We start from the raw sequence: 60,948 nt of genomic DNA, 5'->3' as shown, positions 1-60,948 counted from the left end.
CCCCAACCCAGGATAACGCCAGTGATGGTCAGTGCGGGGGCTCAGTGAGGGTGAAGAACAATGACCCTGAGTCCCCCGTTCACATCCACAGCCGGACTTGAACTCAGAGCTGAGTGACCTTGATCTCTGGGATCACTGCTCATGTATAAAAAGGGGTGGAAAGAATAAATAAATAAATAAATAAATAAAAAGGGGTGGAATCACTGAGCGCCCAGGGGGTTCCTGGGCAGCACTAAGTACACCCAACGCTCCCACACCCCCGAGGTGGGCTCCTTCCTTTCTGGGCTCCTTCCCAGCCCTCTGACTCCAACTAGGGCTGCGGCCAGGGACAGGCCAAACCTCATGTCCAGGGTCCTGCCAGGAGAACAGAAGAGGTGTAGGGGAGGAGTAAGGGGCAGACTGACCTTCTTGCCCGGACTCGGGGTCCTCGGCCGCCTCCAGGTCCTCTGGCCCAGCCGCGCACCCCGCAGGCCCCTGCAGGTTACATGTGGGGAGCAAGACAGAAGGACAGCGCTTTCTCCGGCGACTCCCGTGTAGATCTCCACGCCAACCCGGCCCAGCGCCCCACGGCCCTCCCTCGCCCGCTTGGGTTTGGGGCAGCACTTGGTCCCCGCGGGCGCGCGAGGCAGAGTGCAAGAGCCGGGAGGGAGACGCGGGGTACCCGCCGCGCGCTGGACCCTCGGTGTGCTGCGGCGAGGCGCGGCTCCCGTGCACGCGCTGTCCGCGGGCCCCCACAGGCCCCGCGTGCACGCGTCCGTGGACACGAGGCCCGGCGGCCGCGGCAGGGCCCACCCACCGCCGCCCGCGGGAGAAGACGCGCGCCCCCTGAGCGCGCCCCCGAGCTCGCGCGGCGGCGCCCGCCCCTCACACCTGCGGCGGGCGAGGCGGGGCGGGGCGGGGCGGGGCGGGGCGGGGCGGGGCCGCGGCTGTCCCCGCCCACCGGCCGGAGCCCGGGAGTCCGGGCGGAACCAGGCAGCGGGGCCCGAGCGGCCGGCGGCGCAGCGCGGCACAGACAATGGGAGCGGTGCGGGCGGCGGCGGCGGCGGCAGCGCGGGCGGCGGCGGTTGCAGAGCTCCGGGCCCGGCGGGGACGGGAGGCCGCACCATGAGCCCCGCAGCCGGACGCCCCCCTGCGCCGCGCGCGGGCCGAGGCGAGCGGCTTCTGCGAGCCCCGGGCCCCGCCCTGGGGCTGGCGATGCGCTGCCAGGGCTGAGGATGATGGTAGATTGCCAGGTGAGTGCCCCGGCTCGGCCCTGGCCGCCCTCCCAGCCGGCGGGGGTGGAGGGAGGACCGCATGTCCCGGGCCCACACCCCATCCGGCGAGGAGGGAGCACGGCGCCAGGTCCACGCTGAGCGCGCGCTTACGCAGTTCCGCGTCCAACCCCTCCTGGTACAACTGAGAAACTGAGACCAGGAGAGGCGGGGACTGGCCCGGGGCGCGTGAGGTGAGGGGAGTCCGGAGAAGAGGGGAAGGTTCTGGCCTCCCAGGCCGGTGCTTAACACTCCCATGGGGTTTCCAATGGGAATGAGAGACCCTAAGATCCTGGGGGACCCCGTTCACCCCCTCGCATCTGCGGCTGTTTCCTCTGAGCATCCCCATGCGCCCCCAGGTACATACACACATGGACTTCACAGATGGGGGCCATGGGATGGGGTCAGAGGAGGAGTGGACACTGGAGAGGTGACAAGGCGGGAAAGAAGAAAGGGATTGGCGGCAGCCATGGGGCAGGGACATCCAGTCTCCTGGCAGCATGCCCAGGACTCAAACATGGGGAGGAGAGCCTTGTCAGACTGGTGGCCAGGGGGTCCGAAAGGTGCTCAGGGGGCTACCCGGGCTGGGCACTTCCCCCAGGACACCTGGAGAGGACAGGCTCTGGGGTGCTGGGTATACCACTTTGGGCACCTGGACTATGAAGAGACACCCCCTCCCCCCAGTTGGAGGGGCTACAGCACAAAAGGTCTCAGCTTACTCTTCTGTCAATTGGGCTGTAGAGACGGGGTGTCCCTAGGGTCCCACAGGCTTGTGGAAGGATCTGTTGGCTTTGGATCTCCATCCCAGACACACTGTGCTCACAGTCCTGGGAAAATGCTTTGTACTTCCTTGAGGTCCTTCAGAGGAGAGGACAGGGGGAGCTTGGGCGGCTTGTGGGGCTGAGGACCTGGGGAGGCAGAACGTGGCAGAGCACTGACCACTGGTCTGGGTACCAAGGTCAAGACCCTCCTTGCTGCAGCCTAAGGGGCCCCATCTGGAAGGGGTTCCAGAGTCAGTGCCCTAGCCAGGGTGAGGAGGCCTTAGGAATGCACCGATCTCGAGGACTGGAGAGAGAAATGAGGGACAGGGGAGGCTTCTGAAGCTCCTCACATCACCCCCAGAGCCCCCAGGTCCTGCTCCTTTACCCTCTAGGGGCAGGGAGAGCCGCTGCCTTGACTACACCCAAACAAAGGTGTGTGTGTTGTTTTCTGGTTTTCCTGCTGGGGCTGCCATGCTGGTGCTGACCACCAGGGGTCAGGCTGTGCCCACTGTGCTCAAGGGAAGCCACCAGAGCAGGGAGGGGACACCCAGGGGTCATGCTGGGTGTCCCCTGCATCTCCCCCAACAGGCTCCTCGGGGTTAGGAGCCTCCACGTCCACCACGTGATCTGCTCAGAGGCAGGAGGGGCTCTGACACCCTCTCGTGGACGCAGTCAGCTACCGTGCCCCTCACACTCACCCTGGCAGGGGCTGTGTGAGGCCTGGGGGCGAGGCTGGAAGGTCCCCAGGAGGGTCCCTGTGCTCCAGGAGGTCCCAGCCCAGAGGGGGGGAATGGACCAAAGCGCCAGAGCAAATCCAGGTGAAAGGGAGGGGCGGGGGCTGCGGGGACGTGAGGCAGGGTGGAGGGGGGCGGGCGGGAGCCCCTGGCGGGGGTCTCACAGCCTGCAGGGTGAGCGTGATGCTGGGAGCAGGGCGGGAGGACCGGTCCTGCCCGTGTCTGCGAGCACTGTGCTGCGGGGCGGGGCCAAGCTGCAGAGCCGCGGGGGCACAGAGGATTTGGCCAAGAGGAGCTGGGAGAGAGCTGGACAGCGCTCCGGATGGAGGGGCCGGGGCCAGACCCCAGCCTGCAGGGAAGGGACTCCCGGCTGTCTGTGCCGTGGGACCCACGGGCCTCCCAGGCACCTGCTCACCATCCGAGAGCCAGAATCCCGACTCAGCTCGGCAAGGAGACCTGGCCTCCTGGTCCCCCAGAGGCCAGGACTGCAGTCCCCGCTCAGGCCCGACTGGGGCAGGCTCCGTCTCCAGGACCGTTCGCGGGGTGTTGGCAGGAATTATCTGGGCAGTGTGTGGTACAGAGAGATATTCCAGAAGGAAGTCCTGTGGTCAGGCTGGATTCAAGGCAGGGAGCCTGAAGATGAGGGCCTGACTCTATCAGGCCCTGGCACGCGCCCTGTCCTCACTGCCCTAGGTCACCTGCTGAGTCGCCATCAGTTTCCTGGGGCCGGGAACGCTGGCTTGGCTGCACTTGGCCAGGGCGGTCAAGGTCGGGGTTTGTCCTGGGGGAGAGGGTGTATGTAATCCGTTTTTGTTGCTGTCATAACAAGGTACTACAAATTCGTACTGCTTTGGCTCAAAAGAACAGAAATTTATTCTCCGTCGGTTCTGAAGGCAGAAAGTCCCAAATCAGGTGTCGGGAGCTCCATGCTCTCTCTAGAAGCTCTGGGAGAGCTTCTAGAGCTACATCTTCCAACTTCTGGTGGTGCCAACAGCCCACAGCATTTCTGGACTCACAGGTGCATTGCTCCAAACCCTGCCTCGGTCTTCACATAGCCTCCTCTGCGTGTGTGTGTCCAGTTTTCCCCTTTTCGTAAGGACACCTGTCACTGGATGTGGGCTCATCCTAACCTGGTGACTTGCACGGATACCGTTTCCAAGTAAGGCTTATTCACAGGTGCTGGGTTAGCTTTCTGGGGACACAGTTCAACCCACAGTAGGAGCACTGGAGTGATTCTCACCCTGAAGGCTAGGCACCCAGGTGCGCAGGGAACTGGGGAGAGCATTTGGGGTCTGGGGAACTCTCCGGTACCCCTCCCGGGCACAGGCCCCCTGCGCCGGGCTGTGGTGTGCCATCAGGAACAGCAGGTGGCGCTGTGACCCCCCCTTTGCCGCTTCCCCAGCCCAGCTCCGTGCACCACCCGGGTAGACAAAGGTCTCACCTTCCAGTTGTGAGGAGACGACACTCAGCTGTAAACACAACAGCAGCATCGTCATTTCAGGGGTGACACACACCGCAGAGGAAGTCAAATAAGGTGGGGCCACACGGTAGTGACTCGGTGGTGCCCCGGAGGGAGGCCCGGGAACCTAGCAGGGCCAGGCCCCGCGCAGGTGGGGAGTCGGCGTTTCCTTCTTCGCCTGCAAGCCAGGCTGTCCCTTCTCAACCATTTTCAGGGGCTCCTCGAAGGGCAGCTCTGGTTACCCTCTGTGGTTTCCTGGCAGCTCACCGGTTCCTGCCGGCCAGGGCGGCTCTGTCTGATGGCGGCACTTGGAAGCCAGCCATCCAGGTGGGTGGGCTGTTGAGATGTGAGGGGTCCCTGTCCCCAGAGACCTTGCCCAAGGGGCGGCAGTGCTGCCTGAGCTCCCCCACCGCTCACCTGGTGGGGTTCTGCCCCATCCTCCTACAAACTGGAGAGGGCCACCTTGGGCTGAGGAAGAGGGGCCCCGGGCTCCCCACGGGACAGTAGGGACTTATAGGGGCATCAGGGAAATGAAGCAAAGTGCCCAGGGTGTTACTAGTCCCCGAAGTGAGGCAGTTTCTTACCGCGGCCCCTGGGCACTCCTGGGTCCCCCGAGGCTGAGGCCGCTAACCCTTGACAGTGGGTCACTGACCAATTCTCACAACGGATACTAACCAAGAGCCTCTGCAGGGTTGGCCTTTGCTGAGAAGAGACCATGGCGACGAAATACAGGAATGGGGGGTGTAGGACAGAGAGTAGGTCCTAGGAGAACACATCGGGCTGGGAGGCCGGGGACCTGGGGTCGGCAGCCACTTGGCCATCAGCAGCATGCCAGCCACGGGGCTGTGCCCTGCAGAGTAACTCCCAGACCCTCCCCCACGTCCGCGGGTGCTGTGGGCAGCCGGCCTGTAGCGCCTTCCCTGAGCCTGGCCTTGGGCTGCAGTGTCGCGTTGTATCCGCAACGTGGGTACCACTGCTGCCTGCGTATACAGGAGGGGAAACTAAGGCACTGGACGGTGAATGGTCGAGACAGGGCCGGTGGAAACATGTCCTAGTGTGCAGACAGGTGGGGCTGGGCCTAGGGGCTGGCACCAAATTCCTTGCAATTGCAATGAACTTCCCATGTCAGGGCTGGACAGGCCCCAAGGTGATGGTTAACAGTGGGCGTGGAGACATAAACAGAGTTAATGAGCCCCTTTAGCCTCCCGTCCCCCTGCTCTAATGAAGGCCTTGGGCTCTGCGCTCTGCGTTTTCTCAGAGTTCTGAGGTTTTGATCCTCCGAATCTTCACTTAGGGTAGCTGCTGGGTGCGTCTCCGTGGGGTTGGGGAGTAAGCTTCTGGAACCTAGACGTCTCCTCCCAGGGCAGCCGAGCCAGAGTGAGGAGGTGGAGAAGAGAGGGCATCCCCTGAAAAATGACAAGCCCCAGAAGGAGGGAGAGTTCCCATGGCAACCTGGAGCCGTTGCCTGGCAACCGCGGGCCCCCCAAACACTTGCGGGCAGGAAGGCTCCGGGCTGGGGCTTTCCAGTGGCCTCAGTAGAGACCCTAGCTGTCGGGTCTGATCCACGGTCACCCACAGCCCCTGCCCTAGATCCTTCCTGAGGGAAACCCCAGTCTGCTTCTCCCTCCCCCTGACTCCACCCTGCCAGCCAGCCACCTTCTGTCATGCCGTCCCCCTAGCAACAGAAGCTACTTCCTGGATACCTGAGTACAGTTGGTGGTGGCATGATGTCAGAAAATGTAGGGTCAGAGGGCACTGTAGATGGGCGGGCTGCCAGCCGGGGGAAGAAGCCGGGCTTGGGGTCCAGGGAGAGTGGAGCAGTTAGAGCCCCACAGTAGGGGACTCCAGTTCTGTCCGGGCCAGCGGAGGCTGACCAGCTCTGTCGACCTTGGCATGTCACCAGCCTCAGTTTCCCCATCTGTGGCCCCATCTTCCCCCGTGCCTGTGTGTTCACCATTCGGCGCATGAACACCGGGCTGTACATCATGCCACCTACTGGGGCTTTGGGGTGGTCTGGACCAGACCAGCCTCTGTGCTTACTTCTCCACTGGCCTGCTCCACACCTGGGTGCTGGGGGGAAGCAGGTGGCCTCACAGTTAAGGCCATTGGCTCGGAGATGGACACCTGTGTCCGTATCCCGGTGCAGTGCTTATTACCGAGTGTCCTTGAATGGGCACTGAACCCCCCGAGCCTTGCTTTTCCTCCCACTGTGAGCAAACTGTGGAGAAGGAGCCCCAGCCTTGTGGGCTCTGTTAGGGCCCGCTCTCGCTTATGGGCGCTGACCCCATCCCCAGCAGTGGGCACGCAGACCAGATTGTGTCCACGGGGAGGGAGCAAGGCCCTGGAACCCCCTGCCTTGCCTTGGAATGGAGGAGAGAGGGGCTTTGGGGTTTAGAGTACCCTAGGGGGGGTGGATTTGGGAGCTGGGAAGGGTGTGAGGCCCAGGTACCCTCAGGTGTTCTCTCTGGGAAGGGCAGTGATGCGTGGTCTCGTTGGTGACCTCAGGGGTTCCCCAGCGCCCTCAGGGAACCAGGATTCTAGTCTGACCTTGACCATTCCCTCACTCTGTGGTCTGGGGCCATCACCCCGCCCTCTGAGCCTCCCAGGCCCCCTCTGTCCAAAGGGGAGGGGGCGTGCCCACCTCAGGCCTTGGGAGGAGGCCTGGGTGGCATCCTCTGCCCTGTGCTGGGCTCGCACGTTGGATCTGGGGTGGCGGGGCTGGCTCCCGTAGCTCCCGCGGCGCGCCTCTGCCCACTCTGGCCAGCCACCCCTCACTCGTGCACGGCGGGAGGAGGGGCGGGGCGAGGGCGGTGCAGACAATGGCCCGGGCCGGGTGGCGACCGCAGTGCCCGGAGCAGGGGCCAGGCGCTGCAGGGCTGCCACCTGGCGACAGCAGGCGGCGCACTCCCGTCCTCCGCTCCGGGCAGGGTGCAGCCCCTGCCCGCATTCATGCTGGTGGGCCCTGCCCGCATTCATGCTGGTGGGCCCGCCGAGCCTGCGAGCAGACGAGGTGAGCCTCAGTTGGGCTTGCGGCTGGGGAGGGGGGACTGGGAAGGGCCACACAGTGGCGGAAGCTAGGATGTGGGAGCGCTATCCCCCGCCTGCCAGACCTGAGAGGGGTGGGGATCCCCTTGGGGCTGGAGAGCACCCTGGGTTCTTCCCTTTTAATGGGTTGGGATCAGGAATGCATTCCCTTGGGGAGGGCGGGTGGTATCTTCTCAGCATGCCGCCTGGGGGTCCGGGTGTGCCCACCTGACCTGTGCGTGCGCTGCTGGGCTGGGGAGGGCGTGGTGGTGGCGTCTGAGTTCTGAGTCCAGAAACCTACCCACCACGCTGGGGATCCTGCAAAGGAAGTGCAGGCCTTCCTTTGTCCCCTGCGGTCCTCGCCTGTAACTGCAGGTCAAAGCCGGGAGGACGGGACCTGGATGTTTAAGCCCTGGGAACCGCCACCACCTGAACTGCCGCCCACTGCACCTGGCTGGGCCGAGGAGGGTGGAGCCCGGCCTTGAAGGTCTCTGTCCACGGCTCTCAGCATGCAGGAGGTCAAGGCGGTCTTGAGGTCTAGGGGGAGAGAGAGGTCTGGGAAGGCTGAGTGGGAGCGCAGGCTTGGACTCGCAGGATCCCAGACCGGTGGTTCCCTCAACTCCCCTGTGGACTCAGGGATGCCCAGGTGGGTGAAATGCTCCAGAAGCCCCCGGTACCATCGGCTGCCGCACGCCCTCCGCAGGTGGCAGGAAATGTCTCTTCCCCCTCGAGGAAGACAGATGCTGGTGTGGCCCACCAGCTGTGAAGACAGGCGGTGTTGACTGCCCCTGGGGAGCAGGGGGCTGGCCTTGAGTCGAATCCACATGGTTTTCTAGGTGGGGAAACAGCCCCCCCCCCGCCCCCCCCAGAAGCTGAGTAGATTGCCAGGTGCTACCTGAAGGTGATCTCCACCCGGATCACCTTCCCCCCTGAGGCCAGAGTTCTAGGGTTTGCTGCCCAGGAAATTGCCCCGGGGTGCCCTTTGGCCCTCTGGTTGCTCAGGGCTGAAGTAGAAGGGTGAGGTCGTCCACCTGGCCTGAGGCACTGGGTGGCCAGACAGGTAGGTGACAGCTGCGGGCGGCAGAGCGAGGCGAGCGGAAGGGGAGGCAGGCAGCGCCCGGTGCAAAAAAGGCTGAGCTGGCAGCGTCCCCCGCCCGCCCCCGCCGTGCAGCAGAGGACGGCAGTTCCTCAGTATTTCAGGGAGTTTTCTACACAGCCACATGGGGCCAGGAGATCCTTGCACAAAACACATGTGTCCTGCCAGAAGCAGGCATGGGGCGGGCCCTGAGGGAGCATGCTCCCCGGGTCTGGGGACCCAGGGTTGCCACCATGTTCAGGCAGATGTGCAGGGGGTGGGGGTACATCCGAGGCTCCGGGGTACCGTGCACAGTCCCCGCCTGCACGTGGGCACCTCTCCATGCCTCCGGGTGACGGCGCGCACTGGAGTGAATCTGTGGCCACGTGTGTCCTCCTGTGTGCCAACAGTGGGCGTGACAAGCCTAGTGGCAGTGGAGCGCGCCCGTGTGTGAAGGGACTCGTGTGGGGCGAGTGGAAACACATGACTGATTACGGGGTGGGGTAGAGGCAGCACATGCACGTGGGGCACGCCAGTGCATGCGTGTGCTCGTGTTTGTGCCTTGCTTTACCAAAGGACAGGGCCCAGGTTGTGACCACGAGGAGGCCAGCATGTTCCTGCCTCCGTCCACTTGCCTGTTACCGGGTTTCTCGGCTGGGAAAGGGGTTAATAAGTGTACGCAGCTCGCAAGGTTGGATTGCCTGATGGCGGCATGGAGACCTGTACTGCCCTTGGAGGGTCCCCAGCACAAGGGGCGTCTCGTGGGTGACTCCCACGTAGGAGCAGGTGGAGGCAGACAGGAGAGGCCCAGGGACCTTGCCAAGGAGGAGAAATCAAGGAAGGGGCAAAGTCGTGGTCTTGACCGAGGGTCAGTGGGTGGCAGGAGGGGGACAAAGGCTGTGTCTCTGAAACTCACTCAGCCCCAAGGCCCTGACCACCCCCTCCCGCCCCCCTCTCCTCGGGGAAACTTCCTTGCTGGAAGTCTGTGGGAAAGAGGGAAGCAGGCCCCAGCCCCGCCACCTCCCGGCAGCCAGCTGGAGCCCCAGATCCCTTCCAGAGGCTCGGGCAGCTCCGGAGGTCCCCCTCTGAAAGCAGAGCCCTGCTTCCCAGGCCCTGGGCCCCCACGTGCAGGCAGCGGGTGGGTGACGGCACCGGGCACACGGTGTCCCTAGCACAGCGGGCGGCCTCCTCACCACAAGGGCCCATTTGTCCCAACTCCGCAGCCCTGAAGCCCCAAGCGACCAGGCCCTGCTGGGCACAGGGGCCTGACTGTGGGCTCAGCTCCCCCCACCACCCTCCCCTCCTCAGCCCGCCCTGCCCATGCTGCATGGCCCGGCTGCTTAGTCTGGGCCAGACCCCACGGCAGTGCCACCTCTACTTACCCGATGAGCGGAGACCCATTCCCCAAGCGCTCCTATTGTGCCAGGAATTTCCAAAGAAGCAAAAACCCCAGGCTGAACCAGAGCTGAGCCGCCTGCCTCCCCACCCTGCCATCATCCCAGGCTTGTTTCTGGGAACCTCCTGGCTCCCGCTTCCCAGAAAGCCTGGCTCGCCTCCAGCCTCTGCTCCCAGCCTCGCTCTCTGGAAAGCACTCGAATGGCAGGTTGGCAGAGAGGCACGCCCTTCCCATGCCCTTCCTCCTCGCCATCCCTCGGGCTCCCCTCCAGCCTTGCCGCCTCCTCCGGGAAGCCTCTCTGGGGATCTCCCCATGAGCAACTCGCGTGAGCCCCAAACTCTGAGTATTTTGCAATCTAGGGACTTTGAAACGGGAGGAACTGTCCGGACCGTCGAGCTCGCTGGCGCGTCCCGGGCATTTGTTGAGGGCCCGCTGTGCGCCGGGCACTGTTGTGGGTCCCTGCCTGCTCTCAAAGAGGTCACACCCCTTCCAGTTCTTAAAAAGAGGGACGAACCGCAAACACACTTCGAACACCCGTGGTCTTTCCACTCCTGTGACGGCAGCACGTGCGGGAGCAGCACAGTCACCCGCTTACCCGTGAGCATCGCGGGCCCGGTGTCGTTCTGGCTCTGGGGTGTGAGGGGGCCGCGGGACAGATGCTGCCCCCAGGGAGCTTACAGCCCACTTTGGGGGGTGTTAGTCTGTGAACTGTTTTTTTAATCCCCTTCTGGAGCCTTCCCCCACGTGGCACTTTCTAGCTCCCCCACCCGCGTCCATCAAAGGACACAGCAGGCTCAAGCCCTCTCACCCTGTTCTGTGTTTTCTGCTCCAGGATATTCGCCTTCTGACGTGCATTTTGCTTCTTATGCCCCCAGACCAGAAGGTGATTTTGACCCGTTTTGTTCCCTGGGATATCGCTGGCACCTGCCCCCTGCCTGACACCGAGCAGGGGCTCAGGGTGCCCGTGTGGGCTGAGTGCTGGAGGTGTAGCCTAGGGGTGCTCTGGTCTGCGATGTGGATGCCACACACCATCGCTGGTCCTCAGGGACGTGGGACGAAGTGAAATTGTTCAGAGACTTTTACGGCAGTTTGAATTTACTGGGAGGATTTTCTAGTGCATTTTCTGAAGGATCGGTTGTCCCTGACTCAGAGTGTCCCAGGCTGCTCCGGGGTAATGTGGGGCCCTATCCTAAGTGCTTCCGTCCAGTACTTCAAGCTTTTGGGGTGGAGGCCATCCCCGTGTAGAAGCCAGGACGAGGGTCAGCCAGTGGGAGGCCTTAAAGTCAGACGATGGGCTCACTGTCGAGATGAGCATAGGGGCAGGCCCCAAGGGGCAGGGAGCTGTCCTCGGCGGCCCAGTGGTGCCCTCGGCGGTGCCAGCGCCTGCCGGGCATGGAGCCTGCAGGAACAACTGAGGCAGGGCCTCGATTCTCGGAGCCTCAGCCTCTCGGCAACCTGTGTGACTCAGTGGGCTGGTTAAAAGGGCCAGCAGGCAGGCAGCCAGCACAGGGGAGCCCCGGGCAGCGGGTGAATCAGCGGCGGGAGCAGCCCACCAACCTACCACTGGGTTACTGTTCTGCCTGGAGTAGGGCCAGGCCTCAGCTGCCGAAATAGCCCCTCCTTGCCTTTCTCCCTGCCGGCTCTCCTGGCCGTGTTTCTTGTGACCTCACCATTCCAGGGGGTCCCCGGCTCTCCCCAGCCTGGAGCAGGGGAAGGGGCCTTCCTCTGGCCCCTCTTGGCCCTTCTATAAGCAGGGGTCCCCTGCCCACAGAAGGGCACCGGGAGGCTAGAATCTTGCTCAACCCTTACTGTATAGCTCTGGGAGCGGCTGAGAGCACCAGCCTCCAAGCCAGACTGCCGTGTGACTTTGGGTGAGTTTGCTAGTCTCCAGGCTCCTGTCTCTGAGCTCACCCCCTGAGCTCCGGTCCTGGCCTCTCACATCATGACAGTTAAATTATATCCACGCGGCACATCAGTGAATGGTAGAAATATGGGGGGGAGGGGCGGTCATTGATTCCAGCTTAGACACTGGGTTGCGGGGGGTGGGGGGCAGGGTTTGGGCGGAGTGACAGGGGACATCAGAATCAGAATCCCAAGCTGGGTGTCATACGGGGGGCAGACCTCCCCCCTACTGCTGACAGGGACCCGGCAGCCCCAAGCAGCCTGTGCTGCCAGGAGCAGATCCACGTGTGACCTTGAACCCGGTCCAGAACAGAGGAAATTAAGCTGCCTTCGGGGCCAGACAGGACAAGGCATGCACCTGGCCTTGGAATGGACCCCTGTGCCTCCTTGGGCTAGCGGTTTGCCCTCTCTGGGCCTTGATCTTGAGGTGATTGCTGGGGCTGCATCTGTTTGACAGATGCTGCGTGGAAGAGTGCTTTGCCCCCGTCAGGGACCCCCAGAGACAGGGCCAGGCTGGGCTCGTGGGGGCCGAGGGCCGGCAGGAGCCGTGCGTGCCTCCAGGGCATCTAAGTGTGGGCAAGCCTTCGCCTTTGGCTGCAGGCGGCAGTGTTTACAGGGCCCTGGGTCCTGAGCCTCTCTCACAGCTGAAGGGGGGGAGAGCCAGAGTAGGTGCACCCCGGTTCTAAGCCCTCTCCCGGCTGTAGGGGCTGGTCTCTCGCATGCAAGCCTGCGGCTGTCACCTGACCCAGCAGAGCCCGACCGACCGGCAGTGGCCGCAGGTCCCCAGAGATGAGGGGGAGGGGAGCTGGCCGTCCCACGCCCCTGGCGGGACCCCGAGTCAGGTCAGGAGGCTGCCGGAAAGAGGAGCCGAAGCCAGGCAGGCCTCTCCTATCTGCTTCCTGGACAGGATGTTGTGCCGGGTAAACAGCTTGGAGAAGAGTCACCGCTCCGGCTCTGAGTCACAGCTCCTAGCGACAGCCACTAGTGTTTATAAACAACGTGCTTTGTACCCACCAGGGCCTGTCCCCCGGAGCCCGCAGAGGGTTCCCCCAGATGTGGAATGCAGCAGGCCCACCCAGGAATCTGTCCCCCGCGGAAGGGCTTGGGTCTGGGTGGCGAGGAGCGGTGGCGCGTCTGTACACGCATGCGGGTTCAGGAGTGGGGTTTCGCTACGTCTGGGCTTGTGTGTGGCTGCCCAGGTGCATTTTCCTAGAGCCATCTGGTACAGCGGGCAGGGCATAGGCCCACGGGCAGGTCCCAAGACCTGGGGTCCTGGGACAGGCGTCTCAGGGATGGTGTGAGTGTTCCCCCATGTCCAGTGGCTGCACAGGGGAAGTTTGTGTATGCTTGGGTCCGGGCGGGGGGGGGGGGGCAGCCCCAGTAGGTGGCAGTGTGGTGGGAGTGCAGGGGGAGTGCCCCTGACTGTCCCCAGCCCCCAGAGCCCTGGCGCTCCGTGGCTGGTCTTTGGTTCCAGGCAGTGACAGTGATGCGGGGCACCATGTGGTGACACCAGACTGGCAGGGAACAAAGGCGCCTCTGCTCTCCCCCTCTCGGCTGGGAGGAGGGGTGGACGCGCCCCGCCCCGCCCCACCCCTCCCTTGCCCCGCCTCCTCAGGGCTCCGGCTCTTCTCGCCTCTAGCTGACAGCTGGTCTCCTGCAGCGGCCGCCTGGGCCTTCCCGGTCAGCCGGGCCCCAGTGAGCTCTGCCCCGGCGGCCTGGCTCCTGACGGACTAGCTCGAGGCTGGGCCCTGAGGCCAGCATGACCGGTGTTGGGAGCCTGGGGTGGGGGCAGGGCAGGGTAGTCGGTGTGCACGGCTGGGGGATCTCAGGACAAGGGCACGGAGAGCCTTGTTTGACACTCAGGAGCGATGGAAAGAGATGTGGTCCCTCGCCAGGGGCCCAGTCCCCAGGAAACGCCCAAGAGATACACCTAAGGGGCAGCCCCGTTCCCTGTTGGTTCCCACCCTGGACGCACGCTTCCTCCAAGGGCCTCTTGAAGCTCTCCCACACCCCCGGGCACATTCACCCAGCTGGAAGCACTTTCCCATCCACTGACCCCGTCCGCAGCACCGGGCTCAGGGGCCCACCTTGTGATGAGGAGGTCAAGCCTCAGGAAAGGCCCTCCCACCCCCTCATTTCATCCGGAGCCCCCAGAGGCACGGGCGAGCTTGCCGGTGCCCACAGGGCAGGCAGGCTGCATCAAGCGATGCTCGAGGTCCCACAGCTAGGGGACAGCCTCTGCGCCCTGGGGCCGTCTCCCTCCTTGGAGCCCTCCAGCCCGGCTGCACCCCAGCCTCTGTTTGCTGCTGGGAGACAGTGAGCATTTCTGAGTTCTCCACTGGGATCCAGTGGCGGGGCCCACGCTCGCCCTGGATGGGCCCCACATTGCCGCTTGGCGCTCGCTCTGGGAGACAGAGCCAGCAACATCTGTTGAGTGTTCATTACGTGCCGGAGCTGGAGCAGGCTGGTGACCATGGGAGTGATCAGAATGCACATTGCCGAATCCCCAGGCACCCTTGGGCCGATTTTACAGAGGAGGAAACTGAGTCAGTACGAAATGCTAAGTCAGTGGCCGAGGGGCTCAGGGCGGGCTGATTCAGAGCCCAGTCGCCTCTGCTGTTTCTCCCAGGTCAGAGTTAAGCGTCACCTTGTGCAGGAGGCCACAATGGCTGAGGAGGGGGAAGAGGGACCCCCACTACCCCCTCCACCCCCACCCCCCACTGCGTAGAGGCTGGAGGCAGGGAGGACTTGGGATTCTCTTGCGGGCAGCGGGACAGAAGCTGTTGGAGGGATTTTACTGTGTGGAGAGCCGGTCTTGGGCTGTAGGCACAAGGGTGGCATGGGGAGGGAGGGGCACGTTCCACCAGGAACCTTCAGCTCAGTTTCTCTGATGCCCACCCAGCCCCCCCAATCCCTGGATGCCCATATCCCCAGGGATTCCTAACTTGTGCTCACAGAGATTCTTTCTTCTCTATAAGAAATGTCCTCTGGAGCCCAGTGATGGGCATTCCAGGCCAAGAGAGGCCGTGAAGCCGGGGTAGGGAAGAGTTTGTGTTTGAAAAACCTGCGTATCTCTCCCGCCCACCCCCACATCCATAACAGTTCAGGAAACTGAGGCTCGGAGGAAGAGGAACCTGCAGGTCCCACGGGAAGGCAGGGCTGGGCAGGGACAGGAACCAGGTCGGGCTCTGAGCGGCCCTCTCCGCTGGGCCCCCAGCACCCCACAAAGCCACCGGAAGAGGATGTGAAACTCAGAGAGGCAGAGCAAGTGCTGGCGGGACTCCGTGTCGGGGTGGCATGCTGGGCCCCAGCACCCCCGCAGTAGGCAGGGGACCTGATGTGCCTCCCAGCCAGCTCCGGAGCCCCTGCACCGCCCTCTTTGCTCCCAGCCCCCGTGGTACCCCGGCAGCCAGGAGCAGGACGTCCACCTGGCCAGGGTCCCAGCAGGGTAAGGAAGCCACCCGGCCTCTCGGCCTCTGTCTTTGCCCTGGGACCTCTGGGTCTGGGGATCCAGGCTCTGAACACTGGTGGAAGGAGCATCTGGGGACTCTGTGTGGCTGCAGACAGGTGCAAGTCCTGGATTCCCCCTGTGAGATCTCAGGCAAGTCCCTGCTTCCCCGGGGCCTCAGTTTTTCCATCTGTCAAGTGGGTGTATTGGACTCGATCCGTGGTTTCCAGTGGCTGGTTTGCAGCCACATGGGAAAAATGGGCACAAGATCGTGAGCTTTTCGTAAACCAAATGCCTCCATTTAACCACTGCTAAATGAATGGTGTTTCTGACAGTGTGTCCTCCTAGTTAACTTTTGGTGGTGTCTTTTCTGGAATAATGGTAATGATGTTTGGTTTCTGGCTTTTTTACTACCCTGCTCGGCAGGATAAGCAGTTGGCAACCCTCGGTTAGTCCTTACAGTTTAAAATGAGATCTTATGCCCGGGTGCCAGGGCAGAGACGCTCAAAGGGAGAGTGCCGGGAAGACTTCAGGAATGAAGCGGTAGCTTGGCATGGGCGGGGCCCTCCTGTGCTCCCCCTGACGGCACCACGCCCAGCTCACAGCTGCCTGGTGGCTCCATGGGCTGAGCCCTGTTTTGATCTCGGTGACTTGTACCTGCCACCTTTCTAGCTCTAGGAGAGAGTTTCCCTGCAGGCAGCGGGAATGGGGATGGGGCCTTGGGGTCTTGGGGGAGACAACGGGGCCCACCCCAAGAGGACCTGGTCTGAGCTGGAGCTGCTGGGCCAGCTCAGGACAGAGCCCCGTCCCCCGGGCCTCGGCAGGCCTGCGGCCTGGTCCCAGCGGGAATTCCTGGCCCTGCCCATCATGGGAGCAGGTATGACAGCCACGCTGATGACACCAGGCCTAGGCACTCGGGTGCTCGACTCCGTCGGGGCAGGCAGACACACAGACGGGCAGACTGGCAGAGGGCGTCCTCAGGAGCTCGCCCCCTGCCTGGCTCCCGTGCCACCATGGCCCGGGAAGCCGGGCCCACTGCCCCCAGGACCAGGAAGGGCTGGGTGTTCTTTGCCTGTGTCTCTGTGGTGACGGCCAGGCGCAGGGCCACCGCCCACCGCGCCACTCTCCAAAGCCCCACACGTTGGCCGGCACCTGTGCCAGCAGCAGCCACCGAGGTGAGTTTCTGGGGCAACTTGCGCTTCTGCCGGGAGGCCAGGTGGGTCCCAGCCGGGGCCGATCCCGGGAAGTGGTTCCCCTGACCGAAACACCCCTCCCTCCCTCAGAACTTGTTGAAGGAGCCTGGTGGGAAGCCAGCAGGTGTCCCCAGCCCCCATCCAGGTGTGAGAGGAGTGGGCACCGTGGACCCCGGCCCAGACTGGCCTATTGACCTGCCCCCACCTGGGCGGCCGCTGCTGGGTGGCCGTGGGTTGTCCTAGCGGCTCTCGGTCCTTTGGTGCTTCTCAGATTTCCAAGGGCTCTGTGCGTTGTTTTATCGTCTGCTCTCCTGAGAGCCAGGCGATGACAGTATTAGTATCTCCCCATCTTCCTGATGGAGAAACTGAGGCAGGAAGGTGCAGAGCAGGGACTTGAGCACAAATCCAGGCTCCAGATCTTAAGAGAGAACTTTCCAAACCTATAGGCCCCCTCCTCGGTGTATGTGCCGTGCTGCTCGGACACGGGCTCTGCAAGGGACGGGACCCCCGCCTCCGACTCTTCTCACCTCGCCCACTGTCCCCTCTCCACTGCGCTCTGTGTTTCAGGCTCTTGCATTTCCATCTGTCTGTGTCCCCTTCTGCTTTTTTCTCCTTTCCTCCTGTCACCTCCAGCCGTCACGTGGCAGATGGGCGGCTCGCAGAAGTGTCGGGTGTCCATGATCCCTGGGGTGTTGGGCACTGAGCAGTCCAGGAGTGGCAGCGGCATTGTCAGAGAGGCCCCCATCCCCCCCACCCCCGTGGATGGTGTTTATCATGGTGAACCGGCTGCACTGTGTTCCTCTGAGTAACCCCACACACACCCTGGGAGTTGGTGTCGGGGCCGGGGGGGTGAGCGCCCGCTTCCACGGGAGGCCAGCGAGGCCCCAGAGCGAGCTCACAGCTGATCCGGAGCCCGTGGGATGCCAGTCCTGGGCCATTTCCATGGCTCCAGGCATTGATGTATTTTGTTCTCGTTGCCCCCGGGACAGTAACGCCCTGTGAGATCAGAGATTGGGGGTGATAATGATGTCACATCCCTCCACCCAGGATGGTCTCCTGGGGGTTTGGACGCCTCATTTTCTGCCTCCTGACCAACTCTGAGCTCGCCCTCCCGCCTGTGGGAAAGCCCCCTCCCCCCAAGGAGGAGGAGGAGGAAGAGAAGGAGGCCCCTGGAAGTTCCCAGGGACCCGGAGACGAGGGGGTGGGGCTCAGCCTACGCTCTTGGCCCAGGTGTACCACCCCCTGCCAAGGTGTGTGCTCACCCGCCCACAGCAGGCCAGCCCAGGAGCCAGGCAGGCCAGGAATGGTGACGCTGACATAAGGAAGTGACCCAGGAGCCCGGCCAGGCTACACCCTCTTCGTGTCCTCCTCGGGATCTAAATATAGCCCACAAAGGACAGACAGGGGCCCTCCACCTGCCCAGAGGGAGGTGAAAGGTCTTCCCCTGAGGCCTGACCCAAGTCTGGGTGGCCACCAGCGCCCTCTGTGGCCCTGGCCAAGCCCAGGTGGCAGGAGGTGATGAGCAGGGCCTGTGGCCCCGTTGCGGCTCCAAGACCTCCCCAGCACTGCGGCCGGGCCCAAACCCCATTCCCCGGGACCCCGTGCCAAGGCGGAGCTGGGTCTAGATTGGGGCTGGAGCAGCACGTAGGGATCACCTGTCATGTACTGGGGGTGGGTGGCAGGTGGGAAGCACGAGCCCGGCAGGAGATGGGGGCTGGCTCGAGGCTCCAGGGACCGAAGCAGTTCTGTGGGAGCCTGGCGGGGCCCTGTGAGGGGCCCCAGATGGAAGCCAGAGCCACTCCAAGAGTCAGTCTTTTGCCCTGAAGGTTGTGGGGGCACTTTTGAAGGGTCAAGACCCCTCTGGCTGCCATGCATCTGGGGGACCAACGGTGGGTTGGAAGCAGGAAGGAGACGGGGCCCCAGAGGTTTGGCCTCCGCACCCCTGTCCCTTCAACTGGAGGCGGCTGCTCGAGGAGCCTCCCCGCCAGGGAGTGACGGAAGGCCCGATGGGGCCCGAGCCTTGCCCAAAGGAGACTGCTGCCAGTCAGCTCCCACCCAGCCTCCCGTGGCTCGGGAACACAGACCCCAGGTGACCGGATGGTCTGAAGTTACAGGAGAAGCAAGAAATGTGGATTTTTAAATGAAATCACCTGACCTTTACTGTTGGCTCAAAAATTTAAAAATACTTTGCGAGCCAAACAAAACACGCGTGTGGGCTGGATATGGCTTCCGGCCCTGACTTGTCAGTTCTCAGCCCGTCTTGGAAGCTTCCTCTGCAGGGAGCATCCTGGCCCCAGAACGGTCTGTACAGCATAGTGCTGTTCTCGGGGCTCCTTGTGACCCCCGAGGAAGGGCAGGTGCACTCCCCAGGGAAAGGCTGGGAACCTGGGACCGCTGGGGGTGGGGCGAGCTGTGAGCAGGATGAGGGATGAACGGAGGGCCCCAATTCTAATAACCCCACACTTTCTACAGTACTTTGTGGCGTTTCTCCCAGCAGACCCTCCAAGGGCAGGGGCAGTCACCTTGGTCTTCACTCGCCCAAGGTCACCAGGCTGCCTCCAGCCCCAGGTGAGCCGTGTGGCTCAGTTTCCCAGTGCCCCACTGCCATGGCCTCCAAAGCGAAGCCCCCAGCCTTATTTGTTGTGAGCATGCTCAGAGGGCCCCTAGGCGTGGGGCAAGTCAGGCACATGGACAGTGGGGAAGCTGGCCAGGTGTGCACTGCCATGACCTGGGGTCTGGGGATTGTTGCGCTCCCTTGGTGGCTGCTGGGAGCCTCAAGGACCTAAACGGTGAGGCTCAAACTCTGTCCTTTTTCCTTGTTTAATTTCTATCATGGCAACTTCCAACTAGACAGAAGAGCGGGAAGTACATAAAGACATCCCAGCCATAACGCTCCCCGGTGTTCGAGGACACTCTGGGGTCCGCTCACCACTCACCGCCCCCATGTCCCGCATCCCCTACGGCGGACGCTGTTTGCACAGATCCCAGGCGCACAAATTCCAGTATGTCCCTCTAACCGTCACTACATTGCCACGGTCATGCCCAGAGGATACTGAATATCTTCCAACATCCAGCAATGTTCAAATAATCTCGATCGTCCCTTGGGTTTTGGTGGTATTTTTTTTTTTTTAATAAGTTGCCCTGTTCAGATCACCATCCAAAATCGATCAAGTGTTGCATTTGGTGACGTCTCTTACCTTTCTTTCAGTCTATGGCTTCCCCCTTTATTTGTTTATTTTTTCTCCTGGAACGAATTCGTTGAAGAAACTGGGTGGTTTGTCCCATAGAGATTCCTACCGTCTGGAATTTATGGACTGTATCCTCCTGGTGTGTTTAAAAGGCAGCAGCGCAGCCTCCTCCCCCCGACCCTGAATTTCCCCCAAATGGAAGTTGCGTGCAGAAAGCTGGCGGGGTTCGCGGTTGGCTTTTGGCAAGAACACTTGGTGGGTGACTGTGTCCTTCAGGCAGAACCTACCGCCCTGGGCCCCTCTTTCGGGCTGCCCCTGCCCGTGGTAAGGGGTCCGCCCCACAGCTTTGGGGCAGGATCATGAAAGGAAGCGCGTGACGGCTCAGGAGAAGGTCTGGCGAGCCAGCGGCGCCCTGTGAACCGCAGCCTCTGTCACTGACCGCGTGGGGCAGAGTCAAGGGGATGCCGAGCACCTGTGTGAGGGGCTTTACCAGTTGCCTCCTCAGTCATGCTCCCTTTACGTAGGAGAAAGCAGCCTCGGAGGTGCGGTGATTTGCCTGGAGGAGAGGGGGTCCCACAGTGAGAAAAGGGTGTAGCTTGGCTTCAAACCCAGGCATCTCGGTGTGCAAGCCTGCCCTCGGCCACACCAGCACTCTGGGAACTGAGATGTGTGCGGTGTGCACGCAGCTAGAGCCGTGCGCAGACTTGCCAGGACCCCAGAGGAGAGCCCCCAAAGTGTGTCGGGGGGGACAAGGCAGAAGGACTGGTTGAGTAAAGGCTACGCCGTCCTGCCCCCTCCCGGTGGATAATGTGCAGGTAGCCTGGGCTGGGGGGGGGCAACCCAGCTAGCTGTGTTGGTAGGCGGGGAGGGGTGCTGGAATTCCCCACTCCTCACCTTTCCAGCCAACATGGGCCCTTCAGGCCCCGGACCTGGACCTTCAGGGTTGGAAAGGTGGGGACATCAGGTGCATTCCTCCAGCCCTCGGGAGTCACTTGGCCTGCACCCGCCCTTTTCCAGGCAGTAAAACGGGCTTGAGCTGCATCCAAGGCCCCTCCCTGGGAGAAGGAGATAAAGAGAGCAGAGCAGAGAGAGAGAAGTGAGCACTGGCAGGTGCTGGATTCCCTCCCAACTCCCAGAGGCGGAAAACTTGGCCCCAGGAGGAGTGGGAAGAGGCGCTGCGAGCCGGAGGCAGCGGCCCTTGGCCAGGTCACCTTTTTGTTGCTCCAGGAGGGGCTCCTTCCTCCAACTGTGCCTCCCCAACTGGCCCTCCCTGGGGGCAGAGCCCAGAAGCTTCCAAAACAGCCTCCCCAACTAAATCTACTCATCTTGCTAAAAAAACAAAACAAGAACCAAATAGCATTTATTACATGTGCATGATTATTACAGTATTGTAGAAAAATTAGAAAACTCTGGAAGTGAAAAGAAAAAAATGTGCAGTGCTGTTCAGAAATAACCACCGTCACTTTTGCAGAGGAGGTCCCTGTGGTCGAATGCACGTGTGCAACGTCTGGTTAGAAAGCATACTCGGCAGCCTGGTTTCCCTACTCCCCGGTTACACACACCACGCTCTGCATCGTGGCTCTCCGGGCGCGCAGTGGCGCTGAGGGTCCTGTGAGTTGGCACCGAGGGTCCTGTGAGTTGGCACAGGGCAGAGCTGTAATCCACGTTTCCATGAATATGCTTGTACAGGGACCCATGTCTGTGCTTCTGATTGCGTCGGCCTTAGGGGGAATTCCTGAGTGGATCATTGAGTCCAAGGGCACGAGCCCTTAATAGAAAGTGCCAGATTGTTTTCTACCTGTCTTTGTCAAGGCCTTGTTTCCTGGCTGGAGGGTGCTCAAGCTCCCCGCCTGGAGAGCTGAGGCTTGGCACACAGTGGGCGCACACGATATGCTTATGGAACGTGTAGTCTGGTCCTGCCCTCTCGTTTTACAAATAGAGAAACTGAGGCCCAATGGTAGGAGACCGGTTCTGGGGAGATTGGTAGCATTGCCAGGGTTGCTCACAGCAATGGCTGGGGCTCTTTGAGGGCTGAGGGCTGAGGCCAGAGGCCAGGCAAGGCCCCAGCAGTGGGTTAGGTGTGCAAGACGGTCCCACTGATTTATGCCTATAAATACCATCTTGACCGGGCTGTTAAGTCCAGCCTCCCTCTAGACCTCACAGGCTTCTAGAAGGTGCAGCTAGGGCTCCCTAGCCCTGCAGCCTGACTCCCACCCTGACACTGCCCTGAGATCTTGACCACTCAAGTCTCCAGTGGCCCCAGCCGACCAGCCAAGTGACAGGTGCTCCAGCAGGCAGTCATCCCTCTGGACCCGTTACCTTCGTGAATGTCTGGAAGGCTCCAGCCCGGTGACATCTGTCGCGTTCTACCCCTGCCCCGCCTCCTTGACAGCCCTTCCACCTCCCTTCTGCTCGTCCCTCCTCCTCAGCACAGCCGTGGGGCTAAAAGGCAATACTGCAGACACGGCAAGGGTAGGGCTTCTCCCCAAACACACATCGGCAGTGAGGGCTTCCACGAGCACGCGTGCGCCGAGCACACAGCCGGGCGCACGCCCCGGCCGGCCAGGGCCCTGCATCAGTTCCCGGGTGTGACCAGGCTCAGAGAGGTGAAGCAATTTATCCAAGGCCACCCGAGCTAAACTTCACTGGGATCCCGTTCTGACACCAGGGCCGCGCGACACAGGCACCGCACCCACGCAGGGGGTCTAACCGCGGCCCCCCCCGCAGCACGCACAGCACGTGCGGTCCGGGGCTGGCCGGCCAGCCGGCTGGCAGGGGCGCGCGCGCGCGCGCACACGCAGTCACGGGCCCGGGCATCTGCGGCCCCGCCCCCACCACCGCGTCGCCGGCCCCGCCCCGAGGCCCCGCCTCCGGCCTGACCTCCGCGGGGGGCCGGGCCGCGGGCGCAGAGCGCTGGGCGACGCCGAGCCGCGCGGGCCGCCGCCGCCCCCGCCGCGCGCCGGGCGGGCCCCCGCGCCCGCGCCGCCCCGGGTCCCGCGGCCCGGCCGGCCGCCCGCGCGCCCGCGACCGTCCATGGTGCAGCGCATGTGGGCCGAGGCGGCCGGGCCTGCGGGCGCCGCCGAGCCGCTGTTTCCGGGCTCTCGGCGGAGTCGCAGCGTGTGGGACGCCGTGCGTCTGGAGGTGGGCGGCCCCGACAGCTGCCCGGTGGTGCTGCACAGCTTCACGCAGCTCGACCCCGACCTGCCGCGCCTGGAGGTGGGTGAGCCCGACGAGATCGCGCTCCTCGCGCCGAGCCCCGGGGCAGCGAGGCGGGCGTGGGGGCCGCCGCGCGAACGGTCCGGACGTTCGGGGACCAGAGCGTTCTCTGTCCCGGTGCCTGGCCCCACCGAGCCGAGGTGCGCCGGCCCCGCGCCCCTACCGCCCGGGTAGACTTGTTCCCGCGGCCGTCCCTGGTGACGTCCCCGAACTTCTGACAGCGGGGGCTGGGCCGCCGTTCTCCGTCGCCTGCCCCGGGCCTGCGCCGGCCGTCGGGCTTCGCGGTGCAGGTGGTGAATAGCGATCAGGGCGGCCGACTCCTCGGCGGCTGGGACCCCAGCGGCCTTCCGGGCAGTACCCCTTGCGGGAAGACGGGGATCCGATGTTCAGGGCTGCCCCGAGAAGGGAGGTGGAGGGCACCAGGCAGGCTTCCAACCTGTGCTGCGAGGTGTCCAGGCAGGGAGGTGGCGGGAAGGGCCTCTCAGGCCGAGGGCGTGACTCATTTCTGCTTGATTAGAAAGTGTGCGGACACCCTCGAAAGGATTGGGGAGGATTCAGGGAAGGGGGGTGTGCCTGTCAAGGGGGGGGGGGCGGATAACTAGGTGAGGGCTGAGTCTCTTGTTTCTGGTGTGCTGTGGGCAGTGGGGCCCAGTGGGTCATGGGGTCACAGTGGGTTGGGGGGGTGCCCTGCCCCTTGCATCTGACTGTGCACCTGACTACCGCAGAGGTGGCAGAATCCAGGAATGGGTCCCCTGGCTGCATTCTGTCTGGGCATGGGGCCTGGACAGAGGCCATCTCTGGGTCCAGGGGCTCGGTGCACATCTAAACAAAACCAGAGCCTTAATGGTGAAGTTTGAGACCCCTGCTGGTGAGGCACCCCTCCCCCCGCCCCGCCTTGGTGCCCCCCACCCTTCCATCACGTTAGGCCGCAGTACCTTGTAGTTGCTGGAGATGGCCGGCCTGGATCCTGCGCCTTGTGTAGCCCCAGCGCCTTGGCGGGGAGTAGATGCCTGTTTGCCCAGGGATAAAGCGTGTCTCCATGCCCGTGGGGGGGGGGGGGAGATGAGGGATGGGGGGGAACCTTTGGTGGGGGAACTGTGGGCCTGGGAGAGTCCTCCTGAGCTGGGCGGGTGGCAGGGCCGGGCCAGTGAGTTCTCCAGCCCTCATCCAGCCACAGCTCCAGTCTTTGGCGGCTGGAGCGACCCCCAGGGACGGTGGGGGTGGGAGGCCTGACACCAGCCCAGTACTCATCTGACTTTCATTACGTCTGGCAGCGGCTTGGGCTTTGTGCGCTGGGAGGGTCTGGCCCGCATGCTCTCGGGGGCCAGGCAGGTTCCTGGCCTGGGTGGGGCGGGCCTTTGCTGCTTCTCTTCCTCTCTCTCAGCCTGTCTGCATCCCAGAGGAACCGAGCCCTACCCCCGCCCAGGGGTCTGCCTTCCCTCCGATTTCCACCTCCCCCTCTTCCCCTCCCCCTCTCCAGCTCCTGCTCTCTCTGCTGCTGCCCCTCACCCGGCCTCAGCACCGAGATCCAGGCCATGGCCGCTGTTTAGAAATCAAAGGGGAAGCTTCTGGCTGGGGCAGGAAAACCAGGGTCCTGGCAGGAGAGGAGGCCACTGCCGGAAACCAAACACAATGACCATTTACCATGGGCCGAGGGGAGGGGGGTGGGCTGGGAAGTCCCTGTCCCTCCTGCCAACACACTCCCGCCCCCCATCCTGGAGCCGATTTCCTGGTCTCTGTAGCAGGCCAGAGCCAGAGCGACCCTGCTCAGGGTCCCTGTCCTCTCTGGAAACCACCAGGCGATTTCTGCCTGCCCTACCCCCGGCCCCATTTCCCTACCGTGCCTCCACCCAGTCCTTCCCTCTCTCAGTTGCCGGATGTCCTTGCACATCTGGGCAGCCTCCCGTCATCATGATCAAGAGCCAGGTCACAGCTGACCCAGCTCGGCCAGAGGGGCTCTGTGCTCTCTGGGAGTCCCCTGGCCCATGCACTTGTCTCCTTGGCCAGGCAGGAGGAGAGCTCGCTCTGGAGCACCTACAGGCTGCAGGCCGTGCCCCCGCACTCCAGCTGCCTTCGACCCGGCCCTGCCGAGTAGTTTTCCACCCCGCTTTAAAGTAGACGGTGGGCCAGCGGAGTGGGGTCGCTGGTCTTCACATACACACAGCGAAGAAGGACGTGCTGCCAGGTCTTGAATGGGAGCCATTCTTTATTGGGCGCCTGCTGTATGCAGGAGCCCACTGCAAGGATCCGAGATGGTTAGGGCAGAGCTCACGGTCAAGGCAATTAAAAGTGCATGGGGCCCGGGGGTGGGGGGACGGTGGGAGCTGCGAGGGGGACAGAACCAGGCTCAGGCAGCCCAGAAGCCCCCAGTCAAGGGAAGGGTAGCAACGCAAAAGTCCTCTGGGCCAGAGGACACTGGGAAGAGTTTCTAGGAAGGAGAAAGCCGACGGCTGGACCCCACAGATTTAAAAACGCAGCAGACAGGAGCCAGCACTATGTGGGAGGCTCCGTGCTAAGTATTTTGCATGAATTTTTGTCTCTTTGCTGTCAGGATTGCCCATTTAACAGACAGTCACCCGAGGCACTAGAGCTAGATGGCACAGACTTACCGAGCTAGTGAATGGCAGAGACGGGAGTCTGACCCCTGTCGTGTGACCCTGCGACCGCAAGGCCTGAGCACGGTCTGGGCAGCATGGAACCAAGGAGGGCTTCTCTGTTCTTCAGGAGAAGTAAATAGGAGAGGCCTCCGCCCACCACCACCCGCAGCCTCCTGCCTCCTACTGGCTGTCTGGTCTCTTGATCACATTCTGTGCCGCTGTCCAGTTTAAGCCCCCGGCTCATTTGCCTTTGACCCTGGAGGCCTTAGAGGTGCAGCCTTGTGGGGGGTCTTTGTCTGCAGACTGGCATCTGTGAGGAGGGCTTCTTAGCTCACTCCAGACAGCAGGGCCTTGGAGGGGACTGACTGCCACCTGCTGGGCCCCCACGGACCCTGGGGTTCCCCTCTTGCTCGACTCCTCAGGGGTCCCAGGAGAAGAGGAAGGGGGGCCAGGCTGGCTGGCACTGGGCCATCCTTCCTCCTGTAGGTGGGAAGCATTGAAGCATGCCCAGCTGTGTCCCGGGAGCAGCGGGGACAGTGGGACTCAGCCTTGAGTGACTGCTCACAGGCTGGGCTCGGTTCGATCCTCTACTCGGAAGCGGGACTCATGTTTCCAGGCCCTGTCTTCGGAGCTGGTAGAAGGAGCTGGAGTAATTACGCACCGGCCCTGGGCAGCCTCTGAGCAAGCCGGGGGGCGGGGGTTTGCTTTCGGGACACAGTGCCCAGGAGTCGAGGACGGGCTCCCAGGGGCTGCTGGCCAGCTGCCCAGACGGCTCCCAGGACATGGCCCTGCGCTGTGGCCACCCTGCCCCGGGCTCGGGCTCCCAGCCTCCTGGGCTCAGAAACTCGGTGTTCCCGGACTTGCAGCTGTGGCGAAGCGGCTCTCCCCGCTCCCATTCTGAGGGCAGGGGAGCCGAAACCGGCAGCCTAGTGCAGGAGGGGCAGAGCTTTGAGAGGTCCCAGTCCCGCAGCCCTCCCTGCCGGCCCGCAGCTGGGCGTGAAAAGAGGCTAGCCAGAAGAGTGCTTGGTGGGCAGGGCAGGAACGCGTGGGGAGCTCCCGGGTGTGGTTATTGCCTCTGCACTCTGGAGAACAGGGAAGGGTCGGACACACCTGGAGCCCTAGTGTCCTCGGAAGCAAGGGGCAGGTTCACACACGCTGGTCAGAAGTTGGAGAGGGGAGGGAGCTGCAGGGGAAGGCCGGCTGGGCCCCTTGCAGCCCTGGACCTGCTCCCACTCCCGGAGCCTCACTTATGCTCATCTGTAAAATGGACCTGATACCAGTTCCTCCCCTAGGGTTCAGGTGAGAGGACCAAGGGAGCCTGGCAGGCTGACAAGTGTTCCTCACGGTGCCTGCCTGGCACAGTGTCCAAGCTAGACAGGTGGCAGCTGCCATGATTGTGTTTCCTGACAAGGTGCCAGGGCAGCGTCCATACCCTGAGCCTTGGGGTTATGCTGCCCACCGCCCGACACGATTGGCCTGGCACTTCTCAGGCCCGGTTCCCGTAGTTGAACCTCAAGGGCTGCAGCTGGGACCCCAGCAAACCACCCACCCCGTGGAAGGGTGCCGGGTTACCAGGAAGCTGGGCCCCGCCATTGCCAACCAGCGGTGTCACCTGAGGAAGGTCCTCCCACCTCTGGCCTCCGCTCTGAGCCTGAGCGCGGCAGCCACAGCACAGCACGGCGGCGGCCAGGCCTAGATGGGACGAGGTTCAAGGGCCACGGTTAAAATCCGGGCCCTGGCTGCCACTTCCTGGCTCCTGACCTGAGTGAGTTCCCCACCCGGCTCCTCCCTCACCCATCCAGTAAATGTGACAAGTGTGTAAAAAGCCTGGCCCCCAGGAAGTACCCGCAGACCTCGGACTCTGTGGTTGGTGGTGGACGCTTGGTTGTGGCTCTTGGAGCTGGACGTTCAGCTGGCCCTGCCCCGCACCCCCTTTGGAGCCAGGCCACCCTCCCTCAGCTGTCACCAGCTGCACTCCCTCAAAGGCCTGATGTGGGGCAGCCTGCTAGCCTGACAGCCAGGAGCTGGCCTTGGATGGACAAGAGGACAGGCAGTGGGCACGGCCAGCGTGGAAGTCCCTCCCCCCACCCCCCTGCACTTGAGGCATCCTCCCTTCCTTTTCTTTACATGCTGATGAGTAACTGAGCTCAGGCTGGTGGGGGGGGGGGTCCTTGGGGACAGCCTCTTAGGGTCTCAGTGAGGCTGGTCACCAAACTCCAGTGTCTGGGGTCACTGAGCTCCTGGGTTGCCCTGGCAAGCCAGCCCCTGTACGGTCCCCAGCCCAGGCTGCCCCTATGGGATGCAGTGCGCGGGGCCAGGAGTGTGGCTCAGCCCCATCCAGGGCTGACCTGGGGTCAGCCAGGTCATGTCTGTCCATGGTCCTGTCCATGTCCTTGGACTCAGGGAACAGGACACCCACCAGAGGGTAGGGGTGGGACCCTGCTGCACACCAGGAGGCTTTTCCTTCTCCCCAACTTGTTGGAGCTTATGGTCTAAGAAATGAACCAGGACTTGGACTTGAGAAGTCCTGGGTTCTCTCCTCAGCCCAGCCCCGCTGCCCGCGGCCTTGGTCTCCATTCCACGAGTGTTTGCAGGATGCCATGTCTGAACGGTCCGGGAGCCTGGGATCCCAGGAGGGCTGACCAGGCCCTCTGTCCGTCTCCCATCGCCACTCCTGCACGTGAGCAAAAGGCCAAGTCGGAAAGCTGCAGGGCTGGTTCGGGCAGTTTAGGACTCCTGCCCTTTCTGTAGCGGCTGTCCTGGAGGCTCCCCCGGGGGCCCTCAGGGTTTCCCCGCTAGGTGTCTGTCAGCAGCTCTGGGGGGCTGTGGTCAGCAGGCGGTGCCCAGTATCCTTTGTTCCCATTTCCAGGGTATGTCACGTGCCAGGTGCTGTGCACTGTCTCTGGACCCCCTGCTGCCCCGTAGAGAGCTGCTGCTCTTCTCCCCATTTCCCGGATGAGCTCACGGAGGCCAGGGGCAGAGAGGCTCGGCAAAGCCGGAAGTCAGAGCCCTTCATGAAAGACGGTGTCCTGGGGTCTAGTGGGCCCCACGGAGGGTCCTCGTGTGCCTGGGGCTGCAGGGTGCCGACCAGTGTCCAGGAGAGGGCCTGGGGTGGCGTCTGTGACTCTGTGGCCCTGGGTGGCAGCTCAGCAGGGTGCACGAAGGACCTCATCGCGTGCAGGCGCCAGCCACTGTGGTCGGAGCCACCCCTGCCCCGCCCACGAGGAACCAGGTCTCCGCACGTGGCCTGAAGAGACCGGAGGACCCCGTGGTGCAGGCTTGAGCCCTTCTCTAGGTGTCTCAGCCCTGGACTGGGTCTCTGGAGGAGGAGCCGGTCTGCGGAGGAGGCGCCTGGGGGGTCTGGAGGCCCCTTACGGCCATCACTGTGAGGAAATCTACACCCAGGGGAGCAGAAGGGGATGACAGTGACGCTGCCGTCTCCCTACACACAGGCACGAGCCGCCTTCTGGGAGAGATGGCAGGGCTGGGGAAGAGCCAGCAGGTCCCCTCGGGTCTGTCCCAAAATGGGGGCGGGATGGGGCCTGGCCTGCAGTCACTTGGGGACAGGCATGCTGCTGGCCTGTCACCCTGAGAAGGCTGATCGGGTGACACCCAAGTAGTTTCTCCTTCTTCTTGTCCCTGGGGCTCTGGGCTGCCCTCAGAGGAACAGTGGGGTGTGGGGCACTTGGGTGCCTGTTCTGCCGGCCTCTGCTTACTGGGGTCTGGGGGCACCGCCCCACCCGCACTCCCCTTGACCCAAGCCGTGGAAGGCCAGGCAGCATGTGCAAGGCCCAGCTGCCAACTGGATCCCAGGGCCCTGGGGACATTGGCTGCCCAAGGACACAGCCATCCCTGTGGCGTTCTGTTCCCCTAGAAGTCAGCCGAGCACCATCCTGCCCTGCAGAGGCCTCCCTGAGACCATCTGTCTGGTCAACCACGCCCATCCTTCCCCAGGAGCCCCCCGCCCCCACCCCAGCCAGAGCACCCCCCACATGGGCCTGCGTGCGCTGCCCTCTGCCTGCAGGGTGGCCCAGGGTCGCCCACAGGCACAGGGCTCTGCCCGTCCTGCTGCGGGGGGCCCTGGGGGGGGGGGCAGATGCCTGGCGTTAGCTGCTTTCCCTCTCTGTCCCTAGAAGCGGGGAGGAGTAGGACGCAAATGCCCGGCTCTGCCGCTTCCTGGCCCGGCCCCCCCTCCCCCCCCTCCGGGGCCCTTGCTTCAGAGCCTGCCCCTCTGCCGCCGCGCGGGAGGTGGTCACGGGCTCCTGCACCCGGCTCTGGGGGCTGCTTTCTTCCTGCCGTGGCCGCGGCTGCCCGAAGGAGCCAGAGCAGTGCCCCATCTGTGTGACAGGGCGATGACTCCCGCGTTGCAGCCAGCGTGACTCCCGGCATCCCGCCCGCCACCCCCCACCAGCCGGCAGAAGGGGGCCCCCGGGGGTGGGGGCGGGGGAGGGTCTGGGGACCACGTACTGCGCAGGCCAGCTGCTCTGCCGGCGAGGCCCAGGGCCCACTGTGGGGGTGGGGGGTGCTGCTCTCTGGACTTGCCAGGGGATGGCCACTGCCTGCCTGCAGCACCCAGAGGCCTTGATGGAGCCCCACTAGGAGCCAGGTGCCCTGTGGAGTTCAAGTGCAGGGCCCTCTGGCGGGCCCACCCGTCCTGCACGGGGCCTCCCGGCTCGCTGCCCGCAAGCCAGGTGTTCCTCCCAGCTGGGTCACACGTGGCTAAAATAACCGTGGAGAAGGCCAGGCCCTTCCAGCCCGGGCTCGGCCTCCGCGGGAAGTAGGCTCGGACCCCTGAGGACATGCCAGGGTGGTGGCCCCCCGTCCGGCAGGGGGACAGCTGGTCTCTGCAGCCTGCGTCCTCTGAGGGCTCTTCCAGACGGGGGAGGGAACGTGAGCATCTGTCTCAGCTTTTCTGCTCAGGAGTCTCCCCTGTCCAGTGGAGGGGCTGGGTCATCGGAGGGGTGTGGGTGTGGGAGGTGGCACTCGGGGGACCTCTGCCAGTCCCCCGCTAACTCTCTACAGACAGGCTGGCTCTCTCTCCAGAGAGAATGTGATGGCAGCGGCTTCCCCGTTGGTCCAGTGCCCAGTGTGGGAGGGCGGCCACAGGTCAGAGGAAGTGGCCTTCCCGAGGGTGGCTGGCCTCCTGCGGCCCACGGGCGGCAGGAGGCGAGAGGCCCCAGTACCCCGTCGCCGACCCCAGAGGTGCAGCAGGGGCTCTGCCAAGGTGGCGGGCTTCAGGGAAGGCTGTGGGTGGGCTGAGTCAGCACCTTTGTCTGGGTCTCCCGTAAGCTACACACCCACCTTGGGTTAGGGCAGTGATGTGCGGTCCCAGCCGCTGGTATGGACTGTGAGATCGAGGGCCTGTGCCAGCTGGCATGTCCCAGCTCCTCCCTCAACCCTCAGAGGCCACCCTCCCTACTGCAGCCCCCCCCCGTGGGGGGAGCAGACAGGCAACGGGGCTTGGAGATTACCGCCCCAGGCCAGCCTGCCCAGTGGGAGGGGTCGCTGATGCCTAAAACAAGGGCCTTTACTTCCTGTAAAGTCCCGTGGTTTGGGGTCCAGTGAAACCCCAGTCATCTGCCCAGATGCTGCACCGTCACTGTCGCCTGCTGTCCCCACGCACGTGATGCCGGACGGGGAACCAGGATCTCCTCTGTTGCCCAAGAAGGCACAAGGGCATGAATGAGCAGAAAGGGAAGGAAGTGGCCTTGGATGTGGCCATCGGGGATGCCCTACGCCTGCCCCGACGCGTGATGCTGACTCCAGGGCTGGGCCGGGAGGAGCTGCCCATGCCTGCTGAGTCAGCTGGGGAGCAGGGAGGAGGGCCTTGGGGGTCCTGGTCTGTCATCCACCCACGGCGACGCGTCTTTGGACAGGTGGCCCCTCTCCCAGCGTCCACGTCCTCATCTGTGACGTGGCTGGAAGGCAGTACCCCTCTTGGGGGCAGAGGGGTTGACCCTGGCCACAAGCATGTTGCTGGGGGTTTCCGGGGCCTGGAGGGCTGGCGGCTGATGGGGCGGGGCGGGGCGGGGGGGGGGAGGGTGGTATGTGGACGCCGTGCCTTGGCTGGGGACTAGAAGGCTGACGGGAACAGCCCCTGACGGCCTCACCCCTGTTTCTCCAGAGCTGCACGCAGGAGATCGGCGAGGAGCTGCTCAACGGCGTCATCTACTCCATCTCCCTGCGGAAGGTGCAGGCGCAGCCCGGGGCCAACAAAGGCCAGCGCTGGCTTGGGGTGAGTGCGGCCGCGGGGCTCCCACCCCCAGGAACCCGCAGTCCTGCTCCCAAAGGAGCCTGGGCCTCCACACCCTCCCCGCTGCCCAGCTCTGGGCTTGGCCAGGAGCAGGGTCACTCTGCACGGGACACCAGGGAGGCCCAGTCGCTGAGTGTCCAACTCTTGATTTCGGCTCTGGTCATGATCTCGGGGTCATGAGATCGAGCCCCGCGTCAGGCCCCACGTAGTGCGTGGAGCCTACTTGAGATGCGCTCGCGCGCTCCCTCTGCCCCTCCTGTGCACATGTAGACACTCTCTCTCCCTACAAAGAAAAGTTCATTCGTACCTGCAGGAACATCTAGAAAGACACCTTTTTACTGCTCCCCCTTGACATTGGGCCCCAGGTGATTTTGTGTTTGACCCCAGTCCGTCTGGTTTTAACTCTCGCCCCCGGCCGTCCCAGGAGTCGGCAGCCCCGCCTTCCGCGTCTGCACGCTGGGAAGGGCCAGTTTCCCCCAAAGGCAGGGAGGCTTGAGCTCCTCTGCGATTTGCTGTCACCCCAAGCACGGCCATGTGACCCCTCCGGCTCAGAGGGCCTGACTCGGCCACGTACCATTCTGGAAGGGAGGCCAGTTGTCGGGGTGATTCAGCCCTTCAGTGCCATGGGCCCGGGCTGCACGGAACCCCCGTGGAACTTCCCTCCCCAGAAGGAGCCTCTGTCTTCTCATCTCAAGGATGGGCATGTTTTGCCAGAGCTCACGGGGGTAGTGCTTTTCCTCCTCCAGCCAACAGACTGACCCAGAAGGGTTGTGTCTGCATGTTTTGTTATTCCCCATGTCAAATTCTGTTTCTGTTGTTTGTTTGTTTTTTAAGGTTTTATTTATTTATTTCACAGAGGGAGTGAGAGCGCGAGAGAGGGAACACAAGCAGGGGGAGTGGGAGAGGGAGAAGCAGGCTTCCCATCGAGCCGGGAGCCCGATGCGGGGCTCGATCCCAGGACCTTGGGATCGTGACCTGAGCCCCCCAGGGCGCCCCTCAGGTTCCGCTTCTAAAGCTGAGCTTGTTTCTCAGCTTGGAGCAACGTGTGTCTGCTCTCCGGCCTCACATCCCTGCGCCCTTGGGATGTCATCTGAGCCCGGGCCCCCACCCTCCTGGCGGCCCCAGGCGCTGCTGCTGACCACACACCCCTCCTTTGTCCCACCCCAGTGTGAAAACGAGTCCGCCCTGAGCCTGTATGAGACCTGCAAGGTGCGGACGGTGAAGGCGGGCACGCTGGAGAAGCTGGTGGAACACCTGGTGCCCGCCTTCCAGGGCAGCGACCTCTCCTACGTCACCATCTTCCTATGCACCTACCGGGCCTTCACCACCACCCAGCAGGTCCTGGACCTTCTGTTCAAACGGTGAGCAGCACCCCGACCCGCCCCGCGGCTCCCCGCCCCCGTCCCTCCCCACGGCTCCCCACCCCAGTCCGGGCAGGGTGTCCCGGCCGCAGCCTTCCCCGGTTGGAAACCAGGCCCCTGCTGGACATTTTGCATAGTTCCGTGAGCAGGGCAGACCGGCCTCCCTGCCCTCCTGGGCTTCCGCTGTAGTTGGGGGGTCAGCCGGTAACCCTAGACGTCATAGCAGGTACGGTAGACGTGATGCCCTCACGGCCTCCTCTAGATACGGATGTATCCTCCCTTACTCTGATGAGGACGGCGGCCCCCAGGACCAATTAAAAAAGTGAGTGGACTTTGGGTCTGATGGGAGGGTCTCCTGTCTCCCAGGTGGGGGACATCTGGGGTTTTGGTGGGGGCAGAGCCCTGGCCCCCACGTCTGTGACTGCTGCTGGAGGGCCATGCTGTGGGGGCCTCTCCTGCAGGAAGACGGGAGTCAGACCGTTGTGGCTGGGCTCCCGGGGCCTGGGGGGCAGAGAGGAGGCTGGGGGCTGGAGGCCAGGGTTGGGCCCTGAGGCCGTGTGTCCCCACCACTGCCCGCCCCTGCCCTGCCTGCTCTGCTGAGATCCCGGGGCCACCGGCTTACACGGGGGCCTCACGCCTCGGTGCCCCAGGCCAGCTGCACTCCTGCAGTTCCCGAGAATAGTGTCGGGGACAAGAGGAGACCCCACGTGCCTGGAAGGGGGTCAGGCAGCCGTTGGAGCGGGGGCTGGGGGTTGCAGGGCCCCGAGAGCCCAGGCGGGCTGGGCAGGGGGACGTTGCCTGTTCCCTCCTCCCTCACAGACGGCTGCAGCGCCTACTGTGTGCCCCAGGGCTGGGACAGAGCAGATGCTGCGCCCCCTCCCCACCTTCCTGGGGTCTACGGTGCAGCAGGAGGGACCCCAGACAGACAGAGGAGTGGGTCAGGCTCCCCGGGGAAGGCAGGGGTGCTCACACCAGAGATGGAGGGTTCCCTCCCGTGGAGATGCCAATTCGCACCTGCTGGCCAGACCTGCCCCTGCCTGGATGGCCGGTGGGGGTGGGCTGGGTGGGCCTGGCCTCCGGATGGAGCATCCCCGGGGGTGCCCCAGGGGGCCGTGCCGAAGGAAGGGCCAGGCCACTGACGCTGCCGCCTGCCCGCCTACCTCCAGGGCCATCTCCTCCATTCTGGGCACCTGGCTGGACCAGTACTCGGAGGACTTCTGTCAGCCCCCAGACTTTCCCTGCCTCAAGCAGCTGGTGGCCTACGTGCAGCTCAACATGCCCGGCTCTGACCTGGAGCGCCGTGCCCACCTTCTGCTGGCCCAGCTGGAGCGCACAGAGCCCGCGCAGGCCGAGCCCGAGGGTGAGAAGGCCGGGGCTGGGTTCCTGGGGGGGTGTGGGGATGGGTCGGTGCTGGGCCCCACGGGGACGAGCCCCACAGCCTGGTGTGGGGCCAGGAGCAAGGACTGGGCTCAGAGCACCCAGCGGCTGCACTGCACTCGGGGAGCCGCCCCGCTGTGTCCTGCTGAGGCTTCCTTCCCGGCTGCGGCTTCTCGGGGAGGCCCCGGGCTGAGCTCTGTGTCTGCAAAGGCACATGGAAACTTCTCTCCTCCTGCAGCTCTGTCCCCTGCTCCAGCTCCAGAAACAGCTCCAGAGCTAGAGCCGGCTTTAGCACCAACTCTCCTGCCTGCTTCAGAGCCAGACGCGGCTCCAGCACGAACTCCAGAGCCAGACGCAGCTCCGGCTCCCGCTCTAGAACCAGACGCGGCTCCGGCTCCGGCTCCGGCTCCCGCTCTAGAACCAGACGCGGCTCCGGCTCCGGCTCCGGCTCCGGCTCCCACTGCAGAGCCAGATGTGGCTCCAGCTCCCGCTCTAGAACCAGACGCGGCTCCGGCTCCCGCTCCAGAACCCGAGCCATCTCTGTCTCAAACTCTAGAGCCAGAGGCAGCTCCAGCTCCCGAGCCTCCCTGGCCTTCAGCCGTGGATGCAGAAAATGGGCTGAATGAGAAGCCTCACCTCTTGGCCTTCCCTCCCGACCTGGTGGCAGAGCAGTTTACCCTGATGGATGCAGTGAGTGCCTCTCCGTGGTGGGACAGGGCAGGGGCGCCCCTTCCTCTGGCCTTAGGTCCGTGCCCTGCCATCCCCCGGTCCCCAGCTGATGTCCTGCTCTAGCTCCCAGTTCCAGCAGGACTCACTGTGAGATCCGCGGACTGGGGACATAGAGACGGGACCCTCCCACCCCAGCCTGCGGGGACTGTGGATTACATGAGGGGGAGCAGTCGAAGGCTGGGCAGGGCCTGGCCTATTTGGTGGGGGAGCGGAGCTCCCTGAGGGGCTGCCTGCTCCCTGGGTCAGCCCCCCGATCTGCCAGGAGGCCTCACCGGCCTCGGCACTTACTAGGCACCTGCTGTGTACTAGAGTTTCTGGCAGAAACCAGAGCCCGAAGAAGGTATGGCACCCACAGCTGAGCATGCACCTGGATGGGGGGAGGGGCCCCAAGGCATGATGGGGGAGCTGGAAGTGCCCCCTGCTGTGTGCAGCTGTGAGGCCCTTTCTGGTGCTTGGAGTCTGTGAGGGTAGGCTGCTGAAGATGCTGGACTCGCTTTCCTCCAGCGCGTCGTACTGGGCCACTCAGGTGCTGGGCGCCTGTGGTAGAGAGAGAGCAAAGCCCAGACACACACACACACAGACACACCCCAGGCCTGCAAGGCTCCAGGCACATCCTGCCCCACGTCCTCCGCTCCCGAGCTCAGCTCTGGCCAGGGACTCTGCCTGGGACTAGGGGAGCGGGGATCCTGGGCCGGGGTGTGGCAGAGCTGGGTGACACACCCCCTGGTCCCCAGGAGCTGTTCAAGAAGGTGGTGCCCTACCACTGCCTGGGCTCCATCTGGTCCCAGCGAGACAAGAAGGGCAAGGAGCACCTGGCTCCCACCGTCCGTGCCACCGTCACCCAGTTCAACAGCGTGGCCAACTGCGTCATCACCACCTGCCTGGGGGACCGGAGTGTGACGGCCCGGGGCAGGGCCCGGGTGGTGGAGCACTGGATCGAGGTGGCCAGGGTACGCCTCCGAGGGGCCCTGGGGAGCCCCTGTCTCACTTGATCTGCCCTCAGGGTGGTGATGGGGCATCCCGGGCCTGCCCTACCCCGGGGCGTGCCGGCCTCAACCGGCGTATCCCCCGCCCGAATGCTCACTGCCCCATGACTCCCTCCTGTGGGCTGCGCCCAGATCCCCCTCCTGGGAATGCTGCCTCCCCGGGCTCCACAGGCATCCGTCTCCCCCAGGTCGGGAGCTCCCAGCCGTGGGGACCACAGCCGCGTCTCAACCCTGCTTTTCCTCCCTCAGGAGTGCCGCGACCTCAAGAACTTCTCGTCACTCTACGCCATCCTGTCCGCCCTGCAGAGCAACTCCATCCACCGGCTGAAGAAAACATGGGAAGAAGTTTCCAGGTAGGCTGGCCTCTCTCAGCAGGAGCTCCGGGGGACCCAGGGGTTTGCCAGGGGTCGGCAAATCCTGGGCCAGCGAATCCTGGGTCAGCTGGCAGGGCCTCCGAGTGTCCATTGGCCTTAGGCGAACAGTTCTGCCTCGGGACTCAGTTTCCTCATCTGTCAGCTACGAGATGGGGCCACACTGGAGATTTTCCTGGGTTTACTCGGCAGCCATACCACTCTGTCGTCTTGAAATCCAAACGGGTCGGAACAGAGCCCCCCACACGGAGCTCCCCTCCCCAGGCCTACAGAGTGGGACCCTGCGTGAAAGCCGCCCATCCGGGCAGTTCAGGGCCTTGGGCTCTAAAATAAAATGGATTAGCACGCACCCCTGTGTGTGCCGTTCCCAAGGCTGTCCTCCCTTCCCACAGGGAAAGCTTCCGAATCTTTCAGAAGCTGTCAGAGATCTTCTCCGATGAGAACAACTACTCGCTGAGCAGAGAGCTGCTCATCAAGGTGAACCCTGGGCAGAGAAGGGAGGGTCTCAGCGAGCAGTTCTTTGAGAGATTCCAGTCTTGTCCAGACTCTGGAGAGTGGGATCTTTTGGGTCCCTGGCCAGTGGGGGGCAGTTTGGGGAACAGGAGACCCTGGTAATGGGGTGGTGGGGGAGCAGTTGAGGGATGTTCCAGAAGGGATAGGTGAGCTGGCAGGATTACCAGGTCTCTTGCTTCCTCCAGGCATGTGGCTGGGTGGGATCAGGGGTGGGGGGCTCCTGTCTGCACTACAGCTCAGGGGAGGGCTCCCTGCCTACCTAGGGCCAGAATGCCACAGGGGAGACCAGAGGCCACATCCCAAAGGGGCTGCCCGCCTTGGGTCCAAATGAGCAGACCCAGGGTGCAGCTCTGGGTTCGGTGGGGGGGGCTCCTGACTTTGCCCCCGGCCGGACACCACAGATGGATCCCAGGGAGTCTGGCTAGGCTCTCCCCACAGGGCCTCCAGTTCGCCGGAAGACCAGTTAGCGGGAGTAGGTCTCGAGCTGGACGGGAGGAGCCCACTGTCCTCTGAGTCCCTCTGAGACCTCGGGCGAGTCCCTGCTCTCAGAAAATGGAGCTGTGATGAGCCTGGGGTCCCTCTGGTCTCTTGACTCATGGGGAGGCAGTAAGGCACAAGGAGAAAAGAAACGGGCATGAATTTTGTGCAGGGCTTCACCCGGGCCGGGCGAGGAGCCGAGCGACAGGAACAGGTGTGGGATGTAGAGTCCCGGGAGACGCCCAGGAGGCGGGTGTCATGCTCATCCGCGCTTTCCAGACGAGGAAACCGGCTCAGGGAGGGTGGGCTGCGGTCCCACGTTTGTACCAGTGACCAAGGCCCAAGGTCAGGTCTGTTGGAGGGGAAGCTGGGGAGGAGAGGAAGGTCTCCCTGACCCCGTCCTCAACCCCGGCAGGAGGGGACCTCCAAGTTTGCCACTCTGGAGATGAACCCCAGGAGAGCCCAGAAGCGGCCGAAGGAGACGGTGAGTGTGCGCGAGGCCCGGAGCGGCAGGAGCTGGCCTCCCCGCGAGGAGGGGAAGGGCCACCCCCACCGCCCTCCCCCCACCCTGCTGCGGCAGTGCGTGACCTGCCGGCTAGACCAGACCCCCTCTGGGCCCAGTGAGGGCCGCGCCCTGACCCGCTGCTGTCTTTACGGCACTGGTGGCAGCCACCAGAGCAGGGGCCTGGGAGAGCCGGGCTTGGGGCGGGTTTAGGGGTGACGAGGGTCCAGAGACCCCAGAACCTCGGTCGAGAGAGCCGGGCTTGGGGCGGGTTCAGGGGTGACGAGGGTCCAGAGACCCCAGAACCTCGGTCGGGAGAGCCGGGCTTGGGGCGGGTTCAGGGGTGACGAGGGTCCAGAGACCCCAGAACCTCGGTCGGGAGAGCCGGGCTTGGGGCGGGTTCAGGGGTGACGAGGGTCCAGAGACCCCAGAACCTCGGTCGGGAGAGCCGGGCTTGGGGCGGGTTCAGGGGTGACGAGGGTCCAGAGACCCCAGAACCTCGGTCGGGAGAGCCGGGCTTGGGGCGGGTTCAGGGGTGACGAGGGTCCAGAGACCCCAGAACCTCGGTCGGGAGAGCCGGGCTTGGGGCGGGTTCAGGGGTGTCGAGGGTCCAGAGACCCCAGAACCTCGGTGACTTGCCAAACGCCGGGCCCGGCAGGTGACGGGGAGCTGGGGGCCCTTGGCTACTAGGAAGGAGTCTGGGGGAGACAGCTGAAGATCCCCAGGCTGCTCCGAGTGGGAGGCCGGGCTGGAGGCTGTGGCCGAGGGGGGTCCTGGTCCCGGCTCATCAGCCCTGCCTCCCGGCCACAGGGTGTCATCCAGGGCACCGTTCCCTACCTGGGCACGTTCCTCACAGACCTGGTGATGCTGGACACCGCAATGAAGGACTATCTGTATGTGAGTGAGCCCTGTGGGCCCGGCTGGGGTGGGAGTGGGGCTGGGGTCCTAGAGCCCCGGAGGAAGGCGCCCCTCACTGAGCCCTGAGCTCTCAGCGCTGGGCACACCTCATCTGAGAGCCCCCGGCCACCCCCCGTGAGTGGAGAGCTAAGTGCCCGGCTGGTGCGGCCTAGACCTGCAGGAGTCTTTGGCCCCACAGCTCGCGGTCTGTCCTCAGGCGGTGGCCACGGATGGAGAGGGGCTGGCCGTCCAAGGTCAGGCACCGCGGTGGCCGGGCTGGGCCTTCTTGCCCAGGCCTCAGTCTCTCCTGTCCTCAGAGGGTTAGGCAAGAAGTTCCTTAAGGCTCTGCCCGTCCCCCACCCCCACCCAGCCACCCCCAGATCCTAGGACCCGCCGAGAGCCCGGGTGCGTGCACCCACCTGCCCCCTGGTGGTGCAGTCGGGAGCGCAGCCTGAGAGGGGCTGAGGGGCGGTCCTGGGCAAGGGGACACTTTCTGAGGGTCGCTGGCTGTTTGCTTTTCAGGGGAGACTCATCAACTTCGAGAAGAGGAGGAAGGTGAGCCCCTGAGGCCCCTACGTGTCGGCGGGGTGTGGAATTAGAGACCCACCGGGGGGAACACTGGGCTGCATTCCGCTTCCTCTCGTGTTCCTGGGGCGGGTGCGATACGCAGAGGCGGGGGGACCTGTCCCACTGGAGGGCAGGTGCAGGAGGCCAGACTCAGGGATGACTTCCTAGAAGGGCTGTTTGGACCCAGCTCTGAGAACAGGGTGGGCCTGGGCAGGAGTCGGGGGGGGGTGCCCCAGGGCCATGCCCTGCACCCCTTCCATGCCAATGCCCTCCTGCCCTGCCCTCTGGCCCCAGGAATTCGAAGTGATCGCCCAGATCAAGCTGCTCCAGTCGGCGTGTAACAGTTACAGCATCGTGCCCGAGGAGCACTTCCGGGCCTGGTTCCGGGCCATGGAGCGGCTCAGTGAGACAGAGAGGTGCGTCTGTGCAGGAGTCGGGCGCCCTGGGCGGGCTGTGGTGTGGGATCGTGGTCGGCGCTGGACTAACTGGGCGTCCAGACCACCCCCCCCCGCCAGGCAGGTTCTGGGAGGGAGACCTGGGTGCGCCTCCCCATAGCCTCACAGCCGTGCCTCTGTCCCGTAGCTACAACCTGTCGTGTGAGCTGGAGCCCCCCTCCGAGTCGGCCAGCAACACCCTCAAGGCCAAGAAGAACGCGGCCATCGTCAAGCGCTGGAGCGAGTGAGCGCCCGGGGCTCGCAGGACGGGCTCCCTCCCGGCTCCCTGCAGCCTCGTGGGTGACCCTGATCCGTCACTCCCGGAGCAGGGACAGATATGGGCCTGGTGACTGACGGAGCACTTGGCACAGAGGCTGCACTGGGGAGTGGAGGGGGCAGGGGCGGGGTACGGCCCCCGGGGAGGCCCCCCAGATGAGCCGATCTTTCCACGCAGCCGCCAGGCCCCCAGCGGGGAGCTCAGTACCAGCGGCAGCTCCCACTCCAAGTCCTGCGACCAGCTCAGGTGCGGCCCCTACCTCAGCAGCGGGGACATTGCCGACGCCCTCAGTGTCCACTCGGCCGGCTCGTCCAGCTCCGACGTGGAGGAGATCAACATGAGCTTTGTCCCGGAGTCCCCCGACGGTCAGGAAAAAAAGGTGACTGCCACATGCCCTCTCCCGGGGCCCAGGTCCCCACTCCCCGGCCCCCCCCCCAAGTGGCCAGGAAGCCCCAGCTCCTACACGGAGCTCTTGGGGTCCCTGCGGTGCAGGGCACTGACCAGGGCGCCCCTGCTGATCATGCCGTCCCCACAGTTCTGGGAGTCGACCTCCCAGTCGTCCCCGGAGACCTCCGGCATCAGCTCGGCCTCCAGCAGCACGTCCTCCTCCTCGGCCTCCACCACGCCCGTGGCCGCCACGCGCACCCACAAGCGCTCCGTGTCCGGGGTGTGCGGCTGCAGCTCCTCGCTGCCGCTCTACAACCAGCAGGTGGGCGACTGCTGCATCATCCGCGTCAGCCTGGACGTGGACAACGGCAACATGTACAAGAGCATCCTGGTGGGTGCCCGCCGTGCCCGGGCCGAGCTGCCGCGGGGCTGGGAGGGGGCCGTTGAGAAGCGTCCCTGGAGGGCGAGGGCCCAGGAGGGCTTCACGGAGGAGGCACCTCAGGGGGAGCGGGGTGGCCCAGGGGTTGGAAGGAGCAGCAGGAGGCCTGAGGTCAAGGGCTCAGAGCTTGGGTCTGGATCTCGGAGGAAGACAGAAGCTGCCGGTGGTTGGCGCAGCAGGCGGGCCACGGGGACTTAAGGCTTCTCTGAGGGGGTGGGCTGGGGCCAGGAGGTGCAGGGAGGCCAGTGGGGAGGCAGGGACCGTGGCAGGCTGGTGGCCGTGGAGGTGGCCAGACCACGGAAGTCCTTCAGGACTTGAGACCAAGCCAAGGGGCTTTGTTTCCAGACCCTGTGTCTGGGGAGTGGGCGCGGCAGGGGGACTCATGTTCCAGAGCTCAGGCTACAGAGGAGTCACATGCGCTCCCCAAAGACCCCCCCGATCCGCTCACACCGGGTCAGATGCCCCATGACACACCTGCCCTGTGCTGAGCTTGATTGTCATTAATGGTCACCCATATGGCCCCGTGTCCAAAGCCTGTCTGCACCGTGGCCTTTGGGGTCGAGGCAGGAGGGGTCAGCCCACGCGGGCCACCCCTGAGCCTCCAGCCAATGCAGACCTGGCACAGAGGCAGACCCTGGGCTCCTCTCTTCCCTCCAGGGCTGGGCCTAGATACTGTCTCTTCGCTGGGTTCATTGATCCCCTTGTCCTGCGGGGACAGGTTCAAGGGGAGCAGCCCCCGGGAGCAGGCAGGTTTCCGAGGTGGCGTGGGAGGAAGGTGGTGGGCTTGTAAGAGAATGGGGGGCGCAGGAACAATTGGGGAAAGCGCCCCATCCCTGCACAGAGGCCTCCCGGGGCAGGACAAGGTGGAGGGGACCCCATGGACCTGGCACCCAGCCCGAAGCTGAGCCTTTGTCTGCAGTATGAGGCATCTCCAGGGGTCCCCGGGGCTGCCCGCTGCGGGGGGCTTCTCCGGGCCCCACACGCTGATGGCCCCTTCCCCGATCCAGGTAACCAGCCAAGATAAGGCTCCGGCCGTCATCCGCAAGGCCATGGACAAACACAACCTGGACGAGGATGAGCCGGACGACTACGAGCTAGTGCAGGTTATCTCCGACGATCGGAGTAAGTCCGGGGGTCCAGGTGGGTGGGCCGCGGGGGCAGCCCCACACCCCAGCCCCAGGGCCGGTGTTCCCAGAACCCCGCGCAGCCACGCTGGGGGTTGGGTGGCCTCGCGCAGGCGCCTTCACCGGCCCCTGGCACGTGCGTGCCCTTGGCTGGACGTGAACAGGGAGGCCGAGCTCCAAGCGAGCGGCGCCACGCGGTGAAGGGAAAGGGCTCTTCCTCCGGGGCCAGGCAGCCCGGCGGCCGCGCCCAGGGGCCACTCACGGGAGCGCCCTGGCTGAGGTGGGGCCTGAGTGCTTCAGAAGGAATCGTGCCCGCCGTGCCGCTGAGCCTCAAATATGTTAAAATCCACGCACGCGTGATGTTGTCTGCGTCCGCTGGGGCTGCTGTGACGCGCCGCGGCGGCCGGGGCAGCGGATGGGCTGAGACGTGCGGCTCCCAGCGCGCAGCGTGGGCGCCGGCAAGATGGGGTTCTGGCGAGGGCCCTCGTCCACGGGGCAGACAGCCACCTTCTCCCGGTGCCCTCACGTGGCGGAAGGGGCGAGGGTCCCCTTTTATAAGGCGTCCGCCCCATTCCCGACGCCCCAGTCCCCCAACCTTATCATGGCCCAAGGCCCCAGCGTCTGGGTGTGTGGATTCCCACCCAGATTTGGGGGGACACATTCAGATCACAGCAGACACTAAGCCCAGGTTCTGAGGGGCCCTGCTCGGTGGGTGACAGCTGGGAAAGTGGCAGAACCAGAGCCAGCACAGACTAGGAGGCCGACGGCAGGCCTCAGGGAGCTGGGGCACGGCCCTCACGTCACCTGCGGTTTCCTCGTCCCCACAAGGGAGATAACGAGCCAGGGGCTGATCCATACTGGTCTCTAGGGACGTGGGGCTCTGTTCTTTCCCATGAGCGGCCAGCCATTAGCTCAGACGATTCATGGTGACCCCCGGCATCCCCAAAAGTTGTTTCCGGAACCCTCTCTCACCTTCTCGCACCATTTTGGTAGGGTTGGGGGGAACAGGGCAGGTGCAGCCTCCATCTTATGGGACAGGAAGACTGAGGCCCAGGGCAGGGTAGGAAGGGGAGGCAGGGGCAAGAAGCTGAGTGGTAGCGGGCTCCTGTCCATAGCAGACAGGGGAGAGGAGGAGCTGCCCGGGGAGGGGGGCGTGGATTCCCCCGGACCCTGGCACAGAAGACCTGGGGCAGGACCTGCCCTTTGCTAGGCCCCCAACCTTGGTCCTGAGTAGGGCAGGACTTAGGGGAGGTGTTCTGGATTCTAGAAATCTTCCGGCTGGAGATCGTGGTCAGTGAAGGCAGCAGGGCAGTGGGACGGAGGCCCTTTGCCAACTCCAGACTGAGGTGGGGACTTGTGGAATCAGAGTCCCTTTTCTTTTTTTTTTTTTTTTTTTAACATTTTATTTATTTATTTGTCAGAGAGAGAGGGAGAGAGAGCGAACGAGCCCAGGCAGACAGAGTGGCAGGCAGAGGCAGAGGGAGAAGCAGGCTCCCTGCGGAGCAAGGAGCCTGATGTGGGGCTCGATCCCAGGCCACTGGGATCATGACCTGAGCCGAAGGCAGCCGCCCAACCGACTGAGCCACTTAACTGACTGAGCCACCCAGGCGTCCCCAGAGTCCCTTTCCAAACAAGAGTCGTTGGCTTTCCTGAGTGCCCATCGGTCTCCTCGGCAGGTGTCCTTCGGAGGGCTCATCGGTACTCCTGATGTTGGGTTGGGGGGTCTCAGCTCTTTGGCTCAGGCCTGCCCTGGGGGGCCCTCAAGTGGTGGCTGTTCTGTGGGGCCCTTGTAAGCATCTGTGATCCTCTCCCCGCCCTTCTCCCACCAGAGCTGAAGATCCCTGACAACGCCAATGTGTTCTACGCCATGAACTCAACGGCCAACTATGACTTTGTCCTCAAGAAACGGACCTTCACAAAGGGGGCAAAGGTCAGGCACGGCACCAGCTCGACTCTGCCTCGCATGAAGCAGAAGGGACTCAAGATTGCCAAGGGCATCTTCTAGGTAGTCCCCGGCGCTGGCCAGCCACGGGACCACTCTGTCGGGCGCTGGCTGGCTGGGTGACTAAGCACTTAGAGACTCCAGGGGCCCGGGCCGGGCGGGCACCTTCTGCCTGACCTACCAGCTCAGGCCACCCCCAGACTCCAGGTTCACCCTGAACCTCCCCTGCTGCCGGGATTGACGCCTGCTGTTGGCTGGGCTGACCTGGCCTCCCGTGGACCACTCGCTGCCTTAGGTGCCTTCTGCTCTCTGGAACCAGAAGACGAGCTGACTTTTGCCAAGGAGCACTGCCGCCGGCCGTGGCGCCCCGCCTGCCGCCGGGCTCCGCCCTCTGTGCACTTCCCCCGCACCTGCTCGGGTGTGGGTCACTGCCACCTGTGCCCAGGGGCACCCCAGGGCACCCACTCATCCACTGGGTCTGACCACTGCACTTCTCTCCTCATGCCCACGGGCACTGGCCCGTGCCCTTCTCGGGTCCTGGGCCCTCTTTCCACCATGCTAGCCTTTCCCAGGCTGCACCAAAGATACCACCGTCGGGGCCAACAGAGCGAGGGAGTCTCACCCACCCCCGGCCCAGCCCTCCCCCGGGAGAGGAGGGCGGGGAGCCTTTCCACAGATCACACTCTTCACCCGGTGAGCGGGGACGGTCTCCGCCAAGGCCCGTTGCCATTGACTCTCACGACACTGCAAGTGCCATCCGCTGCTGCGCCCTGGGCTTCACGAGACCACACGAGACGGGGGTTAGTGGGAAAGGAGAATTGGGGGAACGGGGAGGGGTGTTGAATATTTGTATAAAAGGCAAAAACAAAACAAAAGAAGTTTACCAGTTGGGGAGGGGCAATATTTATTTGTTGTAAATAGCAAATGCTAGACTTGAATCTTATATTAAAATCTGGTTTCTACTATAGCTTGGGAGTTGCAGTTTGGCTCTTTCACTTCCTGCGCTCGTACAAACAAGATACAGACTCTCGCGTTCTGTGTGCAAACAGGAGATCTTGCGTGGTTACCGGTTCATCGTATGCAGGACAAGCGAGAAGAGCCAGGCGCCCTTCTTCCCGTTGACTTAAGGAAACACTCAGGCCTAACTTTCACGGAGCAGATGCTCAGCGCGGGGTCGTTAAGCTGGGCACTGAGCTGGGTCAGCCCCCCAGCACCCTTGGGATTCGAGGCTGGAGGTGCTTTCACAGGGCTTAGCAACAAGCCCAGAAGCCTGGGTGTCTTTAAAAATAGCATTTGTGGGGCACGCAGGTGGCTCAGTGAGTTAAGTGTCTGCCTTCAGCTCAGGTCATGATCCCAGAGTCCTGGGATCGAGCCCCACCTAGGGCTCCCTGCTCAGCGGGGAGCCTGTTTCTCCCTCTGCCTCTGCCCCTCCCCACCACCAACTCACCAGAGCTCACTCACTCTCTCTCAAATAAAATATTTTAAAAATAATTTTTAAAAAATTTGAGAGAGAAAATTATAGACTCAGCAGCTCAGGGGTCAGTCTCTCCATGGAGACCGTTTGGCTGCAGGGAGAAAAGGATCAGAATGAACCATCTGGGGACTTTGGAACACCCCCCCTCCCCCGCCCAACACACAACAGCCAGGGGAGTGCTTGATGACAAACAGCCATGGGACGTCAGCGATGAAGGAGATCTCTGCCAGTCTGCGCACTGACCACCAGGGCAGCAGGACAGAAGCTTCAGTCCCCAAACAAGGAATACGTGGCATGACGTAGTTTTGGAAAAGTCACTATAGAAACGGAAGATGCCACTCTCAGACAACAGAAGTAAGCCTGGAGGAAGGGGAGAATCTGGTTTCCAGAATTACCACATTGTCATCCTCAGTATCCAGTTCCCAGCAAATTACAGAGCGTACAGAGAAACAGGAAGACAGTGCTGGCGCGTAGGAAAAAAGAATTTGGGCAGACTTCCCTGATGAAGCCCGTGCATCGAAGTTACTAGTCAAAGACATTAAGTTGACTGCCTTAAATATGCTTGGTGAGCTAAAAGAAACCACGGACAGCAAAAAAAAAAAAAACAACAAAAAAACAAAACCAAAGGAACTCTATGATGTAAGAACAAATAGGAAACAATATTGAGAAGTTATGAAAAGGAACCACATAGAAATTCTGGAGCTTTGAGGCACCTGGGGGGGCTCAGATGGTTGAGCATCTGCCTTCGGCTCAGGTCATGATCTCCAGGTCCTGGGATCAAGCCCCATATCGGGCTCCCAGTTCCATGGAGAGTCTGCTTCTCTCTCCCCTCTGCCTCTCCACCTGTTTGTGGGCTTTCCCTGGCTCTCTATGAATAAATAAAACCTTAAAAAAAAAAAAGGAAACTCTGGACAGTACAATAATTGAAATGGAAAAACTCACCAGAAAAAAATGAAAAGGAAAAATGAAATATGAAAAGAACTCACCAGAGAGGTTCAATGGCAGATTTGCACAGGCAGAAGAAAGAATCAGTGAACTTGAAGATAAGGCTGGCGACATTATTCTCCCTGAAGAGCACAGAGGAAAAAGAATGAGGAAAGATGAACAGTCCCTCCCCTCCGGGAGTTGGGGGACATCGACAAATTAACAGCATCCGGATACCGAGAGACCCAGAAGAAGAGAGAAAGGAGCAGAGAGATTATTTGAAGTAATGATGGTTGAAAACCTCCCAGATTTGATGAAAAACTACATCTACACATAAAAAGCTCAATGGACTTCAAGCAAGAAAAACTCAAAGGGAACCACTCTCTCTTCAGGGTGAAGGGAAGTGAGGACATTCCCAGATAAAGGAAGTTAAGGGATTTTGTTATCAGTAGACCTGCCTAAAAGAAATCCTACAAGCAAACCCCTCAGGCTGAATGAAAGAACACTAGACAGTAACTGAAAGCCATAGGGAAAGTAAAGAGCTCAAGGAGAGGTAAGTTAATTACCTCTATCTAATTAATAGATCATTTAAAAAACCTGTATCATTTCACTTTAGGTGTATAACTCCTTTTTTCTATATAATGTAAAAAGCAAATTTGTAAAACTGTAAATCTGTGTTAATGGGAACAGGATACATAAAGGAAGTGGGGATGGGAATTTACAAGAGCTGAGTGTATACTACTGAATGAACTTGGTGTTACCAAACTAGGTTGCTCTAAGTTTAAGATGTTAATTACAATCCCAAAGGTAACCAATAAAATGTTTTTTTTTAGACATACACACAAAAGGGTGGAAGGGAATCAAAAGGGTGCACTATAAAATAATCAGCTAAATCCATAAAAAGCAGGAATGGAAAAATTGAACAAAAAGTATAAAGGACACACGGAAAACAAGTAGCTAATGGAAGAAGGACGTCATCAGTCATTAAATATAAATGGGTTAAAGGTTCCACATAAAAGGCCGAGTTTGGCAAAATGGATTTAAAAAACACGTTCCACCAATATGCTGTATTCAAACAGACTCGCTTTGGTTTTGGGGAGTTTTTTCTTAAGATATTATTTATTTACTTACTTGTTTGTTTATTTATTTACTTATTTATTTATTTAAGCGAGAGAGAGAGAGCTCAAGCAGGGAGGAGAGGGAGAAGCAGGCTTCCGGTGAGCAGGAAGCCTGACGTGGGCCTCCATCCCAGGACCCCTGGATCATGACCTGAGCCAAAGGCAGATGCTTAACCGACGGAGCCACCCAGGTGCCCCCAAAGAGACTCCCTTTGAGAGAAATCTGCAACAAGGTTGAAAATAAAGGGTGGGAAGAGATATTCCACCAGAACAGTAAACGGCTGGGGTGGCTCTATTATCTGACAACATTGATGTTAAGTCAAAAAGCTAACGAGAGACAAAGGTCAGTATGCCCCGATAAAAATTTCCGTTCATCAAGAAAAAAATAACAGTTGTAAACTTCCATCCCTAAAGCAAAAACTGACATCTTTTTAAAGGGAGTCGGAGACTTGACTATGTGACTCGAACAATGGCTGGGAGAATCCGGGTGGACGATGGCTCGGGACAGAGGACTCAAACCACACTCTGTCAGACCCAGCGCACAGAGGCGGAGGCCTTCACAACGGCAGCCGGGCACACGAGCTTCTCAAGGGCGCGTGGAACATTCCCCAGGACACGCCATCTGTGAGGCCACGAAACAAGTCCTCATAAATAGTAAAGAATGAAATATGCGAGTATCTTTTCCAATCAGGTGGGATAGAAGCAGAAGGCAAGGGTGCCTGGGTGGCTCAGTCGTTAAGCCTCTGCCTTCGGCTCCGGTCGTGATCCCGGGGTCCTGGGATCGAGCCCCTCATCTGGCTCCCAGCTTGGCGGGGAGCCTGCTTCTCCCTCTCCCCCCGCGCACTATCTCACTATCTCTTTCTCTGTCAAATACAAAAAAAGAAGCAGCAGCAGCAGAAGGGAAAGGTGGAAGGAACACGGGCTACTCAAAAGAATGTGGAAATGAAGCAACATAATAAGCCGTGGCTCAAAGAAGAAATCAGGAAGGATATCGGAGAATAACCTGACACACGTGGAAACGAAAACGCAACGTACTGGAAGTTACGGGACACCGCGGAAGCAGGGCTAACTGCAGAATTTCTAGCAGCCGATGCCTATATTACACAAGAAGGAAGATTTCAAGTCAGTAACCGAAAGATACACTTGAAGGAACTAGAAAAAGAACCACCAAAGCCGGCAAACCTTTTAGCGAGACCGACCGAGGGGAAGCGTGGCGCGGGGATCTGCCGTGAAAGCAGGAACATCCCTGCCGACTGCACAGGAACAAAAAGATTGTGAGGAGGTGCTGCGGTGACCGTATGACAGCGATGACCGTGTGACGGTGACGCACGCTGGCAATGGCCCCAGCCGTCGGGTGGGCTGGCGTTGGGACGCGCGCCGCCACGCGGACGGACCTTGGAAACACGGCGGTCCCACTTCAGGTATGTCTAGAAATATCTAGAGCAGGCAAACTGAGGGGGACAGAAAGTAGAAGAGACTACCAGGTGGGGGAGGGGAGGAGGGAGAACGGGGTGTTATTGATTAATGGGTACAAAGTTTCTGTCGGGGGTGAGGAAAAAGTTCTGGAACTCGGTATGGTGATGTTTGTACAACAGTGTGAACGGCACTAATGTCACTGAATCGTGCTCTTAGAAGTAGTTAAATTGGCATGTTTTATGTTGTATATATTTTATGCTGGTTTTTTTTTAAGATTTTATTTATTTATTTGACAGAGCTCAAGAGTAGGCAGAGAGACAGGCAGAGAGAGAGGAGGAAGCAGGCTCCCTGCTGAGCAGAGAGCCCGATGTGGGGCTCGATCCCAGGACGCTGGGATCATGACCTGAGCCGAAGGCAGAGGCTTTAACCCACTGAGCCACTCAGGCGCCCCTTTATGCTGGTTTTTAAACAATAACGTTTGCAAGGACCATTTCCTGACCCAGTGCGGCGGCTGCCTTTCTTAGCTTTCTTAGCTTCCGAGGAAGAGGGAGCATTTTCTGCTTGTTTTATTGGGGTTTAGGACGAGGAACTTATGACCAGTTAGGAACTTATAGGTTTCAGGGTTAGATTTGAATTCCGTCAGCATTAAGTAGCGGGGGTGGGGATTAGGATTGTAAACAGATCAAAACGTGCAACGTGGGAGGGAAAAGGCCAGGGGGAGGTTATTAGCCAGTGGACTATGGTCGAGCGGGACTTGGCATCCTAAGTTCTCTCTAGGGGCCCGTGGTCAGCCCTTTACCTGAGCTGGAAACCTCCGTCCGTAGACCATCTTCTGAGCTGGCTTTGAATCCAGGGGAAAGATTACAAACCAGCCTTAAGGCTTCAGCTGAGCCTTATTCCTTAAGCACTTCTTCCACCTGTGACCTGGGATTTCCACCTTCCTGCAACTCTTCATATAATTGATTTTGCCCAGAAACACTTCAGAAGCCCCTACCCAGCCCACCTCTCTCGGCCAGGCACACGGGGGCCACTCATCCTGGCTGGGGTCTGAGGAATCCCAGCTCGGGGCTGGTCTGTGAGGATGAGGGTGAGGAGTCCTGCCCATGAAAGACCACCCAGTCCCCCTCACTGGCCAAGACGAATTCCCAGACCATGTGGTTCTGAAGTCCACCAGATCGGGCAGTCACCAGCTTGTGGCCTCGGTCTTGTTGGTACCGACTTGTCCTAAAAGGTAGCTAGGCCAGAGCCCTTAGAGCTTCCAGCCCCCTGGGATGGCCGTGTTCTTTGCCCAGGTCTGTGATTTGGTTATGTCATGGAGGAAGCGGGTGGTTCGAAACTTTCCTGCAGGGAGGGTTGAAAAATGAGGCAGGGCGTGAAGGGGGAGGAATCCCGCCAAGACTGCCGACCCAAGGACACAGTGAGACGTGTCACTAGGGTGGGAAACAGGGGCTGTCCTCAGCTTCCCCAGTTGTCCTCCTTGGGCATCACCATTAAAGGTTAACATAAAGGGTTAACTCCTGGCTCCTGGAAGTGGGCGGGGTGGGGGTGGGGGCTCCAGGACCCTGGACAGCTGCCAGCCTGCCCCTCAACTGTGCTGGGTGGGGGGTGCGCGGCTTTCACTGGGCTTTTCCTCCATATGGTCCAGGACTGTAAATGTATTTCCTCTGCCTTATGAGTTTCTTAACATTCTCTTTTCTCTTGCTTACTTACTGTAAGAAGATAATTTATAATACAAACACAAAGTATGTGTTAATCGTTTGTGCTACCTATGAGGCTTCTAGTCAACAGTAAGGGTGTTAGATGTTACATTTTGGGGAAGTCAAATGTTATATGTGGATTTCTGACGGTGGGGGGGGGTCAACTCGCCCAACCCCCATGCTGTTCAGGGATCAGCTGTATTTTCAACCTCATGCTCTGGCTATGGGCTGTAAAGGTAAAAGCCCGAGGAATTGTGGGATGACCCGACAGCGGCAGGTGTCCCCCAGGCCCCCAGACATCCCCCGGACAGCAAGGCTGGCCTTCGCCAGAGAGGCCTTCTCCGTGTAGCCCGGGGGGCTGGCACAGCCCGGATCCCAGTGCCCCCAGCCATTCTGACATGGCCCAGCCCTCCCGGGATGCGATTTTCTGAATGACAGGCAGGCACAGCTGCGCTTTCCCCCAGTAAGGGCTGGAAGTGCCCTTCCCAGGGCGGGTCTGGGGCGGGTCGGAGGCCATGGGGTGTGAGGTTTCTCCCGCAGTGCCAGGAGGCGCCTGAGAGCAGGCAGAAACACTTAGAGAAGTCGTGTGCGAACTAATGTGGCAGAGGAGGGACCCACTGTTGGATCCCTGTGCTTCCATTGGTCAAGAGCAGGGACAGTCACCGGAAGAGGCCCACACTGCCACGAGGCCCCATCCCCTCAGTCTGTGACAAGGAATCCCCTCTTCACCCCCGAGAGCCCTCGACTAAGCCAGGAAGCCCAGCATAGCCACGGCGGTCCCAGGCCAGCCTGATTGCACCCTCCTTCGTGGGGCGACAGGTTTGCCCCCTGTGCGGCTCTGCTGCATGGCGGCCACAGGACTCAGTTCCCCAGACCCCAGTCTTCCATCTACGGCTAGAGAGGGAAAGCGTGCTGGCTGCCTCACGGGGGCTGCTGTTTCCAGCCCCACCCCCTGCCACCAGGCAGAGCCGCTCAGGACTCCAGAATCTTCTCTCCTTTGAGCCCTCAGCACAGCCTCACAGAGTCGAAAGAACGGGTGAGGGGTGGGGAAGACACCCCCCAACATCGTTTCGAGAACTAGCTTTGGGGTTTCATGATCTGAGGTGTATGACCCCCTCTTGGTGTCCCCCACCCCTTCCCCGTGGCCCTGGTGACCTCAGGCTGCTTAAGTTCGCCGCCCAGTGAAGGATGCCCAGACTCCCAGATGCGGGAATGGCCCTGACCCTGACCTCTGCCTCCCGCCCCCAACTCTGCCAGAGCCACCCAATGCCCAACCCTCTTGCAGCTTTTGCTTCTGACCTTCCAGTGTGAAGCTCTGTTCTCTCTCCAGCTCGCTTCCAGCCAGAAGCAGAGTCCGTTCCAGGCCTCCCACCTCCCAGGCCAGGTGCCCAGACCCCACTTAGAACACGGAGGTCCCTGCCGAGCCCCAGAGTTGCTGGTGCTGCCGGGCTCCACTGGTCCAGGGGAGGCAACAGCCCCCAGAGCCCAGCTCCTCTCTCACCTGTGGCCACTGCCCACCGTGCCCCCCGGGAAGCAGCAGCCCAGGGTGGAGGGACCGACACCTGCAGCCCAGTCCTGCTCTGACACTTGACGTCTTCAAACCTGTCTCCTCCCCTCTAGAGGGAGGGTCCTGCCCCAGACTTCCTGGAGCTTGAAGACCGCAGGACCCCAAGGGGAAGGCGGTTGGCCCAGCAGGGGGGCCTGAGCCTGAGAGCCCTGCTTCCTCCAGCTGGGGCCTTGGGAGCAAAGGAAGATGCCAGACAGACAGATGAAGCTTTATTCGGGAGGAGCTCTGGAGGGGAGGTGGGTCCCCCGGGGTCTCACCCTATGGCTCCTTAGGGCCGAGGACATTAGAAGCCGATGACTACAGGCATCTGAGCTCCCTCAGAGTCCCCGGAGGGGGGCGCGGGGGCGGCATCCGAGTCCCCCGAGGGGGGCGCGGGGGCGGCATCCGAGTCCCCGGAGGGGGGCGCGGGGGCGGCATCCGAGTCCCCCGAGGGGGGCGCGGGGGCGGCATCCGAGTCCCCGGAGGGGGGCGCGGGGGCGGCATCCGAGTCCCCCGAGGGGGGCGCGGGGGCGGCATCCGAGTCCCCGGAGGGGGGCGCGGGGGCGGCATCCGAGTCCCCCGAGGGGGGCGCGGGGGCGGCATCCGAGTCCCCGGAGGGGGGCGCCGGGGCGGCATCCGAGTCCCCCGAGGGGGGCGCGGGGGCGGTATCCGAGTCCCCCGAGGGGGGCGCGGGGGCGGCATCCGAGTCCCCGGAGGGGGGCGCCGGGGCGGCATCCGAGTCCCCGGAGGGGGGCGCCGGGGCGGCATCCGAGTCCCCGGAGGGGGGCGCGGGGGCGGCCCCATTTCCGCTCACTGTGGGCAGGGCCTCGTAGGTCAAGGTCCAGTAGCGCAGGTAGCTGACCCTCAGGTGCTGCTTCATGGAGTTGCCGTCCATCTTCTTGGTGATCTCCAGGTAGTTGCCATTTTCTATGCTGTAGGGATCCCAGTGCGTGGGCACAGCCGAATGTCCTATGTTGGGGTCCCTGCAGGGAGGAAAAAGGCTGGGTGGGGCTGGGGACTCCCAGGAGGCTGGAGAGCTGTGTCCCTAGCCCACCTGGGCCCTGGCTTGCCTCGACACCCCTCCCGGCTCTGCACCGCACTCACCATCAGGGCCCCTCCCAGTATGGCGCCTGGGCAGTGGCTGGAAACATGCAGCCCCAGGCGGTGCTGATCCCAGGGCCCCGGGCAGTACCCCGGCCTCACAGACAGACAGAGGTCCCGAGGCTGGGGGAGCTTAAGTGTAAGTGAGGGAACAGAGACGAGAACCCAGGCCCGCAGGGCCAGGTAGCAGGGGCTCTGGGCTCAGCCTCACTGCTGCCTTACCCAGTTCTGGCAAAGTTGGTCCAGTAGGCGATCATGGTCTTGGAGACCGTCCTGTCTTGGGTCCGGTAGCCTAGGGGGGTGGCGAAGGGCTTCCCAAAGACATACTGGAGGTCATCTGCGTGGTCAGCCCCCACCCATTTGGGGTAGGTGGGCATCCGAGAGGGGTGGGAGAACACGTAGGTGTAGGTTTTGGCACTCCTGAGGAGGGAAGGGGAAAGCACCCACGTTGGCAAGGTGCTCACCTGGGGCCACCCAGCGCAGGGGTGGGCTCCGGAGGGAGCCATGGGGGGAGCAGGGAAGGGTCTGGGGAATTCCCACAAGCCTCATGAAGAAGCCAGGATGCGGACACCTGGGAAAGGGAAAGCCGTGGGCCAAAGCCACGGATTCGGGGCATCTACGATTTCAGTTGTGTTGATAATTCACCTCCACAAAACCCACTAAGGCAGCTTTCTCCTGTAATTCAGTATCAAGAAAGATCTTTTTCGCCCTGCAAGTGAATTTGTATCTTAATTTAATTGAACAAGCTATATACCCTCTGATGTTTCCCTTTTTGCCTTGACCGACAGGAAGCTCAGAGCTACATTTACTGCTTAGCTGCTGCGAAGCTTTCTCTAGATGCCAGGTATAATATTGTCTTCTTACTTTTTAAACATTCTTAACTTTTGTTTAATTTCATTGGCTATTATCATATAGAGATCTTTAATGTGGTCCCAGGCCAAAGTTATTTTGAAAGTTATTTTGAAAGTAGGTCAAGTTGAAACCCACAACAGAGACCATCATCATCCAGGATTCTTTCCTTCTATGCAGCACGAGGGGAAGGTCGACCAGCTCAAGAACTTTTCAGTGGGAAGGACTGTGGGGTGAGAGAGGGCACAGGGTGCCGGGCTGGCCAGAGGATCGCAAGGGGGTTTTGCAAAGCCCCCTGAGGCTGGGAGGTAAGGAGGGGCCCTCTCAGGTCTTATCAGGCCTGGACAAAGCAGGTGGCACAGGCCCAGGTTGGGACGCAAGCCCGGCTTTCCCAGGCCTCGCAGACACCCATGAGCCACCCTCCCGAGAGGCCTCAGGGCTCAGGTGCTCCATCCCAGGTGGGTGGGCCTCCCCAGGGGGCCTCCCCGCCCAGGTCCTCACTTGGCATTGGCTCTGTGCTGGGCCACGGCAATCTCGGTGGGCACCAGGAAGAGGATGTCGGTCTCCAAGTCCACCACGGTCTTCTTCTTGGTCTCTTGGGACGCGTCGAGGGCCCAGGGCTCAGTGTAGATGTCAAAGGTGGTGTTGGCACCCCTAAGCCCCTTGGTGATGGTGAGCCCGCTGACCAGCTTGTAGAAGTCCTCTCTGCAGGGACCACGCCAGCACTGGACCCTCTACCCAGGCCAGTGGGAGAGTATCTGCAGCCCCACCCAGCAGAGGGCGACAGACGGTCCCCCCAACCCGGGTCTGACCTCTGTCAGCCACCCCTGGGCACTGCCCCCCAGGCCCCGCACCCACTGCTTACTCCGTGACCTCCTGGCTGTTCTTGTTGATGGCGGGCACGTCAATGCCGGCAAAGATGTGGCCATCCATGTTGTTGGTGCCCGCTATGTAGTCAATGTCGGCCGTGTTGGCGTACAGGTTGACGGGGTCATCGGGGATGAAGTCTCCATCGACGACGGGGAGGAAGCCCAGATAGTGCAGCATGGGATCTGGGTGGGAGAGAGGCAGGCTCTGACACATCCTGTACCCAGACTGGACTCCGGCCCGACCTCCTGCCTCCTCTGATCCAGACCCGGCTTCTCCGGCCTCAGCACCGCTGACATTAAGGGCGGGATAATCCTAGGTCCAGCGCCCTGCAGGATGTCCAGCCGCATGCCTCAACCTGCGGGACACCTGTGGCACCCCTTCTGCAGTCGTGACAATCAAAACTGTCTCCCAACGCGGTCATGCGTGCCCTGAAGCAGAACCGCCCAGGCAGAGCACCCCCGGTCTAGAGCCCAAGGCTGTCCTCCCTCCAGCCTCTGGGAGGAAGATGGGGAAGTGACTGAGGGGACCGATGATGAAAGAGGCTCACCCCCTCTCGGGGCTGGGTTCCAGCGTGTTCGCCAGAAACCGCGAGGTCCTCATTGTCCTGCAGACCCCCTGAGCTGGCCCCAAAAGGACTGCAGAGCGGGCTCTGGGCACGTGGAGGCAGAGGCCTGCAGGAGGCCCAGGCCGGCTGCTTTTCCTCCCAGTGCACGCCAGAGGGAACGACTGGTTGGCCCACGTGTTTGCTTTGCGTCCGCTTTGCTCAGAACACTGTGGTTTAATCGGCATCAGGTAAAGACGCAAATGATGGGGTCTCTTACTTAGCATCGGAAGGGGGAGCTAGAGCCAACCCCAGCCCACTGGGCTGTCGGCGTCCCCGGCGTTCGGGCCCAGAGGAGCAGAGCTGGGAGGACCAGAGGCTCCTGTGGGTGCTCGGTGGGTGCGTGCTGAACGCGCGAGTGGCAGGAAGAACAAATGACCGTCTAGGACAAAGGCTCTTGGTTTTGGGTCCATGAGTCTCCCTAAAATTGTGCCCAAATGACCGCGGATGTGTGCCTTGTCGGGGGGTGGAGCCCACGTGGTCATCTGCTTCTCAAAGGGGTCGTGACCCACTGGGGTACAGAGAAAGAATGTCTCCGCTCCTTACAGCCGGGCGACTGAGCCTGCGAGGGTGCTGGGGCAGCACGCCGCCGCGGGAGGCCAGCCATCTGGGGCCGGGCCAGCCTCAGAGCCAGCAGCCCCTCTCTTCTCCAGGAGCATGGCCGTCGCCCGACCCCGAGCCCCCCGGGCCCCACCCAGCAGCCTCCACTCACACTCCATGCCGGCCAGGGGCATCTTGTAGGCCAGCGTCAGGGCGCGCGGGTCGGTAACCTTCAGACACCGGGCCATCCTGGCGGTATCGTCCAAGGGGCAGCCCACCTTCTCAGCGATCTGGAGTCGGGGGTAGGCAGGTGGGTGAGGCCAGTGCTCTGGGCTGAGGGTGCTGCAGTCCGGGACAGAGTGGAAAAGAGGGAGGCCCCTCCCCTGCCCACCACAGCTCCTCCTTACCCTTTTGGCCCAGAAGAGGGGGTTCCTCTGGATGGCCCACGGGCACAGGGCCACGCCACTCTGGCTGATGGCTCGGCGGATGAGGCCCTTGTTGTAGGGAGAGAGGGTCTGCAGCACACACAGGTCCCGTCACCAAGGCCTCACGCCACCTGCCCACCCCGGGCTCAGCCAAGGACACCCCACGCATCAGTTCCAGGCCCTCTCCTCCCTGCCCCCAGTGGCTCCCTCCCACACCCTGGGGGGCAGGTCCCACCTCCGGGGCCCCCAGACCTGTAGAGAAACACTGGCGCCTCCAGCTGACTCCCCAAAGATAGTGATGTTGTTGGGGTCCCCCCCGAAGGCTGCGATGTTCCTCTTCACCCAAGCGATGGCCATGTGCTGATCCCGAAGGCCATAGTTACCTGGGGTCAGTGTGGGAGAGGGGCCTCCGTCAGGGACCCGTGGCCAGGTCTGGGGGTGCCAGGGCCTGGCCCACACGGGGTGCACAGTGCCTGTGTGTGGGCTGAGAATGCCCTTGACTGCGCACAGACCTTGGCTGAGCCCCAAGACATTGAATGGTGGGTCTCCTGGAGGCTGGCCGGGTGGGGTGCTGGGGCAGGTGTGGGGCTCAGGCTGGGGGTGGCGGGGGGGAGCAAGAGGACCCCTCTGCTCTTCTCTCTCCCTCCCTCCCACGGTCCCCCTTGTCTGTCTGGCTGTCCTGCAGCTCCTGTGTTGCCCCGGCAAAGTCTTATCTTCTGTCTCTTTCCTGGGCTCCCTGCACCTGCTCTCCAGGCCTCTGGGTCCCTCTCCGTCTGTCTGTCTGTCTGGCAGCCTCTGTTCTCTCGCTCCAGCAGCCAAGGGGCTCCTGCATCTCACAGCACCTCTCCAACTCCCTGGCTCTGCAAATGGGATTCTGGGCCTTTCTACGACGATCGGCAGGAGCTGCTCGAGCACGATGGGAGCTGAGGCGCACCCCGGCCGGGGTCAGAGCTCACGGGGTGGGGCACACTTGATCCCCCGCCCCGGTGCCCAGGACAGCTGGCCGACCTGGCAGGTTGGCGTCCCCAGTGCTGAGGAAACCCAGGGGCCCGACGCGGTAGTTGAAGGTGACCACAATGACGTTGCCCCGCGTGGCGATCTCCTCCCCGTCGTATAGGTAGTTGCTGAGAAAGTTGGCCCCGTGGCCGGCCCCCATGAGGAAGGCGCCTCCGTAGATCCAGATCATGACAGGCAGGTTCCGGGAGACTAAGGCAGAGCGGAGCAGGCCCGGTCACCCCAGATGCCGCCCCCCTCCCCCGGCTCCCTCCGCACCGTGTGGATCGCAGGGAAGTTCGGCTCCGGAGCCCCGCAGACACGAGGGCAGGGCTCGGGGGCCACCTGTGAGATGCGGGGAGGGCGAACCCACCTTCCTTCTTGCCCTGGGGGACCCAGATGTTGAGGTAGAGGCAGTCCTCTGCCCCGTAGGTGTCGTCCTGGGTGATGGTGGCCTGCAGGCACCGTTTCTTGAAGTCCTTGGCCTTCAGGGTTCCTGCGGGCGGCCCGTGGGGCAGGTGTGAGGATGGCAGCCGCCCCACAGCACCCCCAGGCACGCGGCCTCACCGGCCCCTGCCCTCTCCCACCTTGCCAGCCAGGGTGCCGCTGGGGGTTCTCCAGGGCCTTTGGGGGTGCAGCGAAGGGGATGCCCTTGAAGATGTCCACATAGTCGCCAAAGAGGCCAAGCTTCTTGTTGACACCTTCCACGAAACCTCCTTCCGTGTACACTGCGCCCAGCTGTGGGTAGAGGCCGAGGCTCAGGCAGGCCTGGGGGGGGGGGATCTCCCGAACAGGGGTGGGCAGCGACCTGAACAGGCCCCGGGGTGCCTAGAGGCTCCCCAGAGACAGCTTTCAGCAGGGCCGACGTGCCCCTGAGCCCTGCCACTTGCCTCATCGCTAGAGGCGCAGCTTTCTGCCTTGGTCCCGGACCCTGAGGGTGTCCCGCTCCCTGAATCTCGGGGGGAAGTTGGGTCAACCAGTGTGTTCCCACTCCGGGGAGCCTTCTGAATAGGCCAGGGGAGGTGGGGTAGGGGTCTGGATCTCGGCTATGGCCATCTAGCTGTGACCACGAGGCTGTTTCCCATCTATAAGACGGGCAGCAGCGATGTCTCCCTCGGCCCCTGCGCTTCCCTTGTATCCCCACCCCCCCGCCCCCCCGCGTCCAGCTGGTCTCGAGTCAGTGGCCTGGTGCCAACTCCTCACAGCCCTTGTGCTCAGCGCTGAGAAAGCCCCTCACCTCCCCCCATCAGAATCCCTGCTGTGCATCCAGCCCCGGCTCTGAGCCGGCCCCGCGCAGCCAACGCAGCCCATCTTCAGGAGGGTTCTGGGGGCTGGTGCTCATCTACCCCTTGTCCCAGAAGGGAACCGAGGCCCGCCTGCTTGAAGTCACTCTGTGGGAGAGCCAGGCTCTCATCCCCTGCTAGGGCTGCCTCCCATCTGTCTGGTCCCGTGGCAGGGCTCTGCTTCCTGGCTCTCACCTGTGCTAGGTTCAAGAGGGCCAAGGGCAGGGCAGCCCCGCACCCCTCGGCCCCGCTGGGGTCTCAGCACCCTGTAAGGTCGGGGCTGACGGGCGCGGGGCGGGGGGAGGCTGGAATTGGAGAGGAGGCCGGAGCACCTCTCGCCAGGTGCCTCGAGGGGGCAAGGCACAGGTGTGCTCCCCCAGGCTTGTTTCGGCCTCCAGGCACCTTTTCTGACAGGCTTCCCGGCTGCTGGGATGGGGCAGCGGGCCAGGGCAGTGCCGGGGGACTGGGAAGTCACGTCTGAGGACTGAGACTGGCCTGAGGGCCCTGGGTGAGGGCAAGGAGGGGAAGGTGACACTGGCTGCGGGAACAGCGGGAAGCAGTCCTGGCCCTTTCTGCCCTCAGAGAAGCCCCCCCTCCACCGAAGAGAGTGACCTCTTGGGGCCAGCGCCGAAACCTCCGGGGCCAAGGGGCAGGCCCCAGGGCAGCTGGAGGAGGGCGGACACCAGGCGGCCACGTGTCCGTGGGGCTTTGAGCCTGAAGCCGTCTCCCTGCCCTGTTCCGCAGACTGTGGCCGATGGCGTACCCGCCCCGGGGGGCCTCCCGACTCTCCAGCGAGCAGGCGGGGACCACCCTCTTGGGACCTGGAGATTAGGTTTGGAGCCACTCTGGGGTTCCAGGTTTCTGTTCAGCCATTGGTGGCTGCGTGAGCTTGGGTGACGGCTCGGCTGCTCTGGCTCCTTCTATGAAAAGGGACATTGGCCTCTCTGGAAAGAGTCAGGGGGGTGTTGGGTCCCCGGACTCAGCAAATAAAGACTGAGGACTCCCAGTTGCCTTTGAATGTCACATAAATTGACTTTTTGTTTTTAGTGTAAGTATATCCCAAATACTACATAGAACATACCCACACCAAAAACTTTTGTGGTTTGTATGAAATCCAGATTTAATTTGGCATGCTGTACCCTGTGATGGGAACATACACAGAACATGCAGTGCCCAGGAAATGCCATTTTGACCGTTGGGGTTTCTTTCTCAGGTTGGCTCTTCCTGCCCATGACCCTGCCTGTCCTCCCTCTGCGGTGCCGTCTCATTCCCAGGTCTCACTTAGCGAGAGGCCAGGGGCCCCTCTGCTGGGCCCTCACTTACCTTTGCCGCGCTCACGGCTGCCCAGCAGCAGGTGAGGCCCAAGACGACCAGCCCCAGGTGCCCCATGGTGTGCGCCAGCCTGTGTGCGGCCCTCCCTCCGGCCCACGGGTATTTATGGGGTTGGAGCCGGCCAGGACTCTGAGTTGGCAGCTGCCCGCAGAGGGCCCCTTTCCCCTCCTCCTACCTCAGCCCCTTCCTCCAGCCTGGCCACACTCCAGGCAGTGTACCTGGGGCCAGGAGACAGCCGCTGTTTCGAGCTGGGCCAAGGTCACGCAGCAGGCCATGCGCGTGCGCACATACACACATGGACAAACACGGCGTGGGAACAGGCGATCTTTCCCAGGGCTGGCTGCCCCCATGGCCCTGGTGCCACAGTGCACCTGTGCGGCTTGCTGCCCACCTGGGAGCCGAGGCAGATGGCACAGGGCACAAGGTCGCCAGGCTGTCGGCCGCCTGGGTGAACAGCGCCGTGCTCCGGCTCACTGATTTACAGGGACTTGGTTCTGCCCTCAGAGAAAGGGGCAGGTTTGGTCTCCGTGGCCTGCCTGCCACCCATCCCCAGCTCAACAGCGGGAGCTTGGAGGGAACTGGGCATGTGACTTCTAGGACACAGATGGCTGGGTGCCACTCGTCAGCCAGTGTGGTTGCCCCTCGTTATCAAGGGCCCGCTGGGTGTGCAGTCTGAGCCAGGTGTGGGGACCCCCAGCAGCACAGGGGATCGGAGTGCTGGGATGGAAGACAAGAGGCTCAGGCGGAAAAGGCAAAGGGGGAAGCGGGGCTCCAGCCCAACCCTGAGGGCTTCCTTAAAGTAAAGGAAAACCCAGGCTTTCTGGCCACAAAAATGGGCCACAGCCAGACCCTGGGGCAAAGCCGAGCAGAGACGGAGACTGACCAACAGAGAGCAGAAGG

General features: G+C 62.3%; 2 protein-coding genes across 4 annotated transcripts; one reads left to right on the top strand and one right to left on the bottom strand.

The window, feature by feature from the left end:
• Positions 1 to 1,057: 1,057 nt before the first annotated feature.
• Positions 1,058 to 44,846, top strand: RALGDS (ral guanine nucleotide dissociation stimulator; the record flags this gene model as incomplete). Of its 3 annotated transcripts, none has more annotated exons than XM_080820734.1 (18): positions 1,058 to 1,232; positions 31,368 to 31,478; positions 32,664 to 32,857; positions 33,084 to 33,179; positions 34,024 to 34,217; positions 34,473 to 34,924; positions 35,698 to 35,913; positions 36,199 to 36,302; positions 36,713 to 36,797; positions 37,726 to 37,794; positions 38,623 to 38,709; positions 39,232 to 39,264; positions 39,571 to 39,692; positions 39,859 to 39,954; positions 40,165 to 40,366; positions 40,523 to 40,765; positions 41,821 to 41,935; positions 43,767 to 44,846. In XM_080820734.1, the coding sequence occupies 18 exons, from the start codon at positions 1,215 to 1,217 to the stop codon at positions 43,940 to 43,942; spliced, it is 2,613 nt and encodes an 870-aa protein (XP_080676860.1). In that variant the 3' UTR covers positions 43,943 to 44,846. The 3 variants fall into 3 exon arrangements, with proteins under 3 accessions (XP_080676860.1, XP_080676859.1, XP_080676858.1); XM_080820733.1 differs by lacking the exon at positions 1,058 to 1,232 and adding an exon at positions 22,464 to 22,646 and having other exon boundaries at positions 33,120 to 33,179; XM_080820732.1 differs by lacking the exon at positions 1,058 to 1,232 and adding an exon at positions 22,464 to 22,646.
• A 7,425-nt stretch (positions 44,847 to 52,271) lies between these two features.
• CEL (carboxyl ester lipase) lies at positions 52,272 to 60,248 on the bottom strand. The gene is made up of 11 exons (XM_080820735.1): positions 60,040 to 60,248; positions 58,021 to 58,171; positions 57,807 to 57,929; positions 57,449 to 57,646; positions 56,693 to 56,823; positions 56,423 to 56,530; positions 56,188 to 56,305; positions 54,870 to 55,056; positions 54,506 to 54,709; positions 53,378 to 53,575; positions 52,272 to 53,037 (listed from the first exon to the last, which is right to left on the bottom strand). The coding sequence occupies exons 1-11, from the start codon at positions 60,103 to 60,105 to the stop codon at positions 52,359 to 52,361; spliced, it is 2,163 nt and encodes a 720-aa protein (XP_080676861.1). The 5' UTR covers positions 60,106 to 60,248; the 3' UTR covers positions 52,272 to 52,358.
• Between the last annotated feature and the right edge of the window lie 700 nt (positions 60,249 to 60,948).

Source organism: Martes martes (assembly GCF_963455335.1).
Source record: "Martes martes genome assembly, chromosome: 12".
Classification (NCBI taxonomy): domain Eukaryota; kingdom Metazoa; phylum Chordata; class Mammalia; order Carnivora; family Mustelidae; genus Martes; species Martes martes.
The sequence above is the reverse complement of the archived record's forward strand: the minus strand, read 5'-3'. Positions and strand labels throughout refer to the sequence as shown.

Coding starts and splice junctions, on each gene's coding strand:
- CEL (XM_080820735.1), bottom strand. CDS start 60,105: ATGGGGCACCTGGGGCTGGTCGTCTTGGGCCTCACCTGCTGCTGGGCA. Junction 56,824..57,448: donor TGGGGACGCCAACCTGCCAG/GTCGGCCAGCTG, acceptor CACTGACCCCAG/GTAACTATGGCCTTCGGGAT. Junction 56,531..56,692: donor GCGCCAGTGTTTCTCTACAG/GTCTGGGGGCCC, acceptor TGTGTGCTGCAG/ACCCTCTCTCCCTACAACAA.